The 72,089-nt window shown below is 35.2% G+C and overlaps 5 protein-coding genes and 2 pseudogenes across 6 annotated transcripts; 4 read left to right on the forward strand and 3 right to left on the reverse strand.

Moving 5' to 3' along the window:
* Positions 1-2,195: 2,195 nt before the first annotated feature.
* Positions 2,196-8,797, forward strand: LOC145587606 (uncharacterized). Its single transcript, XM_081644337.1, has 4 exons — positions 2,196-2,508; positions 4,132-4,340; positions 6,550-6,657; positions 7,449-8,797. The coding sequence occupies exons 1-4, from the start codon at positions 2,217-2,219 to the stop codon at positions 8,130-8,132; spliced, it is 1,293 nt and encodes a 430-aa protein (XP_081500463.1). The 5' UTR covers positions 2,196-2,216; the 3' UTR covers positions 8,133-8,797.
* A 1,758-nt stretch (positions 8,798-10,555) lies between these two features.
* Positions 10,556-13,815, forward strand: LOC145587607 (G-type lectin S-receptor-like serine/threonine-protein kinase At2g19130 pseudogene; annotated as a pseudogene).
* A 1,269-nt stretch (positions 13,816-15,084) lies between these two features.
* LOC145588664 (calcium-binding protein PBP1 pseudogene) lies at positions 15,085-15,456 on the forward strand (annotated as a pseudogene).
* A 721-nt stretch (positions 15,457-16,177) lies between these two features.
* On the reverse strand, positions 16,178-17,230 carry LOC145588666 (uncharacterized). The gene is made up of 3 exons (XM_081645279.1): positions 16,979-17,230; positions 16,651-16,876; positions 16,178-16,419 (listed from the first exon to the last, which is right to left on the reverse strand). The coding sequence occupies exons 1-3, from the start codon at positions 17,228-17,230 to the stop codon at positions 16,178-16,180; spliced, it is 720 nt and encodes a 239-aa protein (XP_081501405.1).
* A 14,081-nt stretch (positions 17,231-31,311) lies between these two features.
* On the reverse strand, positions 31,312-32,352 carry LOC145588667 (uncharacterized). Its single transcript, XM_081645280.1, has 2 exons — positions 31,918-32,352; positions 31,312-31,722 (listed from the first exon to the last, which is right to left on the reverse strand). Exons 1-2 carry the CDS (start codon positions 32,350-32,352, stop codon positions 31,312-31,314), a joined length of 846 nt encoding a protein of 281 aa, XP_081501406.1.
* Positions 32,353-41,152: 8,800 nt separating this feature from the next.
* On the forward strand, positions 41,153-48,074 carry LOC145589498 (uncharacterized). The gene is made up of 5 exons (XM_081646089.1): positions 41,153-41,302; positions 43,297-43,743; positions 43,852-45,106; positions 45,277-45,423; positions 47,202-48,074. Exons 2-5 carry the CDS (start codon positions 43,693-43,695, stop codon positions 47,804-47,806), a joined length of 2,058 nt encoding a protein of 685 aa, XP_081502215.1. The 5' UTR covers positions 41,153-41,302; positions 43,297-43,692; the 3' UTR covers positions 47,807-48,074.
* Positions 48,075-67,145: 19,071 nt separating this feature from the next.
* On the reverse strand, positions 67,146-72,036 carry LOC145587608 (universal stress protein PHOS34-like). 2 transcript variants are annotated; one of them, XM_081644339.1, is made up of 3 exons: positions 71,143-72,035; positions 67,641-67,679; positions 67,146-67,396 (listed from the first exon to the last, which is right to left on the reverse strand). In XM_081644339.1, the coding sequence occupies exons 1-2, from the start codon at positions 71,876-71,878 to the stop codon at positions 67,675-67,677; spliced, it is 741 nt and encodes a 246-aa protein (XP_081500465.1). In that variant the 5' UTR covers positions 71,879-72,035; the 3' UTR covers positions 67,146-67,396; positions 67,641-67,674. The 2 variants fall into 2 exon arrangements, with proteins under 2 accessions (XP_081500465.1, XP_081500464.1); XM_081644338.1 differs by lacking the exons at positions 67,146-67,396; positions 67,641-67,679 and adding an exon at positions 70,814-70,925 and having other exon boundaries at positions 71,143-72,036.
* Positions 72,037-72,089: the final 53 nt, after the last annotated feature.

Genomic DNA, 72,089 nt, shown 5'->3' on the forward strand with positions numbered 1-72,089 from the left:
GCCAACAAAAGGATGAAATCAACAAATAAAAGCAACATGTAAGCCAACAAAATAAACACATCAGCCAACAAAATGAAACATATAAGCCAACAATTAAAATATACATATCAACCAACAAAATAAATATATTAGCCAACTAAAGAAATATATAAGCCAAATGATGTATGATATCAGCCAACAAAATGGACCTATATATATATATATATATATATATATATATATATATATATATATATATATATATATATATATATATATGATGCGAAACATCAAGCCTCTTCATATCTTTAGTTGCTTATTAATCTTTAGTTGCTTATTTAGGTTTTGCCCCAAGGTTTTGGGATCCACTTGGATTTGTTTTACTTGGTTTGGCTTAGTTTATTTTATGTTTTTAATGTTTATTAAGAGTCCTTAAGTTAGTTAGTTTGCTTTCAAGGCAAGGTTAGTTAGGTTGCTTGGAGGCTAGGATTAGGGGCTTGTCCTAATCATCTTAGGACTCTTAGAGGCTGATTAACCTCTATAAATAGAGGGAATTTCGTGGGTTTTAGACACACAATTTTCAAATTAATAAAAACTTAGGGTTTTGCTTAATTGCTTTACTTCTTGCATGAGTTTTCTTACGTACTTGCTTAATAATCAATTCAGGAGGTGAGTTGGAGATTAAGAGGTTGAATAACTTAGTTCCAGACTTCCAGGAGGTGGTCTAAGGGATTTAACGATTCAAAGAGTTCGTTCTAGGAGGTAGTCGAATTCTATTGAAATATCGGTTCGTTTCATCACACTTTGCGCATCAATAATCAATAATTCTTCAAGAAAGTGTTAAAGATCGAATCTTTCTTTCAAGATTGCGAGATTTCTAAAAACTTGACTAAACAAGGGGTTAGGATCCACATCAATATATATATATATATATATATATATATATATATATAACTGAGATCATGTGAGAACCAAGGTGAATAATAGGAAATAGGAACCAATCTCAGCCTTTAATCAAGCTACATCCGACGGCTCACATCTCACCCGCATTCATTAATGGCATTTTTGTAATTTTACGAATTTTAAAACTTTTTTTCCAGTTTTTTAACTTTTAAGGCAATTTCATTTACTTTACGACCGATTTCATTTACTTTTACTAACTTTTCATTTACTTTTTAGAAATGAAACTGGAAATCACTTTGTAAAGTTGAAATATTACGAAAATGCCATTAATGACACGGGAAGCATGTTGACCGTCCGATTAACATGATCTAAGGGCCTAGATTAGTTCCTAGTTTTTACTATAGCCTTGGTTCTCATTATAACTATATTACCCAACAAAAAGAATATATTAGCCAACAAAAAAATCATACCAGCCAACAAATGAAACATACCAGCCAACGCATGAAACATATAAGCTAACAAGTAAAACATATTAGTCAAGTCAGCTGCACGGAAATTTGCATGCGGGCATCCGCACGCAATAGCTTTTATAAAAAAAATATGAAGGCTTAGATATGACCGAGGAGGCGAGTACAACCTCTTCCTTCGTTATAAGTTTGTGTGAATAGTGGGTGAAAAGTAAGGTAGATTGCTATTCATAAGAAGAAAGAAATCAAGGTTAACTAAAAGTGACAATTTTATAAAAAGAATGTGTGAACTATATAGAATTGATTGAATATCGAAAACTGACACAATATCTAAAGATATTCCAAAAAGAACTGTGGGTTCTTTATAAATTATTATAAAACGGAAAGAATACATAACATATATGCCTTGTTTGACAATTGGTTGTTGAATGGTCTGATGAATTCTTTGTATTGACTTTTTATGTTGGTTGTTTGACTAGTGGTCTTTAATTAAATATATTTGGCAAAGTTGGCTATTAGGATAGAAATGTAATACGGAGTAGTAATTACTAAATATTCATTTCGACTGTTTGACCATATTCAAAAGTCAAAAGTCATAAGCCAAAAGCCATGGAAAAAGTTGTTTCTAAGAGCCGCAGAGCTGAAGTATAAAGCAAAGAAGCGCTCAAAGCTCTTCAACGATGCTCTTCACGACTTCACCAAACCAAACTCTATAACACAAATATACTAATACAAAAGGCGCCAAAAACCAACAATCAACATTTCATTATCAAAATTTTGAAATCAAACAACAAGCTTAGCTGAAAGAGCCTGAAACGAAACAAAACAAAACGAAACCACCAACATTCAAAACCTTAAGCAACAACAATGGAGGGCGGGATGATCTCAGTAGATCGATGGGCGAGAGGAAGCCAAGCTTACTTTCTTACGCATCTTCACTCTGATCATACGCGCGGCCTCTCGTCGACTTGGTCGCATGGTCCGCTCTTCTGCTCTCGCACTACCGCCAAACTCTTCCCTCTCAAATTCCCCGATTTCAACTTCGCTTTACTCCGTGTCGTCGAAATTGGGTCTTGGCATCATCTTTCTCTTTCCTCTCCTTCCTCTGGATCTCCTGCTCCTATTCAGTTTATGCCAATTGATGCTTTTCACTGTCCTGGTAATTCTCAATTTTCATTTTGGTTAACCCTAATTTTGGAATTTTGATGTTTTTCATGTAATTTAGTTGATTACGCTTGTGTTTCATATGATTAGGCTGAAATTATGGAGAAATTAATCCACTGCTAGGGTTGATTTGATTTTTATTGTTCGTTTTTAAAACTGTATGTGTTTTAAATTGATTACATGATTGAGTGATTTTGGAATCAGTGAAGTTCTGATCAGCAAACAAATTATCGGTAGATAATTGATATCACCTTATATTTATAAGAGTTTGTCCAATTGAATTCCAAGATTAATTTGCAAAACAAATCATGATTATGCAATTGTATGTTTTTAAAAAAGCTTTATCAAATATTCTGAAAAAAAGAAGTTTTTGTCACTTTGTCAGTTGTATATTCAAAACATTCAATCATGTTGAGTGCATGATTTTTTTTTCAAAATGTAACATAACTACTTACCACAGATTTCTGGTTTATAATATTACCTTCATGATTCATCATTGTTACATTGTTGTATTACTTGTTGAAACTTACTTCCCCACATTCTAAATTTATGTATCTGTTTGACTTTTGCACCATTTATACTTCAAATTTACGTATTTTCTTTGAATTCAAATTTTAACTAATATTGAAAAAACAGTACTCCGCATTATCTAAAATATTGTTAGTTTAGCCTCAATATACAAGTATATATTTGTTGATGATGAACTTTTTTAATAATTTTTTTACTAGTACTAGAGACATTGATAGTGAAAATTAGGTATTGGCAATTAAATGGTTAGAGTTAATAACGTTATACGCAGTACAATATAATTTAAAATTGTTCTATGATTGTTATAAAATAATGACACAATCGTAGTTGTACCATGTATTCCGAGAATGATGGGGTCTTCCGGTCTGTGCATGAATAATGAATTTATTACTCATGGTTATCCACAAAGAAATTCTCTCCATTTGTTTCTATGTAGTGCTACATATACTGCATTCCCACTTTCTTCATGTTATTTTTATCTCCCTCTATCCCAATCATCTTTAGTTTTTCTCGGATACTATTGAATATCTGTCTTTCCTACTGGTGCATCCTCTAGTTGACGTTTCACATGTTCAAACCAATGTAGCTGATTCTTCCTTATTTTTTATTTAATATCCATGAGTTCAATTTTATATGAATATATGCATTGCTAATATTATCCCTAGACAACTTTCCACACACCTATTTCACCCTACACATCTTTACTATACTACACTCATCTTCCTTAACATGCTCCTTAACTGTTCAACATTCAAACCCATACAATAGCGCCACTCTAACTGCCATTCTATAGAAGGCTCCTTTTAATCTTAAAGGCATACTCTGCTCTTTACTTGAGCCACCCAGGCTTAAATCAATGAGTTACATATTTATTGGTGTCACCGTTTTTTGAACAAACAGAGATTTGGAGAAAGGATTGGCAGTTTCAATCTGCTTCAAAATTTTGAGTGCAGGGTTAACCTGAGAGCTATGATATGTTTTATATGCTTTCCATGCTGCAAATTTCTTTAGGCTAGCTCCCTGTCTTTCATTTTAATTGTGTAAAAATATGCTTGGGATTTTTACATGTGCTATAAATTGTTATGAACAGGGGCTGTAATGTTTTTATTTAAGGGAATCTTCGGTCACGTTCTATACACGGGGGATTTCCGTTGGGAAGCAACTGGTGAGAGGTCAATGAAAGCGAGGAACATGCTTCTTGATGCTCTCCATGGTGCTAAAGTTGACCACCTTTACTTAGACAATACCTACTGTAACCCTTTATACTGTTTCCCTACACGAGAAGTTGCTGCTCAACAGGTACTTTTCAGATCCTGTATTGTGTAGCAACTTGCTGTTTACTATATACATAGAAGTATTTTGCTGCTAGTGCTAAGTTGCAAATGATTGGCTTTTCTTTTATGAAAAACTAGAATGTACCCATGCTAATGCATGGGATATATCATATCTGTATGTTAAGGAAAAAAATTAGTTTAAGAGGAAGTTACAAATTTGTTTTTGAAAGGAAGTTTTGTTTTGGGTTTTTTTTTTTTTTTTTAAAAAGTTAATTATTTGGAGTTGTGTGAGTTATTTGGAAGTTATTTTCCAAAAAAAAAAAAAAGTACTAAAAAAAAAAAAAAAAAGGGAGTGCATGAGAATTGAGAGTTGGGGTTTTGGAGAGATGTGGTGAAATGTTAACCAAAAAAAAACTCCTTAAACTTTTCAGATCCTGTATTGTGTAGTAACTTGCTGTTTACTATATTCATAGAAGTATTTTGCTGCTAGTGCTAAGCTGCAAATGATTGGCTTTTCTTTTATGATAAATGAACAGGAAAAGTCGAATAATGTGTGCATTGGAAAATGATTGTTTTATACTTATTTACTTAATGCAGATGTGCTGGTTGATTATTTGATTGTGATTACCTACTGTGATGTGCTATTTCTTGACTATCTAGTTGCCTACTCAAATTGATTTAGTCTGCAATCTAATATTTCTATTTGCAATTAGGAATATTTGTGATGATCACTTGGTTGTTTTTTTCTCTATTGGAAGAGTTGGAGATGATTTATCATTTGCCATGTACTCTGTATATATTAAAGAAATAGCACCATTAAGAAAATTATATTAAATTATACAAATTATATCTAAGCCGGTGCAATGCACAATTTTTGATAATATCCTATATGCAAATTTCTTGTGAACATAATATATAATTATAATATCTATTGTGAAATTTTTCTGTACAAAAGCTTTATTATACGTAGTACAAAATTTAGTGACTGAATAAACTTTTATGATGACTTAGCTTTTGACTCTCTGAGTGATGGTCTAATGCCTGCATCTTACTTTCTTACCTTTAAAGTTATAACCCAAATTTACTAAAGGTGGTGGCACTGATGGTGACAAGCATGACCTTGTGAAACATGGAAATAATCTCTGTTTTAAACACTTTTATTCTAAAAAAATAAGATGCAATATCATTATGCACTAAAAAAGTATGATTATTCATTTATTCATAACAAAACATTATAAAAAATTATAATTATTAATTACACTCAATTGTGAAATGAATGTTGAATAACTAAAAATTTAAGTTTACCCTTGGCTTTATTAAATGGCTATTGTTATTCGTACCCTACTTCTTTGACTTACAATTATTCATCCCCACTTGTTTAATCTTACCCATTTCATAAACAACACACCTACTTTAAGGTCGAGGAATTATGATAACATTCTTGTTATGTACACCACATATTTGAATTACGGCTTCTACATACTAATGCACAAGTAATAAAATATTTTCTTTAAGGTTCACCCTTTTTATATTTATCTTTTTCTTTTTTTTTTGGCTTTATATTCTTATATTAGTATTTATTACCTTTATTATATTGTAGACACTTCATTCCAATCCCTGGAGTTATGGTTTTATTCTATTTATGAAGGAATTCAGAGGTCATCCATTAGTACCTATAAGATTTACAGTAAGATTATCTTCTACCTCTGCTCTTCTGTAATTTAGAGGCTCTAGATTATGATTCAGCATAGAAGCATAATGCATTTTAATATATAATGCATACTTTCACTAATGATGAAAGGATTTTTGAACTTTAATTTTCTACTTCAAGAGAGAATCTGTGAAGTTATAGAAGTTTTAGAAAAATCCTCAAGACTTGTACATGCTTTTGGCATATACTATAACTCCTTTAACTAGGCTACCTTTTTGAATTTTTGTTCAATTTTGGCTGGCGTGGATGTTAATAACAGAAGGAGATATATGGTAACATTTTTGCAAGTACATTCAATCAACTAGCTCTTTTCTCTGAAAAGATTCTGACAAATGGCAGAGAATTGTTAATATATACTTTGTAATTGGCAAATGAGTTACATTATTATTAATCCATCTTGTGTAAACTTGATATTTTTGTCCATCTTTAGTAAACTTGAGTTTTTAATCCATCTTATGTAAATTTGAGTTTTTAATGCATCTTAATTAACTTCAAAGCAATTGCATCAATGGCTGATTTGCAGGTTATAGAGATCATTGCCTCACACCCAGACCATGACATCATCATTGGGATTGACTCCCTGGGTAAAGAAGATCTGTTGCTCCAAATTTCACGTAGTCTGAAGATTAAGGTTTGAACCTTTTGTAAAACTTGATTTTAGAGTTTGCTGATCCCAATTCATCTGAACTAGGTAACTAAGAACCAAGAAATGCATCTGATTTTTTCAAGGTTTTAAATGCTAGATGGATGCTTTACTGTGTATATCTGAATCTCACTAGGATGCTTGATTTACTTGCTTATTTACTCTTCTTCATAATCTTTGATACAATTTCAGTCTCAGAATAAATATCTACATGGGTCATTTTCTCGAATTAGCCTTAATTGGAGGACACCAAGAGAAACCAAGTATCAAGAGGTTCATCTGTTCCAAGTTTATTTCCTATGTCATTACTGAGGTTATCCCAAATTGTTATATCATTCCCATCACTGTAGTTTAGTTGATGTTAAAGGCCAAATTGAGGAGCTGGTTGGATTTTAGTCACAATTATTAGGTATCTCTATCAAAATTTTAATTTACAAACTGATCAAGGAACAAAATATTTAGAGTTGTACTGTGAAATGAAGTTAAAAAGCTATAGCTATAAATGGCATTCTATATTCCAATGTGGTGCCTTTCTTTTTTATGGACTCTATTAATTATTGTAATGTGAGTCTTACATCCAGAAACTATTGCATTATACATGTTCATTATTATGGACTATATGGTTAACCATCATATATTTTAGACTCTGTGCTCCTTGTCCCTCATTTGCCTGCTAGAAATAACATATAAAGACAACATTTTAAAGCTTGTCATATTGCGCACTAATATGTTTAATCTTTGTCATCTAATTGTTTTCCTTTTCTTTTACGGCTCCAAAGATCTGGGTGTGGCCAGAACGGTTACAAACCATGCATCTTCTTGGGTACCCTGATATCTTCACAACCAGGACTTCCCTGACAAGAGTTCGAGCTGTTCCTCGTTACAGTTTCAGCATTAACACCTTGGAGGCCTTAAACGCCAAAAGGCCAACTATAGGAATTATGCCATCTGGTCTTCCATGGGTAGTGAAGCCCTTTGAGGGAAAAATGAAAGACTCCCTTTCTCTTTCAGTTGCTTCAACAAACAGGACACTGGCAAGCAATGGGACTCGAGTTGACAGGAACATGAAATCTGCCGAGAAGGTCCATAATCACATCTTTACAGTTCCTTATTCTGACCACTGCTGCTTTTGTGAAATAAAAGATTTCGTTCAGCTAACCAAACCATATAATGTGAAAGGCATAGTGTCCATGTCTTCTTGCTATGTTAATCCTGCTTACTATCTCAGTCACCTGTTTAGCTCAAATCATTCATCTCAGAAAACTCGTCTGGATCCAGAAATTCATATGGAAGTTGAAAAAGTTGAAAGGAAAAGAAAGATGAAAATCAGAGATATCAGAGGTACAGGGATGAAAAAGAGGACCAATAAGGCTAACTTTCTAGGGGTTCGAATTTGTAGGGTGGCCATACTGAGACAGATAAGCCGTGGTGTAAAAATTGTGGAATGTGATAGTCCTGACTGATTAAAGTTCAGTGTTGGCCTTTGTGTTTACTGATGATACAGGACAAAAAGGAAGTTTAACATTGCATCAATTAAATAGAAGATGATATTAAAGACCCTAGGATTTCATGGTTCTAAAACTTTGTACAGAAGTTCTAATTTGGGAGAAAGCAGCTTGCTCAGAGGTTATACTTGATGTTTTGCTGAAATTTATCTGAGTTGGGTGGTTTTGCTGTCCTGGAATCAGAGTTTAAGAGGTATAAGCAAGTTGAACACCAAGTATGTGAATAAGATAGTACCCTGGTATGCTATTTTAGCTCCCCATGTTTTTTTCACACTTCAATTGCCAGCTCAGTGCTCACCCCTCCAAAAACAAAAGTGAAACTTATTATTGCACTTTCTATTTTATGGTTCCTGATTGAGCTGGTAGTATAACATATGTCGTATGGTAACTTTACAAACTTCCATCGTTGTTCTTTTTTTTTTTTTTTTTTTTTTTAATTTTTTAGGTGTACAAATCTTTAATCTCTGATGGAATAACTTATACGTAGTACATATATCCTTTACTATGCTTGTCAATCATCCATGAAGTTAGCACATAATTCTCCCTTTGTTCTTTGGGAAAGTTTACCCTTTGTGACCATGAGATTTTTAGATGATTCATATACGATTTACTTGTTAGTTCAATACTTGTTTGTAATGATCTTTGGATGTTTAGGTTACTCTGAAGACTATCAACTGTAAGTCTACAGATGAATAAGAAATTGATGGTTATGCTAATGAAGAAATATGGAAAATTAAGGGCTTGTTTGACATCATTTTTGGTTTTCAGTTTTCTGTTTTTTTGAAAACCAAATACCAAAAACAGGAAACAAGAAAAAGGTGTTTCCACTTTTCTGTTGTCAGTTTTCAAAATTATCATGATTTTAATAAGTTTAAATAATTTTTGATTCATTATGGGACATATATGACATACTTTTAAAAAACAAAAAACAGAAAACCACAACAATGCCAAACGAACCCTAAGGTGTTTTTTGTTTTTGTTTTGTTTTTTTTTTTTTGGGACAATGGCTAAAAAAGGAAAATTAAGAATTTGTTGGCTTCTTTTTTCTTTCTTCCCATTTTTCAGCTCTCTTAGGCCTTGTTCTGTTCACCTTACAAAAATAGTATTCAGTAAAAATAATTTCAATTCAGTAAAATTAATTTCAATTCAGTAAAAATCAGTAACTCTAAAGAAAAAATATAATAGAGAATCTATAAAATAATTTCAGTTCAATTAAATTAATTTTACTTCAGTAAAAATAATTTTAGTTTAGTAAAAATAATTTAAATTCAATTAAAATAATTTAAGTTCGTCAAATTTGATTTCAGTTCAGCAAAAATAGGATGAAGTGATCGGGGCCTTAATAGTCCTTTAATCTCACTCTCAGTCTCTCACATTGCTTCATTTGACTTTTTATAATTAACGTTCATGGATCTTGACTGTTATTGCTGTTTCTATGATATAAAGATATACTCAACTGTAATATGTTGTAGAAAATATACTTGTTATAAGTGTTTTAATTTGCATTTATAAATTTTACTCAACTGTAATATGTGTGACATTGTAATAAGTGTTTTAATTTGTATTTATAAAATATTATGGTCAAATATGCATCTTAGAGACCATAAAATTAAAAAATGGAAATAGAGCAGCTAATTTGAATTGCTGTGAGATTCGAAGTAGGTTAATCCAAGATGACTATTCTTAGTACTTAGTAGTCTAAACCAGTTTATTCTTTCAAAAACTTTGATCTAACTAGGGGCGATTTGAAGTTTTCCTAAACGTATAAGAGGATTTTGAAATAAAATGTGTAAAGTTCAAAGTTTGTTAAAGACATATTGTCAATAAGTATTATTGCCTCTGTTTCTTTTACCCCTTGGATTTCTGTACATTTTGACTATTCATGAGTATCATAACTTTTACTTTGATCATGGATTGATCAAGTTTTTTATAATTTGTAAAAATTTATGATACGAAAAATTAATGGTTAAAGTTTAACATTAACAAGGCATGAAAATGTGACATACAACGAAACTAAAGAAAAGTACTGGTAATTGACTGACATAAGTGTTCATATTAGAAAAATTAGAACAGATTTAGACTTCAACAGAAAATACCAAAAGACAAAAAATAAAAATTTGAATACGTCAAAGGGACAGTGGAACGGCACTATAAATATCTAGAAGATTGAAAATTCAGACAATAATGAAGTCAACAACTTGTCTTCTATTTGCCGTTCTAATCGGGCTCCATAAAATTTTCTATCTTGACTTTTCATCAACCAACTAACATTAATATTGTTGTACCAAGTTTGATATATCAATTAATTGTTAACGCGTATACCACCAAAATTCATTACACACTTATCCAAGCAACCACTACTCCAATTTTCATTATCATCTTCAATCAATCAATCAATCAATCAATCAAAGCCTTAATCCCAAAAGTGGGGTCGGCTAACATGAACCAAATTTGATTATTCCGTGTAGTCATCAACATAAATCTTTCTCCTCCATCCCTTACGATCCAAAACTTCATCCTCACGTAAATCCATGCACTTCATATCCTTCCTCACTCCTTCCAACCAAGTCATCTTTGGTCTCCCTCTTCCTCGTTTAATCCCTCCATGGTCCCACTCTTCCACTCTTCGCACCGGTGTACCCTCGGGTCTCCGTCTTACATGTCCAAACCAACGCAGACGATTTTCCCTTAATTTATCTACAATGCCCGCCACACCTACTTTCTTGCGAATAACCTCATTTCTGATTCATTATCATCTTCAACTTTTTTTTTTTTTTTTCCTTTGCTTTGCCATGCCATGAAGTGGAACTATAATCCATGGTTAAAGGATGGTTATCTTTTTCTTTGTTTCGCGTTTTTATCTCGTCTTTCCCATGGAACAGACCGAATTACCGCGAAATATTCAATCTCGGGTGATCAAACCATAGTGTCACAGCCTGAAGGAATTTTTGAGCTGGGGTTTTTTAACCCATCAGGTAACTCTTCTAAATACTACATAGGTATTTGGTACAAGAAAATTTCTTTGCAAACTGTAGTTTGGGTAGCAAACAGAGAAGATCCTGTCTTAGATAAGCATTCATGTGAGCTTAAAATTATGAATGGTAACTTAGTTCTTACAAATGGATCAAATTCACCTGTTTGGTCCTCAAACTTGACATCCACTAAGTCGGACTCGATCAACGCAGTATTACTTGATTCAGGAAATCTTGAAATCAGGGACGGATCTAAGAGCAAGCTACTCTGGCAGAGTTTTGATGAGCCTACTAATACTTGGCTTCCTGGTGGTAAGTTGATTTATGATAAACGGGGTAGGAAACCTCAACGACTAATTTCGTGGAAGAATCAAGATGATCCTGCTCGTGGTTTATTCTCTCTTGAACTTGTGCCTACAACTAAAGCGTATGTTATCAACTGGAATTTAACATATCCGTTCTGGACAAGTGGGGCATGGGATGATCAAGAGAGGATTTTTAGTCTAGTTCCTGAGATGAGGTTGAATTATATATACAATTTTAGCTATATTGATAATAATAATGAGAGTTATTTCACTTATAGTGTTTATCATTCATCGATTATATCAAGGTTTGTGATGGATATTTCCGGTCAGGTTAAGCAACTGACATGGCTAGAGGAGACCCAACAGTGGAACTTGTTTTGGTCGAATCCAAAGCAACAGTGCCAAGTATATGCATATTGTGGTGCTTTTGGGAGTTGTAACCAAAATTCTTTGCCATTTTGCACCTGCTTGAAGGGGTTTAAACCTAAGTCGGAAGGGGATTGGGGGCTAAGTGATTACTCAAGAGGATGTGAAAGGAAGACTGACTTGCAGTGTGAAAGACCAAATTCTCAGAAAAAGAGGGACCGTTTTTTTCCGTATAACAATTTGGTTTTACCCCAAAATGGCACAAAGTTGAATGCTGGAACTATTGAGGAATGCGAAGCAGCTTGCTCGAAGAACTGTTCGTGTTATGCTTATGCGTATGATGGTAGTGTCTGTTCTGCTTGGCACGAAGATCTGTTGAACATTCAGCAACTTTCTGATGGTGATACTAGTGGTAAAACTCTTTATCTTAGGCTTGCAGCCTCAGAATTCCCAAAAAAGAAGAATAACAATTTGGTTATAGGCGTTGTCGTGGGCTCAATTATTGTCGCATTAGCCCTATTATGTCTGGTTTTTGGGCTATTGTGGAGGCGGAAAAATCGATCTGTTGGTTCTTCAAACAAGGGTGTTGAAGGATCCTTGATTTCTTTTGGATATAGGGAGCTGCAACAGGCGACAAAGAATTTTTCTGACAAGCTAGGTGGAGGTGGGTTTGGGTCTGTTTTCAAGGGGAGATTGCCAGATTCATCAGTAATTGCTGTGAAGAAGCTAGAAAGTTTCAGTCAAGGTGAGAAGCAATTCAGAACAGAAGTAAGCACCATTGGGACGATTCAGCACGTGAATCTTGTTCGCCTTCGTGGGTTTTGCTCTGAAGGGACAAAAAAGCTATTGGTTTATGATTACATGCCAAATGGCTCTTTGGAAGCACATCTCTTCCCTGAGAAAAGTTCAAATCTCTTAGACTGGAAAACAAGATACCAAATTGCACTTGGGACAGCAAGAGGGTTGGCATATCTACATGAGAAATGTAGGGATTGCATCATTCACTGTGATATTAAGCCAGAAAACATACTTCTGGATGCCGAGTTTTGCCCAAAAGTTGCAGATTTTGGATTGGCAAAACTTGTTGGCAGGGATTTTAGCCGGGTTCTGACAACCATGAGAGGAACTAGAGGCTACCTTGCGCCTGAGTGGATTTCAGGAGTCGCAATAACTGCAAAAGCAGATGTTTTTAGCTACGGTATGATGCTGTTTGAACTCATATCAGGCCATAGAAACACCGAACAATCAGTATATGGCACAGTGAAGTTCTTCCCTACTTGGGCTGCTAGCAAAGTAGCCGAAGGAGCAGAAATCATGAGCATATTAGACCCTAGATTGGAAAGTAATGCTGATGAAGAAGAAGTTAAGAAAATATGTAAACTTGCGTGCTGGTGCATTCAAGACAACGAAATTCAAAGACCATCTATGGGGCAGGTAGTTCAAATAATCGAGGGTGTTTTGGATGTAAATATGCCTCCAATGCCTAGGTCCCTTCAAGTTTTTGTTGAAGAACAGGACAATATAATGTTCTACACTGAGTTCACAAACACGAAATACTTCATCTTCAGCCCAGAGTTCACAAACACGAAATACTCCCACCGCTTCATCATCTTCCATAAGCAAGAACAGTGTCTCCACAATGAGCAACAATAATGCAGTTGAGTAGATTAATTCATCCTCTGTAGTCTGCACTTAATTCGAGTTTCAGGGTGTTTTCGATCATGTACGCTTCATGTACTTGTAGAGTTGTAGAAAGTATATCTTTATATGTAAGAGAAGGCAGGGTGTATCAGTTTATCTCCTGTGCTCATATTGTAACACAAAATTGAGCATTAGTGGAGGATGATTTTTTTTTTTTTTTTTTTTTTTTTTTTGAGACTTTCCCATTTCATGTATAAAAGATATGGATTAATTTTCCATTGTACCATGATGCTTCTTCTGTCACATTGTAATTATAATAATGGAGCATTTTAAGAAATGATTATTTTTTCCAAAACTAACAAGTCGTGAAAAACAATTATATTTTGTGTTCCCCTCATTAGCACAACAAATCAGTGATAAACAATTGTGTCGAACCACCTTATGCTCATTGTATGTTCATTTATATTCAAATTATAGGACCATATAAAGATCAATATTCGACAAATTAAGTTTTCTCATGATATCATAAATTGATACTTCCTTGATTACTTTTTATATTGTCCAAATTACAATCTAAGAAGTGTTGCATTTAAAAAGAAACCCATTTTAAAAAAAGAAGTTTACTTCTCATATGCTCAAATAATTAATTATGTCTTATTTGTTTCAAAAAAAAAAAAGTCTCACTTGTTCAAAACTTCTGGTCATAAAAGTCCCGTTTCACCTTATTTATCTCCTTTTGTATTACTCAACCAAACTCCACAATCTTATAATCTAATACACTTCTAACCAATCAAACCGCTATATTTTATTTTACTCGTATATTCACCTCTAATCAACCAAATCAAACTGATAGAGTATAAAGAGGAGAGGTGGTTCCACTTTATAAGGTAGAGGAGTAATTCCTACTATTGCCAATTGGTTTTAGTATGGAATCTCCTAAACCTTATTTGTGGACCAAACTCTGCTCCTCCTTGTTCGGATTACCCAAACTCATTTCATATTGTTTCGAAATTTGACATGGTATCAGAGCTAACTGTATAAAGCCAAATCAATAATTCTCTTAGGGGCTGGACATCCGATCGAGATAAATCCTTATCCAGTAGCAATTAAATACCTAGTTTAGAAGAGAGTTGAACTTAGTTCTGATATCATATTAAAAAACCAACTCAACCAAAAGCTTAACCTGGTGGTTGAGCCTCAAGAATATGTTTTATACTCTATCACAAACTAATACATACATTCTTTACTTTCACCTTTAAATAAACCAAGGCAAAAGACAAATGGACATTAACAAATGCTCGGTACGGAGTATATTAAAACGAAAAAAACCGAAAAGACATAAATACCCTCGACAAGTTTCTGCGAAGTTAGGAGAGAAATACGGTGCGAAACTTGTGAAAGCCGACCAGCCATAGCTGTTCTGTCCATGGGTTGTCATCCTAACCTCTTCTTTACCTCCCTTTCCACGAACCTCTCTTCATATTCCCATTTTATTCATTCCTTCACCAATCACCACTATATAATCTCCTTTTCCTTCCACAATACTTTCCAATTACAATACTTCTCTAATCTCCCCTCTTTCCATCGACTAAACACTTAAATTAATACCAATCAATTTGTCCGAGGATGGCGGGGTTTCAAGTAAAAGCATCCGCATCATCGGAGCAGTTCGAAGACCACTTTCCGGTAATGGCGGATAAGCTTGGCGGGGAAGGACTAATTGCGGAGCTATGCAACGGGTTCGAGTTATTAATGGATAAAGAAAAAGGGGTGATCACATTTGAAAGCTTAAGGAATAACTCTGCTTTGTTGGGGTTAGACAATATGACAGATGATGAGTTGATTAGTATGATGTTAGAAGGTGATTTAGATGGTGATGGTGCTCTTAATCAGATGGAATTTTGTGTATTAATGTTTAGATTAAGTCCTGATTTGATGTCTGATTCTGAATATTGGCTTCAACAATCTCTAATTCAAGAGGGTAATTTTAGATTTTGAGAGATTATATAACAAATTATTGATTGGAAGAGATTAATTTGGAGTATTTTTTGTGATTTTCTTTGCTTTGACTAATTAAATAATTAACTTCTTTTTCATTTGATCATTAATTTAATTAATCCTGTTTTGTACAATTGTTTAGTAAATTAAGGTTTTGCAGAACAGAAGATAATACTAGCTAATTAATTATATGAAACTGAGAGCAAGGCCATCAGATGACCCAAAAAATTTGGTCATGAAATTGTTTATTAGTATTTTCTATTCCACTTCATCAATGACCAAATTTCATGACCACTCACAATTTTATATCCCAATGGTTGCTCAAGAAAGTTTGATCATGAACTTTCTCTCTCCTACTTTTATCATACCCCACCATACATTCTCTCTTTTCAATCTCACCATAATGAAAATTATTATTAATAAATAGTATAAGTACCTTAATTTAAAAGAAGTATACTTTGTGATATAGTTATTAATAAGCAATTAAGAAAAACTTAAATTAGAACCTCAATACATAATAATTAAAATACATAATAATACAAGAACACATTTTCTAAGCATGGAAATTAAAAAACCATACATACATATTTAAGACAACAAAATACATTAGTATATTAAAAAATATACGATAATTCATTGTCTAACCAAAACATTATTTATAATAAAAACTAAGCATACTTAATCAAAGGAAAAAACTCTTAAACTAACGATAATACATCCATTACTGCTTATAACCCCCATATTTACTCCATAAATGCTCTACTAAATCTGACTTGAGGGCCGTATGCATAAGTTCATCACGAACACAAGCTCTATTAGACATGTGAGTCCTTAAACTTGCTGGTCGGTCACGACTGTTGCTGACTTGAAAAGGTTCCTCCATGTTTCTCCTACGTGAGGACGAAGGAGCAGCTTGATCATATTCATTTGGATCATAATATGTTGAATACGTATCTCGCTCATCTTCAACGATCCATGTTATGTATGATAATGCAAGCTATCATAATTTTTCTCAACATACTAACATCCCGAGCTAGAGCAGGATAACGAACTATTGCAAAACGAGCTTGTAGTACTCCAAAAGCACGTTCCACGTCCTTTCACCGACTCTCTTGCTTTTTGGCAAAAGACCCTCTTTTTCATTTTGGGGGAGAGATATTGTGGGAATGAATGTCGCCCACAAAGGGTAAATACCATCGGTGAGATAATACCCCATATTGTATTGGTGGCCATTAACAACATACTGAACAGGAGGTGCTCGACCTTCAAAAACATCATTAAATAATGGAGATCTGTCTAGAACATTTATATCATTACACCTTCCTGGGGTCCCGAAGAAAGCATGCCAAATCCAAAGGTCTTGTGAGGCCACAGCTTCCAAAATCAAAGTGGGCTTATTAGCTCTTCCAAAAAACATGCCCTTCAATATAAGAGGACAATTCTTTCATCGCCAGTGCATGCAATCAATGGATCCCATCATCCCTGGAAAACCTCGGCGCTCCCCATTTCGTAGCAATCTGACCAAATCCTCTTCGTTGGGTCTTCTTAAGTATTCATCGCTAAAGTAAGAGACAACTCCTTCAACAAAATGTTGTAAACAGTCTCTCGCCAGAGAAGCACTAATATGTAGGTAGTCATCAATAGAATCAACTGCACCACCGTATGCTAGCAACCTAATAGCGGCAGTACATTTCTGCAAAGCTGATGCACCTAATCTACCAGTAGCATCTGGTCTTTGTTGAAAGAAATGATGACGTTCTTCTAAAGTTTGCATTATACGAAGAAAGACATGCTTTCTCATGCGAAATCTACTACGGAACAAATTTGGAGGGTAGACCGGTTGGTCAGAAAAGTAGTCATTCCATAAACTGTTATGTCCATCTTCACAATCCCTTTCGACCAAGGTCCTTGGCGCCCTTGGAACTTAATGAATCATTTGGAAGAATTCAATTGGGTTAGACATTATGAATTCATCCATCATTCTATCAACAAAACGATTCGCTTGTCTACGTCTCTCATAACGATGGTCTGAGTCATCATCCGAATTTTGGAGGTTGTGGTTGGTAGATGAATTGGAAGAATTAGAAGCTGAGTTAGAAGAGTTAGTACTTTCATTGGACATGTTTAAAGCGAAAAATTATTTGCTGTAAGAGGTAAGAAATGGCTTGTAGGGTTTGGTGTAGTGAAGTTGATATGTACACCAATATATACAATAATAATTGAGCAATATTAGTAATTGAACAATAATGTTTGATACTTTTTCTGAGAAATTGCATACACACTTCATCAGGGTTACATCTCATCACTCTAAAAAATTGCAATTGGCTTATGTGATCAGTGTTATATCTCATCAATGTCATTACTGTATTGCTTTTATTGAAGTGTCGATTCATTTATGAGAGTGAGAAATCACATCATATGACAAAACTTCTACATTTGTGACAAGTGTATAGTGTCCATAAATTTTTGCCATCTAGTACTTTCAAAAGTTGTTATTCATAAACGATATAATGACAATACATTAATTAATAATGAAAAGATCATACATTACAATAACCATTCATTAAAAAGTTAAAACTACAACAGCTTAAACACTCATTAACTAACCCTACGACATTAAGTGAAAACTTAATTATCAACTTCAAGGAAATAATATTTTCACTAAATTGTTCCTTCTTTCTTGATCTTCCTCTGATAAGTATGGTTTTGCTTCAAGTATCTTGAACAATTCGAGATTGATTTTTCGCTGCTTTTGTGCTTCCCTATCCTTTTCTAGTTGAGCTAGTCCAGCTTCTTTTTCTCTACGGTACTTAATCTTTTCCATTTCGACCTCAGTTTCAGTTTGTCTAGCTAGGTTCATGTGTTGAAGAGTATCCAACCATTATTGAAATGACTCAGAAGGAACATTCATCACTTTGCTCTTACCTTTACTTTTGTTGGAGTCAGCACTGTAGGGGAAGCTAGAACAACCCATGTCACCGCTGGTTGGTGTTTCTGGGTTTGTTGAAGATGAATAGTTACCAGCTTCATTGATCCGTGATCTCTTAGAGACATTTGATTGGGTTGAAGTCTTCTGCTTACACGTCTAAACAAAATTTTCATTTTTGGCCCATGCTTCTTCATTTTTTAAAATATCCCAAGCATGCTTGTCTTGAAATACTGTATTGGTATTTTTTTTTATTTGTCATCTCTATAAATTTTAAGGGCTACCTTAATAACATCATCGTCTGATTGCCCACTACCTCTTCTTTCCTCAGCGTGTGCGTAAGCACCAGCAAATTTTGAGCAATTGGCATTCAACCTTCTTCAACGACATCTAAGCTGCTCCAAACCCCTCACTCTTAATAAATCACCCTTCGTAATGCCATTAGTACCTTGTTCAAAACACCTCTCCCTTTATAGTCTAACATTATTAATATTTGCTTAATTTTTCCCCAAAATTCAGCCCCTTTTTGGTTAGTGTTAGTTTTTTAGTTTTTACTAACCTCTAGCCAAGCTCTTACAAGAACCTCATCTTCGGGGTGTGACCAAAAATTTCTTTTGTCTTGATTATCTCCACCTCCTGTATCGTCACCTTCATTATTTTCTTCAATTTCTTCAACCTCGTCATTATTATCTTCATCTGAAGCAGCGGTAGATCTATAAGCTCAATTAAAATTTGAAAATGCACCTTTGCCTTCACCCATCGAAAAGTGTTGTGATATAGGAAATGTTGTTTCATGTGCAGCAAATTGATAATTCTGAACAGATACATTTCCTTCAGATGAAAAAACATTATGAGAATGAGAGGTATTTGGATTTTGTGGTAATCATAAAGAGACTTCTGTGTTGGACACTAAACTTGCAAAATTCATATTATACATTCCATAATTTGGAAATTGTGGGAAAAATTGAGAGCTTGGTTGTAGTTGAGCATTGAGATCAATTTGACTATTAGAAAATGAAGGTTGATTATTCGGATTATTTTGTTGTCGAGAAGGATTTCTTGATTTGGAGGGATTTTTTTTTTCTATTGGATTTATCCATATCCAATATCGTATTTTTGAGTTTAGTAGATAAGAAGATGTTTCTATTTGAAAGTGTGTAATTTAGGGAGATGAATAATTGTATGAAAATACTTCAATATTAGACTCATTTTATAGGAAAAAAAATATATAGTCGTTGGAACAATTTTTTTGTTTTATTAAACTTCATATTTTTAAAATTATTACCGTTATAAGAAATATAACGTTATTAATAACAATGGTTTTGGACCGTTAGATGTATCTAAAATTGATGCATGCTAACCATTGGATTAAAAGAGTAAAAAAGATGCACTAACTTTTCTCCATGCGAGTTACCGTTTTTTTGTCTTTTGCAAAGCAATTTTGGACATGCAAATCCATGTGTCCTTCTCCCAAGCTTTGCCCAACAATCTTATTTTGGTCATGGGGAAGTCTGGGTCATTAGCCAAATACCCCATTTTTTAATTTATTATCATTATTTTAATACTAATTTATGATTCTCTCTCCTCATGACAAAAGTATTGGTCATCCAATGGGCATACTCTAACGGCGTTATTAGCATCTTTTAATGGCGCAGTGGCATAATAAGAAAGCCCGGCATGGATAGCTTTGAAAATAAGGAAAACAGAAATTGTTTTTTGATTTTTTTTTTTTTAAAGAAACAAAGAACAGAAATTGTTTATTTGACACAATATAGATAATCTTTTATACTCCAGTTCTTTCTCGTTGCTTTAATGGCAACATATTTTCTTGAATGTGTAGATGATTGTACTCCGTAACATGATATATTACCTCCAATTTTTTTTAGTTGCAACTTTAGAATATTTTATATCTCTCAAATAATACCCCAAAATTACAACTTAAAAAAATAGGAGGTAATACTTCAATACTACATGTCTACATCTATTTCACAATTAGACAAGAGCTAATGAACAACCCGGGATGTTAGGTAAAATTGTTGGAATTAGGAGCGCAAGCGGAAGCGCAAAATGATATAGAGAAATAAATAGATAAAAGATGGACAAGAAGAGTAATACTCCCTCCGTTTTTAAATACTTGCTTCACTTTCCTTTTTCGGCCGTTTTTAAATACTTGCTCCATTTCCTTATTTGGAAAACTTTTATAATATTACATTAATTTTCTCTCACCTAGTGGACCCACCATGATCATATTTTATTATTTTCATATTCTCTCTACTCCAATCTCCCCACTACTTTTGCTTTTTACAAATTTTTTATTCTTCTACCTACCCCACTACCTCCATATTTTATTACTTTCTCCAATTTCTCCTAAAACTTCGCGCATGAAGAAATAGAGCAAGTATTTAAAAATGGAGGGGGTAAGAGACACACAAATTTAACGTGGGAAAAACCCTCAAATAAGGTAAACAACCCACCAACAACGAGTACTAATTATCCAATATATGAAAAAAGGTTATGAGAGTACAACCCCGAAGGGTACAAGAGTATGGTATGACTCTCTAGGTTATATTGGATCTAATTCTCAAAAAGAGCTAAAAAAATCACTAATGAGCTAATAGTCGTGTGTCTTGTGTCATGTCCTCAAAACAAGAGGAATACGATGAATATTTATACTACAAATGTAAGCCTTGACCTTGGACAGAAAATATAATAACCTTGAAGGCTAAGGGTCTTTATGCCTTGGAGACCAAGGATATTGTAAGTAGTAATAATAACTTAATTTGTTACATGTACCCAATATTATCCACCTTGGCACAAATTCCATAATAGCGTGTAGTCGTTGTATGAACCATTGAACCCCGAAGGGTATTAGGTAGATATGTCACATGCTAAACCCGAATGCTCTTCATGCTTAGAAATAGAAAGTGACATGTTTGAACTAGCTTGACGTGGAAGCCAACACCAATTTGAAATTTGGTATGATGAAGCCGGAATTGAAGAACCTTAAAGTACATAAAGCCACTTTTGACGGCCTTCATGATTTCATGAGCACCTTTGGAGACTTTGAGAACTCCACCTTCAGCTGAACACGTGCACCCTTTAGAATCAAGAGTACCCATTGAGATTAGATTTCGCTTCATGGCAAGAACATGTCGAACATTAGATAGTTCTATATCCTCATCAATAGTCTTGATTCGAACAGAGCCTACCCCATGAATTTTGCAACGAGAACCGTTGCCCATAAAAACAGAACTATTCTTTATTGATTGATAATCAACAAAGAGATCCTGCTGAAAACAAACATGGTAAGCACAACCAGAATCAAGAACCCAGTTAGAATTTCTACTTCTAGGATGAGAAGTAGCCAAAAGAACAACTTCAGAATCCGAATCAACAACATTTATTTTAGGCGTTTCCTGTTTCTTTTCATTTTCTTCTCTTTCGAGCTTTCTCTTAAGTTTGTAATAATTGGAAACATCATGCCGATGCATCTTGCAGTATTTGCAAGATAAGTTGGAATTATGTCTTGTTGATCTAGACTGCTTTTTGGTACTTGAATTACTACCCACAACATAGAAACCTTCAGAAGATTTAACAACACCATCAAGATCGTATTTCTCTTTAGACAAAAGATTAGAATTAACATCCTCATATGACAAAGTTTCTTTATTGCCATAAAGCATGGTTTCCTTGAAGTGTTTAAAAGATTTGGGTAGTTAGACAACCAATAAAATTGTATTATCTTCGTCATCAATTTTAACTTCTAAGTTTTCAAGATCAATTAAAATAGAGGTAAACTCATCAAGATGAGTTCGGATGGGAGTACCTTCCGTCATGCGAATTGTGTACAATCGCTCTTTGAGGCGCAATTTGTTGGCAAGACTCTTGGTCATGTATAGTGACTCTAGTTTCAACCATAGGCTTGTAGCCAAAGTTTGGTGAATGACTTCACAAAGCACCTCCTTGGACAGACAGAGTTGAAGAACTGATAAGGTTTTCTCATCTAACTCCTCCCATTGCTCATCATCGGTAATAGTAGATGGCTTTTTTGATTTGCCATCTAATGCCTTCTTCAAACCGCTATGGGTAAGAATAGCCTTCATTTGGACTTTCCAAATGCTGAAACTAATCTTGCCATCAAACTTCTCTACATCAAATTTTGTCATCGAAGACATCTTAGAAAGATTTTAAAACGCTCAAAAAAACCTTTGGCTCTAATACGACTGTTGGGATTAGGAGCGCAAGCGGAAGCACAAAATGATATAGAGTAATAAATAGATAAAAGATGGACAAAAAGAGTAATAAGAGACACAAATTTAACGTGGGAAAAACCCTCAAATGAGATAAACAACCCACTAACAACGAGTACTAATTATCTAATATATGAAAAAGGGTATGAGAGTACAACCCCGAAGGGTACAAGAGTATGGTATGACTCTCTAGATTATATTGGATCTAATTTTCAAAGAGAGCTAAGAAACTCACTAATGAGCTAATATTTGTGTGTCTTGTCATGTCCTCAAAACAAGAGGAATATGATGGACATTTATACTACAAATGTAAGCCTTGACCTTGGAGAGCAAGTATAATAACCTTGGAGGCCAAGGGTCTTCATGCCTTGGAGACCAAGGGTCTTTATGCCTTGGAGTCTTGGAGACCAAGGATATTCTAAGTAGTAATAAAAACTTAATTTGTGATATGTACCCAACAAAAATAAGTATAAGTACAACTATTATGTTGAAATAACTTTTTTTTTTTTTTTGACAACCAAGAAAACACCAGAAGAAAATTAGCCTTTTCTACCCTTCAAGGCCAAATTATGGGCTTCTGCTATTATACATCTATTAGTCTTTTTAATCATTAGTAAAGCGAAGGAGTCGGAAATACTCTTGATGTCACTGATTATCGATTTAATCTCTCGATCCGCATCGACTGGGTTCTTGAAACAGTGAATGAGGTTGTTGCAATCCGTTAGAATGATTACGCTCTTACCTCCGAGGTTGTAGCTCTGCAAAGCTAGGAGGGCAACCGTTGTTTCAGCCTGAATGGGAGTATGAGTGAGGATTCTACTACTCCCCTGTTGCACCTTTCGGCCATTTTCATAGATCACCCATCCTACTGCTGCTTCCTAATCACCTTCCTTCCCTGTTCTCCCTTTCTTCCACACTCCATCAATTTTTATCTTAATCGTAGGATCAAGATTGTTATTATTAGAGCACAAGGTTGTAGGAGTTTATAGGTACTACGCAGCGGAAAAACATGAATCATATTCAATCAAGTACCTAATCTCAAGATCATATGCATAACACACAAGACACATAATCATACCTTTGAAGCGTGAATTCCACGTAGCAATTTGATTGACAAATCAGGGAGAAAATAGAGCCCCAAGCGTTGCTCCTCTACTTAGTCCACGAGCTTCGAACGAGCCGTCCACCAATACTAGATTGGTCGAGTGATTGAGGAAAACCGCGATCACCACCTTTATTGGACTAACCGACCACCACGATCTACCACCACCACGAACCACCACACTGGCGCCAAGGGAGGAGGAGAGAGCCGTGAGATAGAGGAGAGTTTGATATGGGTTGGTCTCGTATTTGCTAATTAGAGTTTGATCTCACTGATCAGATAATTGCATACTACTAGAAAACCCTAGGCAGCTAGTCTATTTATAATCCTATTATAATTAGACTAGGGTTAGAAAGCCCAAAACCCTTCAATCCACTCCATGTGGCCGGCCATACTAGAGGATGAGGCCCATCATGGGCCTTATCCTCTCGTGCCCGATCTAGACCCTTTGTGTGACCTTATATGATCCGTCCAATTGGGCTTTGGGCTATTTTACTAGCCCAAAGATCGTTAGTACCTCTAGCTATGATAAAACGACGACCCAAATGTCCGAACTTAATTATCTCCATAATTTGATCCAATTATATATCTAGTAATTGCACACGACGAAGACATAAATCCTTCAATCTCCCCCTTGTCTGAGACAAGTGTGCAATATTCAAATTCCTTAAGTCAATATGTGTCGATTTGTTAATATGATTGCATCACATGTCGAGATCATATTAATCTACAAATCGTTTCTTGAATTCTGAGTTAGAATTACAAAACCAAATGATTGCTGAGTAATGCATTTGAACGCGGCCACGTATTTTCTGAATTCTCCCTCTTCAAGCGACCATGACACATTTCCTAATTTAATAGGTAGACTCAATCCAATCTTGTGGCAACAAGGCTCCCACTCAAATCATGAGGTAACCAGGAAACACCCTTTATAATCTCCAGTTACGGGAAGACGTTTGAATGTACACAGTTACATCAATCATTGAATGAAATCAATGTTCCACTCATGTCAAAAGAATCCACTAATATATCCGGAAGCTCTATGCTTGAACTTCAAAGTAGGTCAATAGTTCGATCATGCATCATTCATGCATATCCAAGTGATTGACCGAGCATCTCTATGCCCATATAGCCCATGAAACTGCGCTATCCAATCAAGCTTACATGCTAGTCCATTTATTGAAATCATTTATGTCCACTTTAATGATTTCGAACTAGAAACTTAAATAATATATGAATTTTGTTCACTTGTGGGGTTTCATTCACCAGGTCATTTAAATAAATTAACCTGATGAGCCCATCAATCCATAATCATTTTGGACATTTTATTTAATTTCCAAAACCATAATTAAATAAGAGAAATGAAATTTCTATTTTAAACATAATTCTACAAGTATATGCATTCCTTATGTAATATGTTTTCTCAAAACATATACAACTTGAATTACATAACTTGCTTCAATCCAAGTCTTTAATATGACTCTCATATCTTAGTCCATGGAAGGGGTTTAGTGATTTCTCACTCATAATAAAACTTTGCAGATCACAACATTCCGCTTGTCATTGATCTCATAAATGAGGTGATATCTCATATCTATTTGTTTGGATTTGTGATATGACCCTGACTCCTTTGTTTTGGCAAAGGTGTCCTTTTAGTCACAAGACATTATCGCGAGCAACAAACACTTTGTTTCTACGCAATTGTAGGAATAATTCCTCTTAGTTTCCATGAGAAAACCCATGAAGAACTATTTGTCTGATTTAGGGTGCATTATGTCATCTTTATAAACATTTTACATTGATTTCATAACCCTTAATCCTGTTTAGAAAAGATAACTTTTGGAAAATTTCTAAATCATAACTCTTATGACATCTTTTCTACTGCTTTGGTTAAGTTTTCTGTTTAGTATATTCGCAATTGTTGTTGTAATGCATATCCTCAAACGATATTTGTAAATCATTAAAGCTAATCTAGGATCGAACAATGGCAAGCAAAGTTTGATTCCCTTTTCAACATACACTTTAAATGTAATGTTTCTGGATTGTGAACTAATTCAACAATTCCCTTTTAGATGATCATTTACTTTTTTTTTTTGAGTTAAATATTTATCACAACAATCATATTGTGTTGTTAAATTGTTTATCTCAAACTGATTTTACATTTCATTTTGGAATTTTGAACATTTCAAAGATTCCATGCTTTACTTCATTAAGTAATTATCGATATATTTACTTAAATTGTTAGTAAAAGAAATAAAATAGTTAAATCTCTTTGCTAATTCTTGAACTTATGGTCCACACACATCATATGTTTGTGTTCCAAAAGGTCATTAGCTCTTTTACCCTTTCAGCTAAAAGGCAACTTGGTCATCTTACCTTATCAAGCATGGCTTCCAATTCTCAAGTGATTCATAATCATATAAGAATAAGAGTCCACCCAATATAACTTTGGATGTGCAAAATGGTTTATGTGACCTAATCTTACTTTGTTATAAGTAAGTTTACTTTAAATCATCTAATTTTGCTTTTGTGATCTACTTATATCAATGTCATAAAACAAAATAACTCATATCTAGCAAAATGAAAACAATTTATTACCTTGGTCATGGATCAACACTTGTCCAAGCCAAGTAAAAACAATTCAGCATTCAAACAAGAAAACCGAAATATTGTCTCATCAAAACTGGAAATTGTTCTAAAATCATCATAAAAATTCAGAAATTAAAACTATGAAGCTATCTCTGGCCACTCAAACACTTCTAGTGCACCTTCAAGCTCTATTTCCATGCTAGCCTCACTTCTTTGCAGCTTCTGCACAACATTAATAATGTTAAGCACTGCAACTTGGTATCATACACCTAAGTGAAAGTTAAAATGTTTATAACATAATACCTGAGGTTGATGCTCCATTCTTCTTGAGGAAGTCAAGGTATTTCTGGCAATTGCGTTTCCAATGCCCCTTATTCTTGTAGTAAAAGAATTCACTTTCACTTGCAGCCTTGGGTTTTGGATTCGCCTTAGGCTTCTCAGGAGCCTTGGCAACTTGCTTGCCCTTGCTCTTGGAACTAGCCTTTTGCCCCTTTTTTTTGAACCCTTTCCCTTTTGAATCATAAGAACTTCCTTCTTAGGTTCCTTAGGGATTTGCTTTTCAGCACTAACTAGCATTACATGCAATTGATTCATAGTCTTTGCAGTTGCAGTCATGTTAAAATTCATGATAAACTGGTTAAAACTTTCTTGAAGTGAGTGGAGAATGATGTCTGTTGCCATCTCATCACTGTATGGGTGCCCCAGTTTCTCCATACTTTGAATAAGACCGATCATTTTGAAAACATGATCATGAACTGTGGCACCCTTCTCCATCCTACAATCTAGAATCTCACGATGAAGCTCGTACTTTTCAACTCTTGCTTGTTTCTTAAACAAGGCTTTGAGTTCTTGCATGATTGTGTACGCATCCTGATCCTCAAAACGCTTTTGAAGACTAGGTTCCATGGTAGCAATCATCAAGCAAGTGATAGGCACAGCTCTATCATGAGCTTCCTTGTGCCTCTTGACTTCTGTCGTAGTTGCAGTTTCTGGCAGAGGTCCTGGTAACGGGGTGTCAATGACATCCTCTCTACCTTCAGATTTTAGAACGAGCCTTAGGATTCTTTCCTAAGTGGAAAAGTTTTCTCTTGTCAACCGATCCTTCTCAAGGAATGGTCGAAGATTGTAAATATTGTTGTCATTGTGATTACGGCTACTCATCTATGTCAAAATAAGGAAAAGTTTAATAATTATGTTTAATTTAACATTAAAGTACCATAAACGATTAATTAGGTAACTATAAAGCACTTTATTCAATAATTAAATGATCCCAATTGAATTTTATGTGATTCCAAGATCCTTTATTTGTGTAATAGTTGACTAGACTGAGGCCCTACCATCAAGCATTACATTTTCAAGGTGAGTAAACTCTTTACTGATTACAACTCTTGTAACTCGTGTAACTCTTTACTGATTACAACTCTTGTAACTCTTGCTTGTGTAGCTCGAGAGTGGCTGTTTTCCACCAGGAAATAGGTTTCTTTTCCGAAGACAAAGACCACCAGAATCTGAGAATGGTGGAAGAGATTTTTTTTAGTATCTTCTTAGGCATGAGATAACTTAATTACACCTTTTGATGTGTGATTTTATCATGCATTATAAAATTAATATTAATACTTTAATTTGCTATTTATCTACGCCCGAGATAAGGGGATTCATTAGCAAGATATATATTTTATTTTAAACAATATTTTGACCATTAAATTTTGTATATATTAATTAATAAAATAATTATATATATAGTTATATAATTATATTTTTATAATTACATTTATACTAATCCAACAACATTTTACATACTACCTCCGTTTTATATTTTTTTTTCTGCAACTGTGGAATATTTTATCTCTCACAAATAATACCCCAAAGTTGCAAAAAATATGAAACGGAGGTAGTATAAATATTCAATTTTATTCTAATCTAAAAAAAGTATAGTCAAAGTTAATAGACCAATAGGCCAAATATCTTTTTTAACCTTATGATTTTAATTTCACAGTTCACAATGTTCATCTTTGACCGTGTATATATTCAACATGATATGAGTAAAATTTCTACAAATAATTGTATTGAAAATACATTTCAAGCAACAAGAACACACATGACATAGTTTTGATATTTAAAATAGTAAATTATAATGTAAAGAATAAAAAGAAATAATGGGTATCAGTTTAATGTTGCTGACTAACATCTACTACTGCCTAAAATATAAAAATTTAATTGATAATCAACTAATGTCATTTACTAGTATGTTAATAGTAAGTTTTGATTGATTATTTGATTGTGTTTTTCAATGATTGTGGTTTTCAACTAACAACTTATGAGATAATCAATTGTTCAATACTCCCCAACCCAATAGTACATGTCTAATAAAAATTAAATATGAATATTAAGGTTATTTTAGGGGGACACCATAGCCTCACCTTAACTTATAGGAAAAATAAACTTTAATAATCCCAACTATTGGCAATTTACCTACAATAGTTCCTACTAACGTTTATTTTCTAATAATCTTAACTATTGACCCAATTTTCCTCTAGCAGTCCCAACCGGTCACTTACCTACTAGTGCAGGTTATAATCCTACGTGGCATTTCTTTTCTTTTTTTTTCTTTAAAATTTGATTTCCTTCCTTTTTTTTTGTATTATTAGTAATCTAAGTCAGCCCAAATTTTTTTTTTGCCCGTTATTTCTTCTCTCTTATGTCTTCTCTCCTCCTCTCCCCTGTTTGAGTGTTTGGATTAATTTTTTTATTTGGTACTCCTTCGAATTATCAATGGCTAGTGGTAGGAATCAATTTAGTGGGTCTCCAGCATCATCTTCAAGCTCAAGGGGAGGAATATATGCTACCACGAGATGCAATTGTGAGTTAGATGCGGTTGTACGTACGGTGAAGAAGGGCCCTAATATTGGTTGTAAATTCTTTGGTTGTCCTAAATGGCCGGTAAGTTAATTGATTGTTTGTTTATTGAATTTGAATTGTTGTTGTAGGTAAATTAATTGTTCTAATGTTGTAGGTTGTAGTTAAAATTTGATTGAAATTAGGGTTTATGTTAAATTGTACAGGATACGGAGTGCAATTTCATGAAGTGGGTCAATTGTAACAATGGAGATGACTTGCGATTTCAAATCTTTGAAAGGGAAACAACTATAGCCGAATTGGCGATGCAAAAGAGTATGTTAGAAGACAAAGTGAAGAGGTTGCAAGGAAATAAGGGAAATTTTGTGGAAGAAGTACAAGAAATGAAAGCTGAAATAAGCCAACTAAGAATTGAGCTCATGAGGTCTTCAGGGAATGAATACAATCTGACAATGGCTCTGTTTTGTTCATGGGTGTTCTTTGGCATTGTGGTGTTGTTGTTCAATTAGGTTGTTTAGTGGCAATTATCTAAGTAGCTTAGTATTTGAACTTTGAATTATGTAGTCTTATAAGTTAGGTGGAATTAAGTAGTAATGTTATGAGTATTGAACAATTTTGTTTATAACTTTTGCCTTTTTATGCAATGAAATAAAAGTTTGGATTACAAAAATTAGTAAAATCATGTTATACTTCATATATTACTAAATTAGTTGAATGATGTTATGTCATACAAAAGTACCCAAAATCCAAAATAACTAGCCAAATATACAGGCTGCTCCTACTAATCCAAAATAATAGTAGCTAATCATAACACAAAATAAGTAGGGCATAATTGTTTCATACACACAAATCCTATATAAACTACTGAGTTTGGTGATGCTTGTTTGATTGTTGACTTGAGTTCTCTCCACCAATGAAATTGTGTGGTTGTTGAGTCATAGCTATTTTGCTCCTTATAGTGGTTGTTGTTCCTGACAACTCTCTTGCGGATTTTCCTCGAACTTGAAACAAGTGTGCAAGAATGATTAGTGACACTTGACATTCACCTAAAACAAATGAAAGAGTGACAATTTAGGTAACTTACACTGGTAAGGACAGACCCATCATAACCAAAAAGAACTCCAACACCCCTAGGATTTTGGAAGTTCCCCCTTCCTCTTCCTCTACTGGTTTGGCCTCTCCCTGAACCACTACTACCTCTTCCTTTCCCTCTCCTAGCACCCATGGTACCCCTTCCTTGCCCTCTCCTAGTAGCAGATACCTGAGACCCTACTTATGCTGTATCTGATGGCCCTATAGACTGAGACATCCCTGCACCTTAAGTAGTAGGTGGTGCTTGACCTCTCCCTGACTAAGGTTTTTGCCCACCTCTTGCTCCTCTTCCTCCCCTTATTGCCCTTCCACCTTTCCCAAGCTGTGTGGGTTGAGCACTAATATCATGGTGTGCTGGTGCATCTAGTGCAGCAGAAAATTGGGGTTGGGGAGGTTGTCCATCTTTCCTAGGTCTTCCCCTAGGCTTCTTTGTGGGTGGTTGACTAGGTTCCTTAACATTGTCCTTGTTAGGGCATTTCCTTTTGTTGTGTGTAGTTTACTTTCACACAGAACAGGACATTTGAATACCACTTTTAGTTAAAGCACCTGGTTTTTTGGGGTTCTAAAATGGGTCTTTAATTATGTTCTTTCTTGGCCTCCCTAGTCCAATGTTAATGGGAAGGTGGGGCAAGAGACTCTAGGCCAATATCTTTCACCTTCTAAAGGTGGGATAGATCCTAACACAAATAAGTTAAACATAGCAAATTTCTGCATTTGTATGTAAAATTGAGATATTAAACTAATTAAATGTACTTGCATATGCTTTCAAGTAGTTTTCCCTTGTGTAACATGGATCCACAAAGTGCTCTACTTCTTTGTTGAGAAAAAAGATGCAGGCACAAGCATGACAGCAGGGAATGCCTAGCATATCCCATTTCTTGCAAGTACAGGTCCTTGCTTCCAAATTTACCACTAGTTGATCAAAATTATGGGACACATTGAACAAAATTTTTGAGGATGGGTACACATCATAGTAAGAAGATTTGTGTTTCTCCTTATTCAACTTTGTCTGAATTCTTGGGCAAAAAGCAGTTGTACACTTAGTCATTTCTTGCCCAGGGCCTTTTCTTCACTAGCCTTTGCATTAGCCCAGTTCTTATGTCTTTAAGCATGTACAAAAGATTCTTTGTCCTTGCTTGAATTATATAACCATTGAAGGTTTCTGCTATGTTGTTGGTGATGTCATCTGTTTTCATTGAAGTCTTTAGGAAAGCTCTGTAGAACAAAGGAGGGTTGTACAGCTTGAATGCCTCAGCTGCATCATTGTTTATCTCAGATAGCTTTTTCATTGCATCTTCATAATCTGCCATGCTGTAAGATTTTGCAATTTTCCAAAATTGCAATTTGAGTTCATCTCCTCTGTAAGTCTTGTGCCAATGAGCATAAATATGTCTGGTACAGTGCCTATATTCAGCTTTGGGAAAGATAGTTGGCACAACATTCAGTATGGCCTAAAAGAAACACATACAAGTCAGATTAAAACACATATAAGTAAATGATAAGTAACACCAGCATCATAAATAAAGTAACAACTTACTTGGTGCTTCTGAAATGATAACAACTTTATCTCATCACCCAAGTCAAGACATGCTTGAATATGTGTAAAAAAACAACTCTCGGCTCAAGTTGTTTTCTCCTTCTACTACAGCCCATGCCACTGGGTACATTTGGTCATTTGCATCCCTGCCTACTGCACAGAGGAGCTGACCACCTAAAAAGATCTTTAAAAAGCAAGCATCAACAGCTAGAACTTTCCTACACCCATGTTTCCACCCTTTTGCAAGACCCTCAAAACACATAAAAAGCCTTTGGAATACTGGTGGAGGCAACTTCGTCATCACTATCACTAACTCAGTGTGACTACCAGGGCTACTCTTCTTCACAGCAGCTAAGTACCCTCCCACCTTTTGGTAATGCTCATGCATGGATCCATGTAACAACTTGTGTGCTGCATACTTGACTTTGTATGCTAACACCCTATTCATTATCATCTTGTATGCCCTTTTTATACATTTAACTATCTCTTTGGCCGGCAATGAGGTCTTGTTTTGAACACATCTAGAAACTGTTGTACAACCCATTTAGCTTTCAATTGTCTGTTCTTCTTCATGTTTCTCTAACAAGTATGCTTATTGCACACTCTCTTAACCAATAGTGCTGCCTTTCCAGTATGCCAAGAACCATAAACTCTAAATGGACAGCCTTTACTGCACCTTGCCTCAATTCTTTGACCCTTGTTCTTGTTGCTATTAGTGATCACTAGGTATTTCCCCTGAAACACAACATACTTAGACACTGCCTCCTTGAAGTCATCTCTTTTTGCAAACCTCAAACCAACTCTCCAACTGAACTGTAAGAAGTCAGTGTCTGGGCTCACTAGCAAAGTAGATCTCTTTGTCCTATTACCCTCATCTCCTTCATCATCAGTTGGTGGTGGGGTGTTTTCTTCCTCATCACTCTCTTCATACTCACTTTCATACTCAGATTCTTTTTCCTGCTCTTCCTGAACCATAATGGCCTTTCCCTCAATTGCTTCTTTAGCCAACTGAGCAACAATTTCTACTAGTTATGTGTTACACCTCTTCACTCTCTCTCTAGCTTGGCTGTATTCTTCATCACTAACCTCAGAATCAAAAGGTTCACTTCCATCCAAAATGGCCTCATTATACTCATCCTCTAATTCTGCATCTAACCCATCCAAACCACTAAGAAAATGCTCATCTTCCTGTAACACCCCCAAAATTTGAACTCTTTTATAATAATTAAACCATATTTTTATTAAAAGTCGTTGTTCAAACTCTGGGTGTGTTACTAAGAGGCAGAGGGAAGTTCAACAAAAACAGACATTAAACTATTATACCATAGCTAAGTGGTCTAAAACAAGTATAACTTATTTCAACCCAAACTTAACATAAAACTTAAACCAAAGTATATTAAGTGGCGACAAAGTCAAATAGTCTTATTCTATGATACGTCTTCACTCGAACCAACCCGTCTTACCACCCTGCAAAAATAAATAGGAAACACAAGGAAAAACTCCAAAATCAGATAAACTAAGTAACTACGACTTCATCCTGTAAAATAAATAATTTTTGTTTTGAAAACATTTTTGTACATGAAATAATAAAGTAAATTAATATAATCAACTTAAGCGCTCGCACAAGTAACAAATGACTTAACCAAACAAATTTACTTATAACTTATATGTAAGAAAGGGAAAGAGAACGCTAGTAGGACGGGACTAATCCCAGAGTAACCACCTACTTACAAGGGTTGCGCATCACCCTGTTTTGGCCAAGTATATGTCAACAAAATGTCCCTAGTGCGCACACCCTTCACTAATCTAATGGGTAACCACAATTTACCTCGCACCAAAACTATTAGGAGGAAGACTCATGAAAGATAATTGGTAGGAAGTGTAGTATTAAACCTACTAGAAGCCTATTGGGTATCCACATATGTGAACCAATAGAACAACATCTAGTAGGGCAACCTATTCTTCATCCTTTTGGGGTTTCATTTCCCTTCTTAAATTATTATATTTTAAAATTCTTTGCAAATAAACACTTAGGGGGCGTTTGGTTCGCACAGGGAAATCAGAATGGAATGAATCCAGGGAATGAAGGAGAAAGGAATGAGTTGACCCTGATTTATCCTGGTTGTTTGGTTGTGTCCATGAAACAGAATGAACTGTTCATTGATTCCCTTTGTGACTGTTTGGTTCAAGCCAGGGAATCAAAATATGAGTTTTTAAATTCCTTTTTATTTTTCCCAATAATAACATGTTATTATATGATAAACCTATTTCTTCATGAAATACAAATTGAAGAACTGGTTATGAAAAATATATGATAAACCTGTATCATATTTTCTTATAATATGAAAAAAAAAAAAAAAATTAAGCCAAAATAAATAAAATATAATTCCAAATACATATTATTTATACACAAAATATATACACAAAATTAAATTATTATTTATACATATACATACATATAAAATTATAAATCAATATATACATATTGATAGTACCATCCAGTAGCAAGCTGCTTTGTCTTCCCTAAATCAATGTATCCATTTTCATATTCATAGAGGTTGTCATCCTCCCCAAATTTTATTTTATTTTTTTTAAAAAAGTTGAAGAAAGTACAACAACAAGTTGTTCGTCTTCCCAAAAATAAAAAATAAAAATTAAAATACAAACCTTGAAGAAACAAGCAGCAATAAACTCTTACAGATCTCACAATTCAAGAGAAAAAAAAAAATAAAGGCAATTTAACCATGTGTACTTCGTCCTCCCCAAAAATTTAAAAAATAAAAATAAAAACCTTAAAGAAACAAGCAGCAGTAAACATCAATTACACACAATAGTTCAAGAATAATAATTGTATTTTTTTAACAATTCATGAAAAAGAACAAAAAAAGAGTTGATTAAGCTATAAAACTTGAAGAAAAAAAACAAGAACATGAAGTCGCCGGCCGACGTCCCTTGTCCGTTGGAGGTCGTCGCCAGTGCAAGTTCTATGGTCGCTGTTGTGGTGGCCGGAGGTTCAGGTGACGGCTATTGGAGTTTTTAGGGTTAAGAGAAGAGAGAGACTGATGGAGTGATGGGTAATGAGGGGGGAATGGGAATGGGAAAGTGTAAGGGGGGTGGCGAATGAGAGTAGAGGGTTTTTGGGCTAAGTCAAAAATAAAAAGGGGGTAAAGGGAATGATAGAAATTGATAAACAAACGACAACAAACGGAATCATTCCCATTCCCTTTCTTGAAACCCCCTAACCAAACGCCCCCTTAGTCATATAATTCACATATAATCCAAGATTATACTTATAAAAATTATAGTACCCAAGTCACTTTTTTAAAAGAAATCAAGTATCATAGAACATTGTATAAAATTGTCATATCAAAACATCATATTTAAAGCCACATACCCAAAGTATCAATACCAAAAATAAATCAATATTATCATAGACGTAGATACTAGTATTAAAAGTATTATCATTCACTTTAATGAAAATCGTTCATAAAGTTTATAGAATAAACTACATACTCATAATTTATTCATATAACACGTCTACCACATAGTTGCATCAAAACGGTGTCCTAACGGGATTCTAAGTTTTTTTTTATGGACATCGAAAATTACCTTGAAAAGCGTGTAGTTCTCGAAACGCGTAGTATCCAAAACTAGTACCCTTGACCGTTGTCTATATAACCTCCGTCTACAAGCTAAGTTAACCACAAAATAAACCCTCAATTAAACTCTTATATATTCAAATCTAATACCACTTAATTAGCTATATAATGTATAAGTCAGAATAAAGATACTCCTACAACAATCATATTGTAATGCTTTTAAACTCATAGTATATTTATATAAAACTTTTTCAAACAAAGCAAAATAAGTTTGCAAAATAGTAGCATTCATATAAATATAGAAATAAAATAATATAAATCATAGTTAGGTAAGAAAGCAATAAACTAGTTTATTCCTTCAATTTTTTTTACAGAACATACTATTGCAACTCATTGCATGAAAATGATGATGAAAGTCAACAATCAAATCAAAGCTAATACTACTTGGGAGAGGAACAATTTATTTGAGAAAAGAAAGACAGGGAAAGGGAAAAATAACAACGACAAAGATAGGTCTTTGCAGATTAAAATTTGCAAGGTCGGTACTCGGTGGTGATCGAATGAGTAACTTGTTTCATATTTTTTTCCTTTTTATGGATTGAGTAGGATGATTATGGAAAACATTTCAATGGTGTTCTTACCTTTGAGAAAGAAAATTGCATATTGGTTGAGAATGAAGGATGACTGAAGGATGAAAATAGGGGTTGTATATATACCTTCACAAGGTTCAATGAATCAGTCTAAGAAGTAATGATTTAGCAACTAAGGAGTTGTAACTGATGAAATTGTATAGCTAATTATTCATGACACATATTGATTAGCAATATTGAAGAATATTAGTGACGGTTGAAGGCTGGAGAAATGCTTCATTTTTTTTTTGTTTTTTGTTTTTTTTTAAAGGATTAAAAACGGTAAAAGATAATAGTAATAAAATCAGCTTAAGAAATAACTTCAAAGGCAAAGATGATAGTACTATTGATAGTAACTATATCGTATGAAATGTCTTGTTTTGAACATAAAATAATAGTTTAAATTCCTTTTTTAAAAAAAATAATATATATATATATATATATATATATATATATATATATATATATATATATATATATATATATATATATATATATAGGGTATTACACTTCCAACTCAACATCATCTGTCTCATCATACTCATCCTCATAACATACTCCATCAAATAAAGGACCTTAACCACCCTTCCCTTTCTCACTGCACTCAACTAAAACCCCTTTCCCTTTATCTGTTAGAGGGTTATATGATGGATTTGCATCATCACTTTCATCACTGTAGTAACCTTCACACAGTCGATCTATCCTAAGTGGACTATCAGGCTTGTTATCAAGCCAATCAAATTCAACATCAGCAAGGGGTTGAGAGTTTTTTGCTACTATTTCTATATTTCTGGGTGATGTGGTTTTTTGCGGAGTAGTGTGTTTCTCAAAATCTAGATCTGAGGTATTAAAAGCAGTATGGGTAAGGTAGGGTGAAGTTGGGTATCTATTTCTTTGAGTGAGGTGGAAGATGCTTTTTTGGCAGCTCTTTTTGAATTAATGTTGGGGCGGGGCTTTTTTGGGTCCTAGGATTTGTCCTAACTTGAGTCAAAATAGTAGGTGAGCCCCTTTTAGGTGTCTTTTTCTTTTTTTTTAAGCTTGGATGCTTTTGGGGAAGACTGTGATGCTTGTGTCAGTATTTGAAAGTGTGTTTCAATTGCAGGTTCCTCCATTTGCTCAAGCTCAGGTGATTCATCACGATGCTTTATATAAAGCTCCACACACCTATACTTCACACCCAACTTTGCTACCTCCATAACATCAACATCATCATGTACTTTTCTTAGTCCATTTGACATACTTATTAGCCCAGGCACCAAGTAATATAGACCAACAACATCTTTACCCTCCCTACAATACTCTTTTGCTGACTCTATTATGTCAAAGAAACTTAACAAATCTAGGTCAATTTGCCTAGATTTACCTCTTCCCCCCTCATAAACCAATTCACCATTACTAACATGCTTGAAGAACCCACTATGCCAAAACTTCAAAGCGATTTTATCACACATTTCAACCTAACAACTACAACAATAGTTCACCATTACTAACCCACCCCGAAATAATCAATAATAAACCCTAACATAACGAATACATTAACACCACAAAAAACAACAATCAAAATTGATTATAATTCACAAATTATCACAAACCAGGATAACTAACCACATTAACACATAATTCTACTCAACATTCGCAATTAATCGCATCAATTAGTAACATAAATCAACAATCTTTGCGAAAATTTACAGAACTAGGGTTTACCTAAGTGCAGAAACACTTCAGTTCTTCAATGTCGACGCGAAATCTTTCCTACCACCGTCACTTCTTTTTTTTCTATAAATGGAAACGCAATTTCGCTAGATTTTTGCCAATTTTGGGTACTGAATTCTGGTTGAAGAAGTTAATTCGAAGGAAGAAGTGTTAATGGCGGGCTTTAATTTCTACATAAGGTGGTTGAGGGAAGTGATGACGTGGCTTCTGCTTTAGGGGGAAATGAATTGAGGGAGGTCAACTTAAGTTTTTGTCCAGGTCAACATTGCTAAAAAAAAAAAGGTAAAAAAAAAATTCTGGGGGAAGGTTAACTTTGAAAGCCGGTTTCCAGTCAACCGGGACTGCTAGAGGAAAATTGGGTCAATAGTTAGGATTATTAGAAAATAAACGTTAGTTGGGACTATTGTAGGTAAATCGCCAATAGTTGGGATTATTAAACTTTATTTTTCCTAACTTATATAATAATGATAAATTCTATTTAATAAAAGACAATATTTTTTGTCATCATATATTCTAAAGTTAGTTGGATGGGATGATATACCAAGTGCATGATGTTTGCTGATGATATTGTGTTGATTGATAAGATGAAAGAAGGCGTAGAAAGTAAGTTGGAATATATTTGTGGAGATGGACTTTGGATTCCCATGGCTTGAAGGTGAGCAGAAGTAAGATATAGTATTCTAAATGTAAGTTTAGCGGTGTGGAAAACAATGAGGCAGGGGTGATCACCTTGGATGGGAAGAGTGTTCAAAGTTGTGAGGTCTTCTGATACCTAGGATCTATTATTCAAAGGATGGAGAATTGGACGGAGATGAAGCTCATAGGATCAAAGCGGGTTGGTTGAAGTGGAAGAGTGCGACGAATTTTTTTTTTTTTTAAGTGATCTAGGCATGCCCCATAGATTAAAGGGAAAATTCTACCGAACGACAATAAGACATGCTTTGTTAATTATGTGGTACAAAATGTTGGGCTATAAAGCATTGTCACGTGCATAAGATGAATGTGGCGGAGATGCATATGTTCATTGCGATGAATGCGTGTGGTCATATAAGAAAGAATAGGTTAAGCAATGGGATAATAAAGAAGAAAGTAGGGGTTACATCGATTGAGTACAAGATGTGGAAGAATCGTTTAAGATGGTTTAGCCATGTAAAAAGGAGACCAAGTGACACCCCGATAAAGAAACTTGAAGAATTTCAAAGTGTTGGGATTGTGAGAGGTAGGAGAAGACCTAAGAAAACTTGAAAGAGAGTGATTGAGAGTGACATGAGTGCTTTGAGGATTGAGGAGAATATGGTGTTAGTTGGAGAGGGCGGTGTAGAGGGCGAAAATTTACGTCAATGACATGAATTGATCATGAATTGATTATGTATACTTTTTAAATTTATTTTCATTTTAAAATTTATTTTCAGTCCACTAATGTTATGTGAAGTGTATTGTTTTCCTTTGCTAAATCTTTCTCAAACATTATGTTTTCAACTTAGAACGTTTTAACCACTCTTGTAAAACTTTCTTGAATTTTATTCTTGTTTTTCTTTTAAAACTCTCTTAATTTTTCTTAAATACTCGCTCTTTTGTTTACTCGCCTTTTTTCAAACTCTTTTAAATGATAGTTTTGTTATGTTTGTTTCTTTATATTATGCGATTTCTTATGACGATTCATGTTAATCGACCCCAAATCATTTTGTGACTAAGGATTTGTTGTTACTAACAATACTAACACTAATTTCATACCCTATATTGATACGTATTCCCAAGTAGCAAGTCTAAGGACTGGTCAAATATAAGCACATTTCTTGCATATATAAATTCATAGAGTTATTAAAACATAAATGATAATTTACATTAATAATTGTTTCGTATACCATAAAAGTTTATACACTTATTTTGAAAAAATCTACATTTTAATTAAATTTGTTATATAAAATTGTTCTTGAACTTGTAACATAAAAATTAGGATTTGACTTTTACCAAAAAAATAAAAAATAAAAAAAAAACATGAAATTGTTTTTTTACCTCTAATAAAAATTTTAAAATTTGTTTTTCACCACTTGTCGTTAAGAAAACCGTTAAATTTAACGATTTAAAAAAAAATTCTTCGATTTTTGTACCATAAACAAGCTCTTTGGAGGTTTTAGAGGTCACATTGGTCCTTTTGGTCCAATTTGAGTTTAAAATTGATTAGAATTTATCAAAAATGTCTCATTTTGCGTATGTCATAAAACTTAGGTATCAATGTTATAAGTAGGTAAAACAAGACATTTGCAGTAATTTTTTGTCAATTTCGACCTTAAATCAAACTCAACGTAGCCCCAAAACCATTATAGAGCATGTGTTTGGCACAAAAAATGAGATTTTTTTTTATTTCATTTGATATAATGGTTATTTTGATGGTAGTTAGTTGAAAACAATTTTTAGATTTTATTTGATGGTAAAATAAAACTTATAGATGTTTTGATGGTAAAAAGAAAAAAAACAATTTCAAAAAAAAAAATAAATTATAGAATAATAAAAGAATTAAACAGATTTTTAGATCATTAGATGCACCTACTTCTATCATGTACATCCAGATGTAAATAAAAGAGGTTCTGAAATTGCCTTATCTCTCACAATTTTCCATGGCTCTTTTTCAAAGAATAATACTCCATCCGTCCTTTTTTTACATTCCTGCTTTCCTTTTTAGATATTTCAAAATTACATTCCTACTTTTTTTTTTAGTAAGTAAATTTTTACCAAATATCCCAAATTATCCCTATTTTTCTGTTTTGTAATTAATACTTTCTCTATTTTCTCACTCTTAATTTCTAAATTCTCACTCTTATTTTAAGAATCCATGTGCATCAATTTAAATGAATATGATTGTTCTTTTTTTTCCACTATAAATTATTATTAGTCCTTTTCCTTTTCAAAGGATTGATGACATGTGCAACATTAAATATTATTCTATTTTTGTTTTACTCAAAGACATCAATTAATGTCTTGTAATTCCCATTGTACTTTGTTTTATTGTTATTTGTTTTATTCCAAGTTCCTTAATTCCCGTGTAATTTTACAAATAGGAATATAAGAAAGGGACGGAGAAAGTAGTCCATACTTGCTTTTATTTTGATTAATTTTGTGGTTATAAAATCATTGACGAATATCATTTTATCAACATAAAGAAATTATAAAGATTTTTAAGTGTTTTAATAAATACAGAAATATAGAAATAATAAATAAATAAAGTTCGCAACTTGCTCAAATGCTCAGCTGAATCTTCCGCCTCTCTCGTGCCCCAAAAAATCTTTTATAAATTTATTTATTTATTTTTTGCTGGAAAAATCTACGATTTTTATTAGGGTTAGTTTTGGAGCTTCCGATTTGGACAGCGGAAAAGTAAAGAAATTAAAATAAAAAAAAATTAAGAAAATACAAAAAAAAAAAAAAAAAACGCAAGAAAACTCGGAATAAATCTACTTTTCGTCATTTCTCTGCAAAGTTGAGAATACCCCTTTTCTCTCTGCCTCTTCTTCCTTTCTCTCTTTTCATTGGACAAAAATCTGGCTATCAACAGGTTAACTCTTGTATTTTTTCCTCAAGTTATTCAATTTTTTTCTATTAATTTGTAGTTGAATTTGTTATTAATTTGTGATGATTGTTTAATTTATTGTTCAATTAATTTCCAAGATTTTATGGTATGATCGTTTTTTGGGGTTGATTTTCTTTCATTATTTTTGATATAATTCTTCTTTGTGTTTGTTATAAACGATTAAAAGTATATGTTTTAATATATTTTTAATTATGTAAATTTGAAATTGAATGTTACAGAAATGGGTTTTTATTTATTTGATATATATGGTGTATGTAAAATGTAATATATGTTTAATCTTTCGTATTTTTGCTTATTTATAATGGGATTTTTTTAGTATTTGCTAAGGTAATTGCTAATTGAATTATTACTGGAGATTACTAAGTTTGTTTTATATTTCAGTATGTTTGAAATTTTGCTGATTCCTATTCAGGAAGTCATGTTAGTAAAAGAAAACTTGTAATTGTATTGGTATTTTAACCAGGATTCGGTTTTAAAATAGGCGCGTTTTGGATTCGACCTAGGCATTGTTCTGAATTTGACTTAGGCTGTGTTTTGGTTTTGATTTAGACCATGTTTTGGATTTAACCCCGGTCACGAACTTCTACCATTAAGTTGGTTGTTTTTATCCTTACATGATTAATAATACTTGCTATTACCTAGAGAGGTGTGAGAATGAGTGGTTATGAGAATTGAAGGAGTGAAAATGGATAGTTGGTTTTGGTGATAATTATCGTGAAAATAATAACTAGATTAGAGCATCTCCAACGGTGAGCTACGATGCCATGTAGCTTACCTTGGCACATCAGATATTTAAGCGAGTATATTTTGTAGCTACAAAGTGCTCCACATTGGTCAGATTAACGAAGTGTATACTATCTATGTAGAGGATGATAAATTTGTCGAGTTGGGGTGGTGTTTTGTAAGTATTTTTACATGGGTGAGGTTTTGGTGTCAACTTGTCACAGAGTTTAGGTTGGGTACTTGGAGGAATACCTTCTCCTTATAAATACTTTTATAACCAAGGAAAGGATACTTAGAAAGTTAGAAATACATTTGGTGTGCATATTTTATTAGCCCTGTCGAAAATTTGCAAAATTGGAATCTTCATGTCAACCTATCCCAAAAATTTCTAAATTCTAACCTATAAGTGAGAAATTGAATATCTGAAACATACACCTGGAATTCCTTAAAATCGTTGTGCTATGGTGATGGTCATAGTTAAAGTGGATAACCTGGAATTATATACTTATATGCATGCGGAGTTAATGTATAACATTCAAAGGTTAATTTGTTGAAATTTCTAGGGTATTTAACATAATTACACATTTTATTATCCTCTGGTGTGTTGTTTCAGCTCTCTTTTTTCTGTGTAACCTTGCTTTTAGACTTTGCTACGATCCAATTCTGATATGTTATCAATTTGATAACTATGTATGAATCAAAGGAGGATAGTAGATTTAAATAATGATTTATGAGTGATAGATAACGAGGATAAGTTGATTCATCAAAAGATGTTATGGTCCTTTGTGTTTACCTGAACCCAAATCCACTCTGAATTGACCCATGATTGACAAGTCAAAGTATAATACTGAATACAGATTAGTGATGGTGAATGTAGTAGTTCATGCTCTCTGTCAATCTTAGAATATATACAATTGTTTGCTCTTTTGCTGTGTCATGTCTCTCGGAAGTAGTTATGAATCTGAGAAATCTAATTGTATTGATCGCATTAATTGCCTGTAGGCTTTGCATATTTTATCACCATTTAAGCATTTATTTTTATTTTTATCTTTGTTTATGTTTATGTTTTGATATTATGTCATTGACTCATTTATAGTAGATGATGGCTTCTTAGAGGAAAAGTGCTGAGTCTACTTAGACAATAAAGGCTGAAATTACTTTAATATGGAGAAATGTATAGGAGAAGAGTATAATTACATAGAACTCAACTGTTCAATTTCAATGTTTTTATTCAGGTCTCTGCTCATCAACAATCTGTCTGTTGTATCTGCTTGGGATTCAGCTTTCCGGCTTAGCAAAGATTTTCAATCACTCTGGCAGCTGCAACCCAGTCAAAGTTTTCTCGCACCACCAAGCGGGTGTGGGGTACTAATGACCGTGTGATTGTACTCTGTGTTTTGCGAAGATCAAGGTCATCCCATATATGGAGATTGTGTCGTACTTCTGAGGGTTTATCTGTTGATTATGGCTAAAGTTACCACACTTTTAAGTCTTTGAATTGTGCTAGTGGGCTATTTGGAGTAATTTTGAATTTGACTATGTAAATAAGTTGGTCATTCTTAGCTCTCTGTGATAATTTGATTGATTATTCAGTAAATCTCTGCTCAGTGCTGCAAGCCTGTTAGTGTATTATGGGTCGCTTCTCGTGCTTCTACGGTCACGCTCCCGGTCAAAAGCAAAAGGTTAGTATTAAAGTTTTTGGTATTACACTTGAAGTTGTTATGAATAATCTATGCTTCATTCTTATAGCTGTCCATATCTTTTTATTATTTATTTTTGGTGTTTCTCAGAAATCAGCCCAACCTTCATTTGAAGCAATGGTCAAGACACTGCAACTTGGTTCTCAAAATAATGCATCAGCATACTCTGGCAATCCTTTAACCATGCATGAATTTCATATAGGGAAAAGTGAGGCTAGTGAAACTGAGCATCTTACATTGGCCTCACGTAGTTGGAAATCTGGAGAAGTAAAATGTGATTATGATGTTGTGAGTAATGCAGACTCTATGCACTTTCAGACAGGGAATATTAGAAGAAGTCTCTCTTTTGGTTGTGAATTGGAAAAAGAAAGAATCTTTGGTGTCAGTAATGTTGATGACTGCAATGATCAGGAGTTTTCTTTTGAAGGGTCACATGATTGTGATGAGGTTGTTGATGTATCACCTACAAATGATGCCAGGAGTCAAGGGATCTCCTCTCCTGATCAGAATCATGAAGCTCCTCGTATGCTATGCCCCGATATTAGTTCTGATATTGGAAACCAAGAGTTAGTCTTAGCTGTTTATAACCCTCAATATTTGAATAAGGAAGGTCTTGAAGACTCTCATCGCTCATTGCATACGGGGGCTCCCGATGGTTCTGGTCTGAATTCACCTACTCAATCCTGCATTTCTAAATCGTACTCTATGCCAAATTTTGGGTCCATGTCTCCAACTTCTCCTGGTCTTTCTGCCTGTGTCATGCTGACGTCTTGTAATAGATCTTTCGAGGATCTTAAAAAGCTCTCTGTTAACAATGAAAATGTTTCAGCTCGTAATGCAGAGATTGTTGGATTATGCAAGGATGATAATTTGTACTGTCCTGAGAAATTTGATGGAGAAAATGCTGTTTTAAATGGTTGTGACTCTTATAATTATGGTTGTTCAAGCAAAGACTGGATAGTCCCAATGCCAGATGAAATTGGTGCAATGGGACATGGCCAGGGCAACTCTTCATCTGATCCCTGGGGTGACTTTGCGAACAGGGAATTTAAGACCAAGCTCATTGAGGATTGGGTTATTGATCTTCAGCACTGCAGCCCCATAGAAGAGACCAATGAAGTGGCTGATTCTGGTAATGAGGTAAAAAGAAGATCTGCATTCTTGGATGGTCTGGATAAAGTGGATATGAATCTATACCCAGGCATGGAGGCAGCAAAAAGATACATATCTTCTCTGAATGCCACAACGACCACTGCACAGCTGGCCAATCATGGTTTGGTTGTAATCCCACTTCTCAGTGCATTTGTTGGCTTAAAGGTTCTAAATCTATCTGGGAATTCTATAGGTTGGTGAAGCACAATTGTTGTGATCTACTTTAGTCATTAGTATCTTTTCCAAATTTAGCTTTTTTTGTGTTAAGTTGTACTTTGCTTTGTTTTTTACTACCTCTTTGCTTCTGGTTTTATTCTTCCTTTGCTATGTTTATTGTAGTGACTTTGGATGCTTGTTTTGCAGTGAGAATTACTGCCGGTGCTCTTCCTCGAGGATTGCATATGTTGAACTTGTCCAAAAACAAGATATCGACCATTGAAGGTTTAAGAGAGCTTACAAGGCTTCGCATATTAGACCTGAGTTACAATAAAATATCCAGAATTGGACATGGTAAGTTTCTACTTGGCATGTGGCTTCTTATAAGTGTCTTCTTAGTTTCTTACCTTTTTCTGCATAGTTTCTTCTTATAAACCAGATATCGACCATTGAGAAGCATTTTTCAAAACAAATCACTGAAACTATGTTTTGTTCTGTTGGAGAGAGAGAGAGAGAGAGAGGGGGGGGGGGTGCATTGGTAAAGAGATCTGTTACTCATCTTTTTTTTTTTCAATTGAGTAACAAATGGCAAAAAGCTATAGACGTAATAGAAGATAGTCTACCCCTTTTTTTGTAAAAAAAAAGTAGGATAGGGGTATGCCAAAAATTGCTTTTCGAGTAGCAAGGTTGTGGCTTTTGTAGCACTCCCAAACCCATTCTTGAATAAGACTTGTTTATTTACAAAAAGTGGGAATGTGATTAGTTGTTGGCAGTGTTAAATCCTTTTTAAGTAGAATATTATTTCGTAACTTGTTGAAAGTAGTTTGATTCCATTAGCTTTTGATAAAACAAAGAATACAGGTATGCAATCAAGAAAATGAATGGAGGGGAAAGGAAAGTAAAACCCTTAGATTTACTACGTTGTTTGTTTAAAGAGACAAAAGGGAAAATAATAATAATAATAATAACAAACCACCAGCACTACCTCCTTCCTTCTCAACCCATATCCACCTCTACAAGACTACAACCAAAATAACTCCACCTTATTTAGTGGAGCACCACCTTACCTTTGCATCAGAACACAGCCTTTGCCTAACTCTTGCACCATCGCATCTCATTAGAGCACCTCCTCTATCTCTTTTGCTCTCTTAGATATAGATTTTTTTAGGGTGGGGTGGGTGGATTAGATTTTACGGGGGTGGGTGGGTTTTCGAGGGGTGGGGGTGAATTTACGGGTGTGTCAATGGTTTTTCAAGTTGGTAGAGTGGGTTGGGGTGGATGTTCTAGGGTGGTGGTGGGTTTTTTGGGTTGACTCTTGGATGGATCTTGTGGCTTATGGGTAGCGAAGTGGTGGCGGTTAGGGTGGCAGCGGTGGAGTGGTGAGGTGGCGTTGGTGATGGTGGCTGTGGTGTGGTGTGGTGTGATGGTGGCTAAGAAAAAAGAATCTAAATACCTAGGGGGGGTTGGATAATCAACCTAGAAGACTTTGGGGAAATAGAGAGGAAAGGGAATGACCAATATGTCAATACAAACATCAACAAAGGGAATCAACCTTCTTGATTTCCTTACACTTTTTTAAATACCCTGTACCAAACACCACCTTTATTTGTTTGTTAACTACCAAGAAGGCAAGATTTTTTTTTTGTTAGATGGGAACAAATCGTAAACCTAGAAGGTGATGGTGACACCAGATAACCAAATCATCTATAGCCGTGGGGATGGGGCTTGGAGAGAGGGGGGGGGGGGTACTTGTTTGTAAGCAGAGTTTTATTTGGTAGGCATGCAAAGTTCGCTTTTTCCAAATACCTTATCTTGATTGAAGTGTTCTTTCCCAAGAATGGAATGAATGGCCTTCGACTTTTGTATCTTCTTCCATTTTTTGTTTATGCCCCAGCGCTATTGTGATTTCTCATTCTTTCCAAGTTGTTAAAATGTTGTGATTGAATTAAATGATGAATTTTTTATTTATGTGTATGTCTTTGGAAGAAAATTTCCTAATGGGTATATAATTTTCAGCTCTCATTATGTTATGATATCGTTTCTGGATGTCTGGTATTTGTTGTTGCTGTTTTCCCTTGCAAAAACTTATATTGTGTAATTCATGTGCATGTTGTTGTGGTCTGGTTTTGAAGGTCTTGCATCATGCTCTACTTTGAAGGAATTATACTTAGCTGGAAATAAAATCAGTGAGGTGGAAGGTCTACACAGGCTTTTAAAGTTAACTGTTCTTGATTTGCGGTTCAACAAGATTGCTACTTCCAAAGGTCTAGGACAACTTGCTGCTAACTACAATTCCTTGCAAGCTATCAGTTTGGAAGGAAATCCTGCCCAGAAAAATGTCGGGGATGAGCAACTGAAAAAGTATCTACAGGGCCTACTTCCCTATCTGGCTTACTACAACCGGCTGAATATAAAATCCAGCACACTGAAAGATTCCTCGGATAGGTCTGTTCGACTGGGTATTTCAGACCGGGGACTTAGATCTGATCACAAGTCTTCCTCACGTCGTGGAAGTGGCGCTCCAAAACGATCAACTCATTCATCTACACATGGGCAGAAGGGTCAATCATCAGACTCTCTGAGGCAATCTAAAGGGAAACATGTGCTGGTTCCACCAAGTGGGGCAAAACCGAGTCACCGCCATAATAATATTGACTTTTCCAACAAGCTTCAAAGTTTGAGATCTGGTCTCTCACTCCACAAAAGTCGAAGTGAGGGCACTCTCGCTGTACTTTAAGTTTGTCTTCTGCTTATCAAACCTACCAGGAGTAAGGTCCCTTCTATCGTCTTTTGCATGGAATTATATTTGTGGTTTGTGATATTTTTTTCTAGTTACTAAAGTTTTCATATTACGCTGGTGCAAGAGCATTATGAAGCTGGTGCTCTTCTGAAATTTAAGTTTGTTTCGATGCAATAATAGAAATTTGCTACAATCATAAATTCATAAGACTTTCTAGCCATTTCTTAGTTATATACTTATATATATAGTCCATTATTTTAGCGTTTGATTGCGGCCATTGTGATGGAGTATGAATCGGATGCTAACTGTCAGAACATTTATATGCTTGGTTTTTGCATGAAGTTGGAATTTTGCTCATTACAGTTTACCTCTAGTAAAAAAATTTAGTAGTTTCTCTTTGCACATAACCAAAGATATGCAAGTAGCTTTTTAACCCATTAAGTGAGCCGCTGAAGTATTTATACTAATGGTATGTAATTGCAATGAGTAAAGTTCATACTATGTACAAGTATTTAACCTCAAAAGGGGCCAGTGCAACAGGTGGATGTGCTTGCATATACCCAAATCCAGCCATCAGGCTCATTTTCACTTGTAAATTCGATGTCCCAAAAGTATGAATCAATTGAGTTTTTTATCAAACAAAAATACTCGGTTGTTGTGCATAATGTTAAACAGAGGTTGTATTATTGTCAAAATTATGCATTACGGAGTAACAAGTGTGTCATAGGCCATAATTAAGGAACCGAATAAGATCCCTTTAATCCTTCATATCAAAATACTTGCTACAATTTGAGGGGTCTAATTCTATCTGACAACTATATTCCCAATATCTTCTTTTACAATTCTTTCTTTTCAAAAAAGTATTACCCTTTATCTCATTTGAGGAAGTCCTAATGTCTAATAATTAGATATTACAAACAATAGCTAAGAACCTTTGATACTATTCCTCAAAATAAAAAAAGAAATTAAAAAAAAAAAAAAACTTTGATATTTTTAATATAGTAGTATTATTTTATCCCTTAAGGGCCTGTTTTAATTTACTGAAAATAATTTAACTGAATTAATTAGTGCTGAACTGAACTGGAAAGAGCTGAAATGAATTGTTTACGAGAGAAGGAAATTAGGAACTGAATTGATTGGAGCAGAGCTGAACTGAATTGAAATTAAGCTGAACATTACAGACCCTTTTATTTTCAAAATTGCTATTGTTTGACATTTGTCAATGCATGTCTAGCTGTTAGACATTAACTATTGCGTAAGTGAACGGAATGTTGTTGGCATGTTCGACCAAAGCAAGTAAGTAAACTACTCTTCGTTGCGTAGGCGAAGTGAGCCATTGAAGAAGACTTGATTCCAGAGAGCAAGTCGTTTTATGTGTTGGTACTGTCCTTTTTGATGGTTGAAAAGGGCGAGATTGATGTTGTAGCAAGAGATTCATCATGAGTTGGCTTGCCTGGAAGACCAGGGAGTTTGACACCACCTTCAATCAACTGTGATGTCTAATAGAGTCAAACTTGGATTAAGAAAAAACTGCTCTTGGGAGTCATCAGCCTGTTATCCCCGACCTTCTCCCCTTCAACAAGCACTGTATTGATTTTCATTTCTATCTCAGTCTTGGATGTCTTTCTTTCCGACAATTCACTTACTTGGAACAAGTATGGTAATTCCTATTAACTCTTCCTCTCATTTCACATGTAATTTTTCACTAGAGTAACATTGATAATTAAATATTAAATAATTAATTTATCACAATGTGTTCATATTCATAAACTTGAAGTCGAACGAAGCAAATTAATAATTTTAAATACTAGATATTGGATAATATATTTTGATGTTCAATAATGATTGTAAAAATATACTTCCTCCGTTCTTTTATTATTGCACCATATAGGTTGGACACAATACTTTTTATAGTGGAAAAAAAGGAAGAGAGAAAAGGGTAGAAGTACATTATCAATGTGATGTAAGCATGAACTAAAGAATCAAGTGTTAAAAGTAAGGGTATATTAGGTATTTACAGTGTGAATAGAGACATTTTGTTTCTTTAAATAGATATGGTGCAATATTTACAAAACTTCCTTAAAAGGCAAGTGGTGTAATAATTAAAAAACGAAGGAAATATTTAAATAGTAGGGATACCGAAGTAAATGTAACTAATTTAAACTATATTTGTTTTTAATCATATAATTTTTATTACTCCGTATAAAACTTCATTTAAAATATACATATAATGACCTAGGGCGTTGCCCGGACCAAAAACTAGTTGATAATTAAATATTAAATAATTAATTTATCACATAAAATTATGCCATGATGAGTATCAAAACTACTTTTGGGCATTTTTTTTAAAGGTAAGATGAGCACCTTGTCGACCTCTCACATGTTTAGTCAGCCCAGCTCCGCAAGTCAGCGTTTGAGAGTAAAGGGGGGAGGTAAGGAAATCTCCCTACTCCCAAGCATTTTTGTAGTGAGTGAGGCTTGAACTTGTAAATTTAAACTTACAAGGTGAGTTTCCTACCAATTTCACCCTTTGCTTGGTACTTTTGGGCAGATGGAGTAGTAACTTCTTCCCTTTTTTGTTTTGTTTTGTTTTGTTTTGTTTTGGGAATGCTTATTCTCATTCTTTAAATTCGCTATTACCTCTATAGTCTAAGAATTAATACATAAAGATAGGAACTTAGTACTCCCACCTTTTTTTAAATATTTGCTCTACTTTTTCATTTTTGGTCGTTTTTAAATACTTGCTCCATTTTTTTTTATTTGAAAAGCTTTTACAATATTTAATCTAATTCTCTTAACTAGTGGACCCAACATAAATCATACTCCCTCTGAATCTATTTGTTAATCCCATATACTATTTTGAGCGTTTTAAAAAAATCTACTCGTATTGAATGTATTATATTTTTAACTTAGTTTTTATGTCCTATTTTACACGTATTAAATTTTGATTGGTGGTTTAAAGAACTATATTATTGTAGATGTTGTATGACTATTAATTAATATATTATAATTCTTCCCGCTCGAAAAAAAAAAAAAAAAAAACCTGATTGGTTAAATTGATTGTGGATTAATGACATGGCTCTATGTAAGAAAATCCCATTCTTGAATTATGAAATTATGGTTGAAATCTTCCCAAATAAATTAAAAAAATAAAAATAAGGCAAAAGTAATTAAGAATTGTTTTTGTACTTATATGTTAGATTTCATAAATTTTTCATTTTTTATTTTATGTGATGTATTCCCTTAAGATTATCATATGCAAATGGAGGGAGTACATTATTAATTTCTTATTCTCCCTCCTCCAATTCTCTCTACTATTTTTGCTTTTATAATTTTTTATTTTTCTACCTACCCCACTACCTATATATTTTATTACTTTCTCCAATTTCTACTAAAACTCTATGCATGGAGAAATAGAGCAAGTATTAACAAAATAGAGGGAGTAATAAAAATAAAGATAATAATACAAACATTTCAGACCAAATATAATGTGTGGAGTGTAAGAGCATCTCCAATGGTTCAATTATAAGGACTTGCTTGCAATTTAAATAAAGTTCCTAGCTACATGCTTACCATTGGAGAATAAAAAATTGAGCAACATGCTAGCAATTGTAGCCCAATCAAGCTACATGCTTGATTGAAAAAGAGACAAATAATCTCCATTCATATTGGAACATGTGTATAATTATCTATTATTTTTTTAAAACTTTATTTTTTTGCAAACTACAATATGTTGTGGCTTACCATTGAAACAAGTTGTTGCTTAAAAAGTGTTGTAGCTTAGAAATTTATGTGGAAAAGCAAGCTACAAAGCATTGTAGCTTGCCATTGGAGATGCTCTAAAAATGTAAGAACAATAAGAGAAAGCAAGTGAAAAAGTGTTAATATTGTGAAATAAGGGGAGTAAGTTATGAGTATAAAAGTGGAAAAATAATGTAAAAGAATAAAAGATTTAAAAATCTCTTATTTTCATATCATTTCAATTCAATTCATTTTCGTTTTAGGTCATTATAAGTTGTTATAGTTATTCCATTGGGTAAACCTACAAATTAATTGAATTAAATTTACCACCAACAAGGTGCGTGTTAAGTTGTGGTTTAACACTTATAGCTTAATTTGTTCATTTTCTTTATCCAGTTACATCATTAATTAGCGTGCCAATAATGTGCGTGTGATGCGAGTATTTAAAAATAAGAATCCGATCAAGTGTTAATTTTAATATATTTATTCGGAGTAAAATGCATTTTAGGGGACTCACCTTTCATACTTTTCATCGTTTGGGGACTCACCTTTTACTTTTCATCGTTTGGGGATTGCCGGTCACCGAAATTCAATTAAATCCGGTCACTTAATAAAAAATTCTCCTAAATTTGGTAATTACAACTATCAAAAGATAAATTTTAGACTTTGACTCTACAAAAAAAATACATTGTAGAAGAAAACTCCAAAATGTTAAGAGTATGTAGAGCCCAAAATGCGAAAATTGTAACTGGATAACCTCAAAATGTTAAACATTTCTGCAAAAAAATTTAAAATGTGTAACACTAATGAGAATTATTTTTAATAGCAATAATATTATGATTAAAAAAATAAAAAAAACCCAATAGCATATACGAAAGTATTGTACAGAGCCAATGGGTTTACCTCAAGTTTGATTTATTATGTAACTTCTCATATCATTGATTTAGATTATGGTTGTAATGTCCACTTTTTTTGTTAGCCATATCCTTGCATTAAGAGAACAAATTATCAATTAGCATATAGTCTATTTATTTTACTTGAACTTCATACTGAATTGACATGAGTGGAGCAAAAAAAAATAAATAAATAATACCTGTAGTGCTTGAGTTGTTATGTAATTTCTGCCATTCAGAGAAATGAAACTACGGTTTGATGATGAAATGCTACCTTGAGTCGATTGTGATTGCTGGGTATTGTTATGTATTACTGTAGTTGACTGCAAAGTTTGCTCTCCACCATAATCAGTATAGTAAGCTGCTTGCCTCCTTGGTTCATTGATCTGGGAAGGAAGACATTAATACAAGAACCATCAACATATTGTACATATGCTTATAATTGAGTGGATTTTTGAAGAAAACAAGCATATGAACTTACTGAGATTAACACACACACACACACACAAAAGAACACACTTACTGAGGATCCAGTAGCAGTTTGTAGGGGTGTTTGTTTCTTTCCTTTCTGTTGAAGTTGCGTGAGTGGTTGAGTTGAACTTGGTAATTCGTCTCTGAAGCTACAACTTCTTTTGTTATGCCCTTGCTCTCCACATACACTAAATTTCATAATCATGCCAGTCTTCCTCATTTTACCATTGCTAGTTGCTTCTCCAACCTGTTTTTTCCTTGCCTTTTGCGGTCTACCTCTAACCTTTTTTAATGGAGGGGCTGAAATTGATTCAGCTTGTGAAATTGGCCATTCATTAGGTCCATTCAAAGGCTCCATAGGAAACTCATAAGCCTTCAAATATTCAGATTTGGTAAAAGAGCTTGCAACATACTGTTCGGGATGTTCCACGGACTTCCAAATGGCAGCAATTGCATGTTTACATGGTATCCCACTTAGTTGCCATGTATTGCAACTGCAAGTTCTATCTCTTAGATCAACGACATATTTCGTTTGAGTTATCCCATCTCTCACACCAAACTTAAACCTTCCATCCCAAAATGCAGACCACCCCTTGACTTTAACTTATTATCTTCCAATTTTTGTTGAATTCTTGGACAAATAAAACACTCTTTCTTTTCAATAAAATCTCTTTTCTTAAATAATCTCTCCATTAAACTCTCTCTTATGTCCTCCAGCATAGTAATTATTGGCTTATGCCTAGAGTTAAGTATATATGCATTGAAAACCTCACTCATATTATTGTCGATGCTATCACAACAAGATTGTGGTGTGTAAAATGCTTTACACCATTTCTTGTAGTTTCTATTCAATAAATCATTTGCAGCAGCCTCTGAAACTTTTCGAAATGCTTCAATGTTTGCTTGGAAGACATTTTCAGTTGTGCTTTTGGCAATTCTCCAGAACCATTTCCTAAGTTCCTGCCCCCCACCAAACACATCCCTAAAATTACAATAAACGTGTCTAGCACAACACCTAACTTCTGCTTGATTCCATATCTCACTAGCAGCTTGAATCAAACCTTTTTGTTGATCTGACATTATTGTATACCCTGCGCCACTAGTTGTACCTAAGTCTTGAGATAATAATTCCAAAAACCAACCCCAACTATCACCACTTTCGACCTCCACAACAGCCCATGCAATTGGAAACATTTGGTTGTTTCCATCCCTCCCCACAGCCACTAAAAGCTGTCCACCAAATGGACCTTTCAAAAAACAACCATCTAGTGAAATAAATGGTCTACATCCATTAAGAAATCCCTTTCTCAGTGCTTCAAAACAAAAGTACACGCGTTGAAATTCTTGGTTTTTCAATTTCAAAATAACCGTGTTGTTAGAGTTTGCTCGTAAAATCTCTAGTGCATATCTATGTAATAACCCATATTGCTCTCTATACTCACCAAGAATTAAAGCATGACCTTTTTTTCTAGCTCTTACTGCTAGCCACAATGAAATTTTTATTCCCCAATCACACCATACGTGCTCTACAATTTCTCGCAATCTCATGTAAGGGTTAATCTTAAACTTACTTGCATAAGTTGAAGCAACCCATGAAGAGGAAATCAATGTCACCTTGTTCTTTCTACCGCAAATGTGCTCATCTTGATGTGTCTTTATCTGAAATGTTCTTTTACCAGCAGCCCAAGACGCCCAAAGTCTCCATTTGCAGCCCTGTGATTTACATTCAGCCCCAATCTTATCTTTTTTATTTGTACTGAAATGCACATCTCTCCCATGGAAAATATAGTAGTCTGTAATTGCTTTTTTCAGATGTTGAGCATTATCAAACTCTTGTCCGACGTAAAACTTAGTATCCTGAGGTGTTGTCCCTTTTTTGTACTTCTTGAAAGTAGAAGATTTTTTTATTTTAGTCGGAACAGGTATTATATACCCACAATCTTCCTCATCAGATGCATCATCAGGACTATCCAAGTCAGTAGAATCCTCATATTCACTATCTATTTCTTCAGGCTGCTTTCGTTTGTTCTCTGCCACTCTTTTAAGTTGTCTAAGTTCTTCTTCATAATCCTTATCAATCTTCTTAGCTTCTCCTATTTTTTCTATAGCAGCAACAACCTCTTCATCATCCATATCACTGCCATTCTCATCATAATCAATTGCATCATCTACTGTAGGCCTGACAGGACTCTTAAAAGCATCCTCATCATCATGTTGTAACAACTCTGTAAAGCTCATTTTGCTTCCCACATATAACTCTTCATCAAAAATATAGTCAGCAACATAATGTGGTTCGAGAATATTAGTTACTTCATGTTCACAATAAATATGAATCATACCATACTCAACCAAGAGACTGATGAAAGGATCAAAGGTAGCTTCATCATATCCAAGGTACCTAATACCATCAATCATAGATTTTCTAGGATCCAAATAATGCAACTTGCTTAGATTAGTGTACCCCAAATTTGATATCAACATCTTAAGATGTGATGCATTCAAATCCTCAGCCACATCATTAAATATATTTGTAAACCCACCCTCGTATTCCATAACACCATGAACTAGCTTCCAACATCCACCATGATGAACAACAATGCAAGGTTTTGGTTCCATATTAATCAGTACCTATTATTTACATAAGATAAATAGAGTATATAGTTATGAATTAATTAAAACTTATAGATTATCAATATTGACATACGGAACAATTTTAGACCAAATAAGCCCCTTTTCGAATTCATAGCCCAAACATTTTTTAATATACAAATTTCATATACAAAAGCCTATAAACTCACCTCTTCTTACTCTGTTTTGTTTTCAATTTTATTTATCTAATACCATATTCAAGCAAACCACAAAACCCTATCCCACAAAAATTTGGGGATAAGCATATTAACTATCTTCAATCTATCATAATATCACACATGATCACTAGTACATTGAACAATTTTGCCAAAAAAATATTTAATACCTACCGACAATCCCCAAACGATGAAAAGTATGGAAGGTGAGGCCCCTAAAATGCATTTTACTCTATTTATTCGCTTCAATTTCATTCATCTCGATCAAGACACAAGCCCGTATTCTATCTCTAATTATATTCACTGTGGACATTTTTTTTTATTCAACTCAAAAGACACAAGCCCTTAGTATATCTCTTATTATATTCTTTGTGAACATTATTTTACATGCAAAAAAATAAATAAAAATTTGAGTTTTTCTAAGTTATGTCCCCAAAGTTTTCGGTTTCTAAACTGTATCCATGTATTTTCAAAGTTATAAGTTGTGCCCTCCACCTCACGATATTTTATCAACAATACCTTTTGACAGCCATATTTGTTAACGAAAATTAAGTTATTTTATCAACAATGGTGTCGTGGCGTTATTAATTTGACACATGTCCCGTTCTAATTAGTTCAACACTTTAAAAATTTTTAAAAAAAAATCAGAAAATAAAATAATAAAAAAAGGTTATTATTGATGTCAAAGGTTATTGTTAATAAAAATTAGTGAGGTTGAGGGCACAACTTTGGAGTTTGAAAAGACATGGGCACAGCTTAGAAATCGAATAAATTTGTTGGCATAATTTAGAAAAACACTAAAAAAATTTACATGCAAAAAAATAAATAAAAATTTTCTAGTACACATGTCTGTGTTGTTAGAGAAAAAGGTAATCTAGTTTGTTACTGATTTTTTGACACATAATTGTCTACTTGGTTAATAATCTATATCCTTACCTTATAAAAAATAGAAGCTTTCTCTTATGAACAATGTGTGGACGGTTATAACCCCTACCTTATAAAAAGCAGAAGATTTCTCTTATGAACAGTGTGTGGACGGTTATAACCTTAAAAAAGTGATTTTACCTATTTGCCCTCACGTCTAAAGCATATGAGGTTTTTTTTTTTTTACCTCTTTCTCTCATCTTCGTTCAGTTATTCTGTGGCACAACTTTTCATCTTTCTCACTCATGGAGATCTTAACACCTCTTGAATTCTTCATCCTCATCTCCACTGTCACCACAGGTCACTTATTCTCTATTTTGAAAATTTACTAACCTCTTTTTATAATGGCAGAAGTTTAATTTTATATATGTAGTTATTTTTGTGTGTGATTTATGATGTTAATTAATCAGATCATTTCGTAATTTAGTGATTAAATGTTTTATGCTATAGTTTTTATTCAATTTTAGGAATTAGATTATTGGTTTGAGCCTTTAAGGTGGTTCTCCAACGGGAAATCTGGTTGGAAAGGAATGAAGCGATTTTCCAGAGAGGTACTTTCTCTATAGGTGATACCATGGAAAGCTGAGAGTTCAAGAGCAGGTTACTTGCCTTCAAAAAGTATCAACCTGTTTTTTTTTTATCCGGGAATTCCACCAGGCTTTGTAATTGCTAGCTTGGGGAAGAATGTAGAAGCTACTGCTACTTGTTCTATACAAAGTTGACGGATCCTGGAACAAGACAATCAAGAACATGGGAGTTGGTTGGGTGCTGGAAATAAATGGGTTTATCACAACGAGAGGAGGGTGCTCTTTTAGTACGACCAATTTTGCTCTACAAGCTAAAGCAACGGCATGTCTAGGTGCAGTTAGATGGTGTTTGGATATGGGCCTTCGATGTGTAATTATCAAGATGGATGCTACTTAGTAGAGTTGCTGCAAGATAATGGAAGGGTTGATAAGAGCATATAATGGACTATCTCAGAAATCAATCAAATATACAGCAAGGAATTTTGATTGGTGCATTATACGCAAGGTTCAACACTCTAAGGTAGATGCGGCACACAAACAAGCTATCTATAAGCAATAATATTAGCTTAGTTTTATTCTGATTACTGTTGCTTTATCAAATAAAAAAAAAAAATTAGCTCCATTCTTATTATCCTATGTACACTAACGAATCTTGCTTATTAGTTTGATAGAATTTTCCTTTGAATTACAAGATACTTCACCTTTTAAGATAGAAATTGGCAATGTGGCATTAGTAAGATAATATTCAAATGACAAAGGATTAAGTGTGTTGTTTGGTCCTACCGATACTAATTTATTTTCAAATGCTCTACGAGGCATTCGTCCATGTCCCAAGAATTGGACTACGGAATTATGGTTCGGTTATCATGATGAGGACGATCCCTCATAATATTCGGCCGATTCTCACCCGTCGGACTATGACAATGACGGGATGGGATTGCCTCGATCTCCATCGGATGTGAGGTCCGGTTCCTCGGATTATCAAGGTCATGCTTCTCCCACCACTATACCGGGCTTGTTTCCCTCGTCCTCCCCTTCGGCGTATCGCAGTGCGGCTAATGAAGTATTAAGGCGAGATTTGGGAATTAATCGAGCTGTTAAGGAGCAATTAGAGATTGCTACTCAAGACGGTAGAGCACAACCACGTGTAACACATGCATCAGATGCTGCTTCATGGCAATTCATGGGAGGTTAGCATAGTGACGTATCAAACATTGACTCTCCTGCACGTGACTACCCAAGACCAGCTTGGCGGTCATATTTGGCTGGTAATGGGTTTAGAGGTGGGGATCCTTATCACCAATTTCTACAGATGGCAAACTCGTCAGGGGATAATTCTCAAGAGGACCACAACCATCCAAATTGGGCCTTGGACTCCAGAATTATCTCATCCGAAATTTCGTCTCCTCTCAGGCAATTAAATCAATATGGGTCAGCTTATGTTCAAGGTTTGGGCCAGCCCAATGTGCTGAGCGACCCATCTCTTCATCAATCCGGTACTCTCTCTCCTTCTTTCTCTTTGGATCGGTTAGATCCGGATATCCCACCCGATATACCTTATTTCTCACCTCCCTCTCTCGGACCCAAAGGCCCCATTTTTGTCGACCCGTTTGGAGCAGGTCCGAGCAACTAGGCCTCTTCAGCCATACAATCATCTTCTCCGACTCCATCTTTGTCGGATTCGTTCCCAGTTGATTAATCGGAGGAATCCGGCTATATAGCCGACTCGTCTTCAGATGCGTTTGAATTTCCGTCGCCAATGATCATGGCTTAGTCGGAGTCTGCAATTTCTGGGGAAACAGAGTCGGATGGTGTGGTCCCAATGGAGTGCTCCCCTCCATTTTCGCCCCCAATTCCGGAAGTCCAGGGGTCGGCCATGGTTTCTTCGGATCACACGGTCACAGAGGACCATTCTCAGGGAAAGTCTAACGGTGGCGGTTTGATTGGTTTGCTGCGCAAGGGTAAAGCGGGGAGGTCTGCCATTGGTTTAAGAAGGTTTGCCCTGCGAAGAGGGGGAGTGGGGAGTTGGAACCCTCGGCCCCTCCGATTCCCACTCCTCACTGTTCTCCGTCACTTGAGGCAGGTTTTCTGCCGTGTTTGCTCCCGTACAAGAAGCGTCAGAAGTTCTCAGTTTCGGACTCGACAAGTTCTTCATCTGAGGGTTCAGTGACCGCCCGGAATGGGTCACCAAGGTCGAGATGAAAGTGGGTGCTTGGAATTGTAGGGGTTTAGGACAGGCGGACACCCCTAAAATTCCTTATATTTTGTCGTTAGTCCGCTCTCAAGGCTTGGATGTGTTTTTTCTCATGGAAACTTTACTTTCTGTAGATAGTGTAACTAGGAAGTTGGCGTCTTTATCCTTTTTGGGTTGCTGTGGCATAGACGCAGTAGGTTCAAGTGGAGGTTTGTTTGTTTTTTGGTTCCCTCCCATGGGATTGGTTCCTTTGTAGATATCCCAAAATGTTATACTTTGTAAAAATGTTGTTGGTGATGAAATACAATATTATATATTCGTGTATGGAGCGCCGAATGTTTCTGGTAGGTTAGAGGTTTGGAATTTGTCAACGGATATGTTAATTATCCGAATGCAGTTTTATTAGGAGATTTCAATCAGGTTGAATTTTTAACGGATAAGGTAGGGGGCAGCTTGTCTATTCCTGGTAGGTTTGATATCCTATAATGGCAAATAGATACAGGTTTAGTAGCCATTCCTTATTCTGGACCTCAGTTTACTTGGACTAATAATAGGACTGATTCAGATCCTATTTTTGAACGCCTAGATAGAGCTTATGCTACTCTACTTTGGTTGGATGGTCATCCAGATACCTCTATATCTCATCAGCCTATTTTGTTTTCTAATCATGCGGCTATTATTTTATCAGACTCGGCTTATAGGAATCTGCATTGACGGCAGTATCGTGTGGAGAACTGATGTCTTTCTACTATGGAGGTTCATTCCATCATTGTTTCTTCCTTAGCTGAGTTTGTGGCTGGATCTCCGATGTTTTCGTTAGCCCGTAAGCTAGCATTGCTTAAGGATCGATTACTAGCATGGTGTATTACCAATAAAAAGGTTTGGGGGATCAACTGGAAGTCTTTAGCTCTAGACATTGATCAGGAGCAGTTTAATATACATAATCGGGTGGATCGTTGTCTCTTTCTCACCACCAAAGCGGAGCAACTTGCGGTAGTTCACGCAGCCTTTCATTATTGGAGACAGCGTACCAAGGTTAGGTGGGATGCTATAGGAGAGATTCATTCCAAACTTCTTTTATCCTTGGTTCAATCTCGTCGTAGTCGAAATGTTATTCATTGTCTGAAGGCTTCAGGGGGTTTGTGGGTCTCAGATCAGGCAGGAGTGAGGTCTATAGTGTTTTCATTTTATAAGGATTTGTATAACCCGGTTCAGCCTTCTTCAACTCCAGATAGCTCCTGGTGGGATCAGCTAAATCTAGCTTCTCTTTCAGTTTCTCAGCAGCAGCAGTTGATGCTTCCCTTTTCAGCAGAAGAAATTCGCGCTGCTATGTTTGCTATCGATAATAATAAGACTCCAAGTCCGGATGGTTTCCCGGCAGCTTTCTTTAAAGCTCACTAGCAGGAGGTGGGTGCGTTTGTTGTCTCTGCACTCCAATATTTTTTCGCTCACGGCTACATGTTGAAAGACTGGAATCGCACTTTCATTGTCACGCTTCCCAAGGTTGACAATTCTGAATCGGTCTCTCAGTTTCGACCTATTAGATTGTGTAAAGTTCTCTACAAATGTACTGCCAAATATCTTACTGGTCGGCTTCGTCATGTTTTGCCTTCTCTGGTGTCCGATTTTCAGAATGCCTTTGTTCCAGGAAGACTGATGTCAGATAGTAGCTTACTTACGCACGAGGTTCTGTCATTTATGAACGCTTCTAAGGCTCGTAAACGGTTTTATGCGGCTCTCAAGCTTGACATGAACAAGGCCTATGATCGAGTCAGTTGGTCCTTTCTGACTCGTACTCTTCAGGCCTTTGGATTTCCTCCGTATTGGGTTCACATCATTAATCAGTGTATCTCCACGGTGTCTTACCAAGTTCTGGTGAATGGTAGTCCGTTGTCTTCCTTTTAGCCTCACTGTGGCTTGAGGCAGGGTGATCCTCTCTCGTCGTATCTTTTTGTCCTTTGCATGGAGGTTTTCTCCGCTATGATGCGACGGGCTGAGGAAGTGTCTCAAATCCAAGGAATCCATATTTCGCGTGGAGCCCCTTCTATCTCACACTTGTTCTTTGCAGATGATTCCTTGTTGTTCTTCCAGATTTCGCCCGCAGCTTGTGAACATCTTCTTCAGGTTATTCAGCAGTTTTGTGCAGTGTCAGGCCAAATGGTTAATCTTCAGAAATCCTTTGTCAAGTTCAGTCCTAATACTCCTCCCGATTACCGGGATTACTTGGCTAGCTGCCTGACTCTTAAGCAGCGTCCTTCTCTCGGTTCGTATTTGGGCGTTCCGGTTGATCTGGGTCAATCCAAAGTTGCGGCGTTTCAGTTTCTGGTCGATAAGATCGTTGATCGCCTAGCTCAGTTTGGCTCTCTTAATCTTTCGCCAGCGGCAAAATTGGTTATTATTAATTCGGTGCTGGTGGCCTCTTTCAATCATATCTTGTTTGTGTTCAAGGTTCTGGCTTCAATTTGTCATTGTATCGACAGTATGCTGGCTCGTTTCTGGTTGAGGTCGACATCCTCTTCCCGGGGTATGGCTTTTAGGCCGGCCTCGCTTTTTCATCTTCCCAAAGGAATGGGAGGTCTTGGATTTCGTAATATGGCTCTTGTTAACCGGGCTTTGTTAGCTCGTCAAAGGTGGCGCATTTTTCAGCACCCCCAGTTGCTTCTTTCCAGAGTTTTAACTGCGAAGTATCCTTCCCTTAGTTCTTCGGGAACGGTGTTAGTGTCTCGTTCATCTTGGGGTTGTCGAGGACTGTTAGAAGGACAATCGATTTTGCAGCAAGGTTTAGCTTGGAAAGTTGGCTCTGGTTCCCAGGTTCGATCCTTGTTAACGATTGGGTTCAGAAGGTCTGACTCTTAAGCCTTCGGTGTCTGAGTCGGAAGTTTCGACTCATGTTTCCTCCATTACTATTCCGCGCTCCGACGCGTGGGATTCCTCTAAGATTCATCATCTTTTTTATGGTCTCTCGGCCCAGCGCATTCTAGCGCTTGAACGGCCGCATCGTCCCATGGACGATTTTGTGTACTGGAAGTTTTCGAAGGATGGTCGTTTTTCGACAAAATCAGCCTATTCTCTGCTAGTCCGGCGGCAATTAGTGGCCTCGATTGTCAGCTCTCCAGCTTCTGATTCATGGTGGAAAGGTTTTTGGGGTCTCTCTTTCCTCCCTCGATTTAAGGTGTTTTGTTGGAGGTTACTCCACGATGCTTTACCTCTGCTGGCAATTTTATCTTCCAGGGGTCTTCCAGTTAATCCAGTATGCATTTTCTGTCACACCGCTCCTAAGACGATCTCTCATCTTTTTCGCGATTGTCTGTTTATTCATCCTCTATGGGGTTTTTCTATTCTCTCGTTGAATGGTACGGTGCAGCGTTCCCTTTCCTTTATTGATTAGGTCGTCGCAGCAATCTCATCTTTTGGAAAGGCCAAGCACTTTGTTGGTCTATTCTCTTTCATTTCCTTTCTTTGGGCAATTTGACTTACTCAGGATCAGTGTATTTTCCATCATGTTGTTTGGTCACCAGGCTTGATTCAACATTTTGCCCAAGATTGGACTAAGCGGGCACTCTAGGCTAAGGATTTTCAACATCACCTTTTGTCTTTATCGAGGCACAATCCAGATCCACACTAGGATGGGGGAATGTTGTGTTTGCAAGGACAAGCTTCAGATCCGGTTGACCATTGCCTATGTTGTGACGGGGCATGGCTTTGTCAGGATAATCGTGCGGGCTCTGGCTGGGTTTGTCGACGGGTTGATTCAGATGTTGTTCTAGTGGAGGGGCTCGGGCTAGTAGAGCAGTCTCTACTCTTCAGGCAGAATTGCAGGCCTATTTGTGGGCCCTTTGGATGGCTATCCGTCGAGGTTTTCTTCGCCTTCTCATCTATACGGGCTCCGCTCAGGTTGTCTCCTTGTTTCAACATCATTGCTCTTCGGATATTTCTTGCCTCTGGTTGATTCAGGAGATTAAGGAGACTCTTGCTCGTTTCACTGTTTGCGGAATTCGTAAAGTTCCTCGTCAATGGGTGGCTCCTGTGCATTGGTTGGTCGTTCAGGCTCGTGATCGTCGCTTTCTTTTATGGTCTTTTAGTTAGGCTTTGCTTTTGGTTTGTTAGTGATCTTTGTCCAAAAAAAAAAAAAAAGAGATAATATTCATATTTTATTGGAATTTCACTTTGTAGTATATTATTAGAAGTTTAGAAATAACTCCATAAATAAGTTATACATTTACATAGTAGGTTACGAAAACAGTTTATAAGAGTATCACTTTTCAATCTATGTGCTTCAATGGATTGCTTTGAATGGCTCTTGCAAACTTAGGCTTTAAGAAATTATGCCAAATACTTCAAACATAACATCAATAGTCTACTTTTGAATAATCCTACAATAAACTCTCCTTTCTTTGTTCAATAAATCCTACACTTCATGCAACTTATATTATTTTTAAGCTATAGGATTCCAATGGATTCAATGACTCACTAAAGTTCCAATAATTAGTAATCATCATAGCTCATCCTCCCCTGACGGCCCTGAGATTTGAACTATATTAAAGTGAGGGGATGGAACTTGAAACACTTTATACATTATACAAGTATTTGAAATTCAATTCATAGTACTTCTTACTAAGTGTTTAAAAGTCTACCTATCACGCTTTCAATAGTAAGACAAACTTTTACAATTCAGAAATAACAACTAAACCTGCCGCGCGCAACGCTCGTAGACTCCCCTAGTTAATATAAAGTGAAAGGGGTTTTGGATAATAAATTTATTTAATTATTTTTTAAAACACAAGTACCATGTTAATTTTTATTTTTTTTTTAATTTTTATTTTGAAGAAAGTCATATCCTACTATTTTTTTTTTTTTTACATAAAAGTCATATCCTACTATTTTTTATTTATTTATTTTTTTTACATAAAAGTCATATCCTACTGTTAGCTTCCATGATTTCATCAATTTTTAAACCCACTAATATTTTTTGTATTAGAAAAAAATATTCGTCAAGACTAAGGCAGATAATAATTCAGAAAAAAGAGAATCGAGCCATATATTATGTTGCACACGCAATATGCATGTGTCTTCTAACTAGCTTATCTTGTTACATTAAAATGTAATTTAGTTTGTTACTAATCTTTTTGACACATGGTTGGTTTGATTACTAAACTTGTTAGAAAAAAAGGTAGTCTCGTTTGTTACTAATCTTTTTGTCACATAGTTTGTTACTAATCTGGTAGTCTCGTTTGTTACTAATCTTTTTGTCACATAGTTCGTTACTAATCTGGTAGCATAGTTGGTTACTAATCTTTTTGACACATAGTTATCACTAGAGCTGACAATTCTGACCCAATTCAAATGATTCGATTCGTGACCCAAAATTGACCCGAAAACGTAGATCTAAAATTGACCTGAATACAAATCTTATCCGACCGGACCCATACCCGACCTGAACTGGAGTTGACCCGAACTTGACCCAATACCCGAATTGACCCGACCCAAAGTTGACTTGATACCCGAATTGACCCGACCCGAAATTGACCCGATACCCGAAGTGACCCGACCCGAGGTGACTCGAAACCCGAAATGACCCGACCCGATTTTGACCCGAATTGATTGACCCGAACGACCCAGAAACCCAAAGCGACTCGAACTATACCCGAAATGACCCGATCCAAAATTAACAAATACTCAAAATGACTTAATTGATTTAGGGCTTAATTATTTTACCCAAATAAATACTTATCGAAATTAACCTAAATTAAACAGTATAGTATTGTGTGTATAATAATGTGCGTGTAATTTAGTAATCGTAATTCATAAAGATTTCCATTTGATTAGGAAGACTAGTTATTGTTATTGTTATTATTACTATTACTCTTAGCTTTATCTTTTAAGTGTTATATTGAATTTTTTTCACTATTCACTTTATCTTTTAAGTGTCATACATATGAAACAATACAGTCTTGTGTATAAAGTACTGTTGGAATTTTCTAATGAACATATTATTAATATTCAATTGTTATACTTTATACTTTTTGATAATTATAATATATTATTGGTCAAATTTCTACATCGATATAGACGAAAATTGACCTTACCCGAACTCAACCCGACCAGAAACCTGACCCAATAATTGGACCCGAAGACTAACCCGACCCGAAATGACCCGACCCAAACTCCCTGAAGTGTTGATTCGATACCCGACCCGAATATTGATTGACCCGAACGACCCGTTTGCCATGTCTAGTTGTCACTCTTGCTAGTATGTACATTAGTGTTTGAAGGAAGAGATTGAGTTCTTAGAGAAAACAAGTGCTTTGGATTGCCTTTTGTAATACTCTCAACTTGGAATGTAAAAATGAGCCTTGAAGCTTATATAATGCTCCATCCTACTTACAAGTTTATCTGAAAACTTACCCAACCTTCTCAAATGGAGGGTTCTAGACTACAACTATCTATAGAGTTCTCACCTTCAAAAGAACATACATACAATGAGGTTTCTACATCCTACCTACCTAGAATTCTATAGAGAACCCTAGAACATTCTAGAACATCACACACTTATGTACATAACGAACTTAGAAGACTTCTACTATGTACAAGACTCTTTATGAATGTTTTAGAGTATCCTCTCTAGAATACTCCATCAAAAGATCCTCTTAGAATAGTCCAAAACTTTTTAGAAGCTTTCCTCGTTTTTCGAATTACCAGCTGTCAAAAGTCGTACTTCAAGACCTACCTTAGAAAACCAACACTACTATGCTTAGGGGTGTTAGTTCGGATGATCGGATCGGGTCTGATAAGGTCGGATCGGGTCAATTTTTAAAGTTGAGTTATAATAAATTATTATGTCCACGCGAGTCTAAATCTGAATCGGATATTTTTCTAGTCGGTTTCGAATCAAGTCCCATTTGGACTTCGTTGGCCCCCTTAGTGACGCGTTATTGTGTTACTGTCAATTGAGTGTTCATCAAAAATATAAGTCAGAAACTAAATAAAGCTTAATAGGGAGAAGTGTGCTGCTGGGCACCAAGGGCAAGCCCCCTAGCCACAATTATGCCTTGTTGCCTACTGACCCAAATAACACCCATCCTTGGTGTGGGAGATGATTTATGACAACAGTCCATCTTTACGCAAAGCATTAAGCTCAAGAACAAATTTAATCCTAAAATTAGCTAAAATATGCAACAATCATAGGACAGAATGAATTATTATTTTCAATACCCAATAAATTGTACGATGTGCTTTCAAATTGACAACCATTATTGTACTAGGATAGATGGGTTACTTATTTCCATTGCTAAATTTATTTTCCTATATCCACTGAGGCTGTGCAATAACCTATTCCGATAATTTGTTATCAGGTATCACTTTAAAATTAACTATTACCCAATCCAATCCGATAAGCATTTTTTTTTTAATTTTATTTCCCTACTTAAATCTATTTTTTTTAAAATCTAAACTCTTACTATACTTCATAATCACTTTAAAATATTAATGATAGTAATAATCAAGATCATGTTGTATTGTTGTTAATTAGTGTTGAATGATATCATAATCACTACATTATTTAGTTTAATTATCGTTATTGGATATCTTATTAGGTACTCGATAACCAAACCGAAAATTCGAGTACCTGAACTTATAGATTCGATTTATGGATCACTTTAAGTAATTTTTGTTATCGGGTACCCGAACAGTTAGTACTAACGGTATGGATACCCGTCCCATGCTCACCGACCACCACTGAATGTAAGGCCTCCATATAAAGGAATGCCAGTTTTGCACCTGAACTAAACAAAATCATACGTGTCCCATAAAGTAACACCAATATGACCGAAATTTTCAGCATCAACAATGTAGCTATAATGCACACCAAACATAACCTCACAACTGTAATATATCCGAATCTTGCTGCTTTCACTGAACAAAAAAGCCATAAATTACAAATCAAGATTGATGCATTAACTCATGAAAACTATTGCGCGACACAATCTTGTAATATATCCGAATCTTGCTGCTTTCACTGAATCCAGATCCTTCGACTGCAAAGCAAAGCGTAAACCAGATAAGAAGAGAGAACCTATGCATTAATCAAGCAATTAAAATTAGAGACTTAAACAGTACATTAAGTACTGGAAAAGCAATATATGATGACAGTAGAACATTTCCTCAGATGAAGAGATTAGTAGCTTCCACTATGTGACACAAATGGAGTTCTTAAGTTATGTCTGATGTTATCCCTCCATTTTATCTTATTTTCTAAAAAATGAAGGTGGTTTAGCTTACCTTGTTTAACAGGCCTTTGACAACTGCACAAAACTCAGTCTGCAAGAAAGAAAAAGTAACAGTCAAGATATGTACTACATTGAATATTTGTTGGTCAATTTTTTTTTAAAATAACATGTTAATCAAAGGTAACCATGCATGCAATGTAGTATGGCTAAGGCTACAATACAAAAAAGAGTGAAAAGATTGACACTAAAAGATTGACACAAAATAGAAACTTGAATTACAACAAGTATACACGATCAGAAAAAGATTACTAGAATTAAGAACAGCATCAGTGATTTGAAATGTAAACAGGTATATTGGTGTAGACTAGCAAGTCATAACACTTTCTCATGCAGACAATGTCAATCAGATGGCACGAAAGTGGCCACATAAAAATTATATAGGCCCAGAGAAAACACATTTATCCTAGGTTTCATAGCAACTTGAACTTCGGTTTAAAAATTATAGACTAGTCTTGTACAATGCACCTGCATGTGAAACAAATGCTACAACAGAGAATAAAGAATGCAAGGGTTCACTCTATATATATTCTTTTGGTTAGTCTATTACTACGTATTTGCCAAATGATTCTTTGAAAGAAATAGATTGCACCCATTTATCTTGCATTTTACCCTGCTAGTGATCCAGAGCCGAGACCAACTTAGAGGTACCCTAGTAAAGTAGGGTCACAATATACTATATACTTTGTTTTACTTTGCCCGCAACACAGCACTTTCTCATGCAATTTAAGGAAACTTTTATACTAGTTATCCAGAAATTAATTGAAATAATTTTACCACCTCTAAGAAGTATTAAGTTGTTACGATTTAAACTATATAGTTTAATTCGTGTATTTAACTTTTCTAATCAATTCATCAAATAGCATGCCAAGAAGGTGTGTTGCAAGTGTAATAAAACAGAAGTACGTGGATTGCTAGGAAGGGCAGAGGGAAAAACAGAAGTCATTTCTTGAATAATAAGAGAAAAAAAATATGGAGCCTTGACCAAAAGGTGGATTGCTAGGAAGGGCAGAGGGAAAAACAGAGCTTTCAAATCTCCTAACAAGATGTTAGCATGTCTTTTACACATAGGCATCAGGGCATGGAAGTCATTATAAATAATAACAAACACAGTGAACTTGGCAACAGCTTCCTAACTCTAGTCACAGCGTTCTTGCAAATCAGTTCCCCTCCTTCGCCTCACAATTTACAGGGTGGGGAGTTGATTGCCATGTACATGACATACTAGAATGCTCATATCAAGTTTTAAATACTTTTCAAGCCCTTAAATCAGCACTCAACTTGTTGGGTAGTGAGCCAAGGGAGGTGGACAGTGGACTGTAAGGAAAGAGGTAGAGAAGTGGGAAAAGATACTAACACAATGAAACTATGGCAACAGCTTCTTACTCTAGCCACCGTGTTCTAGCAGCAAATTGGTTCCCCTTCCTCGTCTAACAGTTTTACTTGGTGGGGAATTGATTGCCATGTAAAAGCCATACTAGAATGCTCTTACCAAGCATAAGATGCTCTTCAGACACTTGAAGCAGCTCTTACCTTGTCAGGTAGAGGGAGCCACTGAAGGTGGACCGTAGGAAAAGAGGTAGAGAAACGGGAATGTCTGAAGTAGGTGAATCAAGAGGTGCTTCATTATTGCTGTATCATTTAGTGTCATATATTCAGAAACCCAATTTGCATCCATCCTTCTGCAGTATCATATCTTTATACTATTATTGTTAACTTGTACAATGTAGTTGCTAGAAATTTTTCACTCAATTAGGTTAACACAAAATCACACCATATCACCAAGAAGATGCTACTTTAAAACCCTGCACACTTCTCTAGAACACAACAAGCATACAGAATGGCATGTCCTTACAACCTTTTATAAACACAAGTAAAATACTGCTGGGAGTTTCTCATCAATTAAACGACTTACATATATCGTCCGCTTATGAGTTTATGACAAAATATCTTTTCCCTTTTAAATTTTAGTCATATAAATATACAATGCTTATAGGCATTCAATATCCAATAATCCCTACATCTGCTTTTGTTTGACCCATTGGAGTCTTGTTACTATTTTAAAATTTTGGTTGGGTGGAGTTGATGAGAGAAAAAATTGATGAGACCAAATGAAGGGGATGTGAGAGCAAAGTGGTGGTGCGTCATAGTCATTTATAGTATGGGACAAACTCAAAGAAACAACCCAAAAAGGAAAATCGGGACTAACAAAATGGGATGAAAGAAGTATAATATAGATACTCAAGGGTACACATTGCAAGCTAATGTCTTCATGTCCTGCATCACTATATAATAATCAATCCACGGTATTACTAAGCATAGCGGTAGAATTAAAATGAAAAGTTTGTGCTAATCAGTAATAATATTAAAAGGCTTATATTTGATTCAACCAAGTCAACATGCTAAGCTATATAAATATTCTATGAAGCTATCTTCACTATACATCCTAAGTATTAAATTAAAGAATTAGCGTCAAAGATGCCATGGCAAGATCATTCAAGCAAGTGTAGCAAAGCTGACATAATTTTAAAGATACCAAAGCACCGCCATACATGTGAAACTCATATGGCCACCACCTGTTGATTTATCTAATATCTTTGTTAGGTGAAGAAATTCATGTTATTTTGTTCCATCCTCAATAGCGAGATTAAAACAGAGCAAGGCCAATATAAAATGAATATGTGCAGCTGACAGATAAACACAGAAAAATAACCTAATTTTGGCAGCAAAACTGTGGCGCAATGAACTCCTAACACCTCCCCCATCAAATCCTCAATATTATTAATTTAATTTGTGTCCAAAGGCCGTAATATCAGCAAAGTACTTGACGAAGACAGTAGATGAATCAAATCCTATCCAGCCAAAAGGCCATTCATTGACTTGGTTTAAGTTACGTGCTTTATAAGATGATTCCAATACTAACATTTTGAAATAGAACTAAATTAAATTAATTTTTCCAATACAAGATACATACACAAAACCAAAATTCTAAGCAATTAACAAACACCTAATGACCCACTAGCTATGCATAGAAGATTTAATAAGTAGATTTAATAAGTACTCAAAAGTCGAGCCATTCAACAATACATTATACTATTACAACATCTCATTGGTTTTCTGTCCATAAAATTCAATATGAACTACTTCAATTTCCTCAATTAGTACCTTTTCATTTGACCAAAACCATTGATCAATCACCGGTTTCACCTACCGGTAACCTTGTCAACTGCTCAATTTATTTCTCTTCATTCTTTTGAGCTATTTTGATTTTGATTGATTTCTGTAAAGCAATCTAATAATTAACACGCTATAATTGTTTTAATCTAGCAACCAAGATCAACATATCATTTACCTAATTCCAAATGATCATTTTTATACAAATTAATAATAACAATAAAAAAAAAAAAAAAAAGTCAAGCTAATTGATAATAAACCAATTCCAAAACCATATTCAACTGGGAGAAATAATAATAATAAGAATTAAAGGAAGAAATGACCTTTGTGCAAGTGCAACTCAGCAACATCCTCGTGCAACCCATCCTCTTCCGGCACAGGATGCAACGATCCAACTTCGCCTTCAGCACCGGAACCGGAACCGGCACTCTCTTTCTCCTCGGGATACCGAACAACGACAACAGGACAAACACAATGATGAACACAATAATCACTAACACTCCCAAGCCTCCCTTTAACAGTCCTCCTAGAAGCCCCAAACCCTCTACTCCCCATAATCACAACACTCAACCCTAACCTCTCAATCTCCAAACACAACCTCTCCTTCATATCATGATCCTTCACAACATGAACCCTAAACGGAATCTTAGCATCCACAAGCGGTTTCGCTAACTCAGCAATCTTTCCCGCCGTAAAACTATCGAAATCATCCTCGATTTTCTTCTTCTTGACCTCATCGTCATTAGAGCCATCAACGGCATCAGCGGCAGCAGCGGAGAAGTGGGTAGAGCCCCAGTCAGCGCCGTAGAGGATGGAAGTGGGTTGAACGTGGAGGAGTGTGACGGAGTCGGAGGGACGGAGGTAGTTTTGGACGGCCCATTGAACGGCGAAGGCGCTCTCGTCGCTGAGATCGACGGGGATTGCGATTTTCCGGTGGGGTTCGTCGCCGGCGGCGGAAGTGGTGGTGGAGGAAGACGGTGGAAGTGGGTAACGCGGTGATGATGGTTGGATTTCGATGGCAATTGGTCGGTCGAGATTTGATTTTGATGGTGAACTCATTTTAGCTAGATGGATGAATGTTGGATTGGATTGTTTTTCTTGTTTTGCCGGGAGAAAGAAAGAGTTGGAGAGAGAGTGTGGGAGAGGTGTTAACAGAGACAGCGCAAGCAGGTGATGTGTTTTTTGAGGTGTTTTGACTTTATGTGGAATTGAAAAATGAGAAAGGAAAAGGAAAAGGAAAAGGAAAATGAATGGGAATATTGCGTTTACG

This window comes from Chenopodium album, chromosome 17 (genome assembly GCF_948465745.1).
Source record: "Chenopodium album chromosome 17, dcCheAlbu1.1, whole genome shotgun sequence".
Classification (NCBI taxonomy): Eukaryota; Viridiplantae; Streptophyta; class Magnoliopsida; order Caryophyllales; family Amaranthaceae; genus Chenopodium; species Chenopodium album.

What these genes read in the sequence shown, in the direction of transcription:
- LOC145587606 (XM_081644337.1), top strand. Translation starts at nt 2,217, where the DNA reads ATGGAGGGCGGGATGATCTCAGTAGATCGATGGGCGAGAGGAAGCCAA. An exon ending in TGATGCTTTTCACTGTCCTG is followed by an intron (nt 2,509 to 4,131) that starts GTAATTCTCAAT and finishes TGTTATGAACAG; the next exon opens with GGGCTGTAATGTTTTTATTT. An exon ending in GAGAAGTTGCTGCTCAACAG is followed by an intron (nt 4,341 to 6,549) that starts GTACTTTTCAGA and finishes GCTGATTTGCAG; the next exon opens with GTTATAGAGATCATTGCCTC.
- LOC145588666 (XM_081645279.1), bottom strand. Translation starts at nt 17,230, where the DNA reads ATGCAAACTTTAGAAGAACGTCATCATTTCTTTCAACAAAGACCAGAT. An exon ending in GACCCAACGAAGAGGATTTG is followed by an intron (nt 16,877 to 16,978) that starts GTCAGATTGCTA and finishes CTTATATTGAAG; the next exon opens with GGCATGTTTTTTGGAAGAGC. An exon ending in GGGGTATTATCTCACCGATG is followed by an intron (nt 16,420 to 16,650) that starts GTATTTACCCTT and finishes GGATCGTTGAAG; the next exon opens with ATGAGCGAGATACGTATTCA.
- LOC145588667 (XM_081645280.1), bottom strand. Translation starts at nt 32,352, where the DNA reads ATGGGTTGTACAACAGTTTCTAGATGTGTTCAAAACAAGACCTCATTG. An exon ending in TGTACCCAGTGGCATGGGCT is followed by an intron (nt 31,723 to 31,917) that starts GTAGTAGAAGGA and finishes TGTTTCTTTTAG; the next exon opens with GCCATACTGAATGTTGTGCC.
- LOC145589498 (XM_081646089.1), top strand. Translation starts at nt 43,693, where the DNA reads ATGGGTCGCTTCTCGTGCTTCTACGGTCACGCTCCCGGTCAAAAGCAA. An exon ending in CTCCCGGTCAAAAGCAAAAG is followed by an intron (nt 43,744 to 43,851) that starts GTTAGTATTAAA and finishes GGTGTTTCTCAG; the next exon opens with AAATCAGCCCAACCTTCATT. An exon ending in TCTATCTGGGAATTCTATAG is followed by an intron (nt 45,107 to 45,276) that starts GTTGGTGAAGCA and finishes CTTGTTTTGCAG; the next exon opens with TGAGAATTACTGCCGGTGCT.
- LOC145587608 (XM_081644338.1), bottom strand. Translation starts at nt 71,878, where the DNA reads ATGAGTTCACCATCAAAATCAAATCTCGACCGACCAATTGCCATCGAA. An exon ending in TGAGTTGCACTTGCACAAAG is followed by an intron (nt 70,926 to 71,142) that starts GTCATTTCTTCC and finishes ATTGCTTTACAG; the next exon opens with AAATCAATCAAAATCAAAAT.